Source organism: Talpa occidentalis, unplaced genomic scaffold, assembly GCF_014898055.3.
Source record: "Talpa occidentalis isolate TD23 unplaced genomic scaffold, MPIMG_talOcc4v2.1 talOcc4.14, whole genome shotgun sequence".
In the NCBI taxonomy this organism is placed as follows: domain Eukaryota; kingdom Metazoa; phylum Chordata; class Mammalia; order Eulipotyphla; family Talpidae; genus Talpa; species Talpa occidentalis.
The window spans coordinates 23,965,103-24,026,427 of NW_023601433.1; the positions used below are offsets into that span (position 1 = coordinate 23,965,103).

Here is a 61,325-nt window from a genome sequence, read left to right on the forward strand (position 1 = left end):
ATGATGTTGGTCTTCTGCTAGGCAGAAATCATGATAAACATGTCATCAACGCCAACACCTGTTAAGAAAAATCTTAATGCATATTCATATCCATTAAAGTGTAAATCACATAATTCAAAAGGTTTCCCCCTTTTTCTCTTTTGAATGAAGAAACATTGTTTTATATCCTTGTTGAGTTTTTGACAGTCTAGGATTTCTCCCCTCAGGTGTGGCCACCTTCACTCTCCCAGCACCAACGCACCTGTGGTCCTCCACCAGAGTCCTTGTGCTCTCCTCCCTGTCCCGCTTGCCACCCTCGCACTCCTCCCCCTGCTTCCTGGATGTCTCAGCTCTAGGTCAGCTTTCAAGAGTTGCTTTGAAAGTTTGTCTTTGTCTGACCCTTTGTCTAGTTTCCCTATATTCCACATCTAAGTGAAATGATCCTTTGTCCCTTAAGGTCTTATTCTTTGTCCCTTCAGGTTTTATTTATCTCGCACAATCTGTGCTTAGGTTAACACTTTCCTTGGTTGTCTCTGAGTCCACAACAGAGCACACTCCTCCTTCTGTAATAAGCTTGTGCTTTTCATGGATTCCTATTTTACCACACTGCAAAGTATACTCCTCCTCTCCAATTATGGCACCTCAATGTTGAGATCAGGAAACCTGGTGGATGTGTTATTTCAAGCAGGATTAGCAATCTGTTTCTGATTCCACTAGATTACTTGAGAGACCATTTTTTCTCATAAGCCATTTCACAGAAATGTAGAAACACTTTCAGCCAACATTCTGTTACTGAACCTATCTGACTACCAACAGCATCAGTCTATCATTGTGGTATGACTTGAGAGGCATGGTGTCATTTACAAGCATGCACACACCAGTTTTCCCACTAGTCTGTTTCTTGGTGGGAATATAGAGGTTTCCTATGTTTGAATTCACCAATCGCCTGTGGACAGGGGAGATGGTTTCAATTAGTTTTCAATTCTGAATCACACAGAAATGAACATACTTAGTCTACTTTTTGGATCATTCTTTCAATTATTAGCACAAATTCCTAGAAGTATAATGGAGAGGTGAAAGACATGCAACTTGAATCCTCTTTTAAGCCTTTTGATTTGATGCAAATATTGGACTAAGAAAAGTATGAGCCAGCTGACAATCTTCTCTGAGCAGTAGCAGACAGTGTTCATTACACACAACTACCCCAAAAGTTTCAGTCTTGCAATGCTAATTAATCTAATAAGAAAACAAGGCATCTCACTTTTGGTTTAATTTGCATCCTTTGATTGAGATGTCATATATTTGTCCCCCTTGCATTTCCAGTGACTTGTATTTTCCATTTTCGGGGTGTGTGTGTGTGTGTGAAAAAGAGAGGGGGGAGAGAGAGAGAGATAACTGCCTGCTCATGTCATTTTCTTTACTTTTGCATTTGGGGTACTTATTTTTTCCAGTTCTGAAGACACAATTTAATGTTTGTCTTCATTTCTGACACCTTATTTTGGATCTGTAGTCATCTAAGCACAGTTCTTTTACTTAATCTATCATATACTCTTTGTGTTATCTAATTTCTCCCCAATACACTCATTGTGAAGCCTGACATTTACTCATCTAGTATTAGGAATGGTGCATTTGCAACTTTGGCACAAATGGCACCCCCATGTATAACATGAGTCCAAAGCCACTCACCACTGCCAAGGCAACAGAAATCATTTCAATGACTGCCGTAAACATTTTGTTTCATATACAGCTAAACCTATAAATAGGTAGGGGAAATGATGTATAATTGGCAGCAGCTGCCATACTTAAATTCCATCAATCCATGACATTCTTGATTTGGACCTGTTCTGAAATCTCTTCTGCAATCATTCTACACCTGTCTCCTGGAGACCTTTAATTCCCAAGCACTATCCCAGACCAACTATACCAATTCAAAGAGGGAAAATAAAAGTTGGCATTTTGTGCTTTTACTTACTTAACTATCTTCTTATGCTGCTGGCCAAGCACTAATTCCTGATGGTGTTTCAGAACCACATACATGTACTGGAGCACAGCAGATGGTTAATTCCACTCTAGTGTTCAAGAAGTTGTGTGTGAATAGAACACAACACTGAAAGGCAGGCAGCTGTAGTTGAGAAAGTACCAACATCCAATTATCGTTGCACTCATTTCCTGATTCCAACTAGCTATTAACACCAACCTAAAGGGTTCCTGTACAACAGAGTTAGTATGTGGTTCTTCAAATGTATGAAAGCATCCTGCTAAAACATTTTCAAGATTCTACTTTATTGATGAAGTAGGTTCTAGAAAAGTTGCTATTAATTGCAAAAAAAAAATGTTTTGAAATGTAATGTTTTTGGATCAACACAAGACTATTCTGTTTCTCTGTTGGACCACCAGAACTGGGAATATGGAGAGATCATTTGAAAGCATGCATGCAGTACTTTGCCTCCACAATAACTACATTACATTTTTAAATATTGACAGCCACCTGTGGTTTTATATTTTAATTTTATGTGAACAGTTTTAAAACAAATGATTGATAAAAGTCTCTCTGGACTTCTATAGGAAAAAGAAACTAAGTTTGAAGACTAGGAGAGACAACTAAGGAAATGGAGCTACTTTTTCCAAAACAGAATGTGACGAAAAGACTTTTTTCAGACCATATTCACATAGCAAATCTTTCTTTTTATTAAAAGATTTCTGCACCATTGATGTGTTCCACTTTTTCTCAAACTGCTGGTGCCTTGAGTTAAATTTAGGTTTCAAACGCACACACACGAATTTCAGAGCAAAAGTAAATTGCTTGGGTTACAATAAATTTGAACATAATGAACATAATGAATATTTTTCTTTTTCAATACTTCTTGAAAACAATATTTATAAATGTTTACGATAAGAACATAACAAAGATGAAATTCAAATGCAAAAAGATTAGTGAGAGCTACACAGGACATGTTTAGTCTCAATCCCTTTTACAAGTTTCTGCATTTTCATGTAAAATTTTTAGACACTGAAGTAGGAAGGTAAATAGTTGGTGACCGTGACTTTGACTAGTTGTGCTGAGGTTCTCTAAGCAACTGTTAATAATTGTAAGTGAAGGAAAGATATGAAAATGGACACTGTAGGAGACTGATGAATGCACTTGCAGATATTCTAGAACCCTTCAAGGAACTTGATAAAAGCAGTTTATCAAAATGATTGGAGAATGATCAAACTTTAGATTTCCTAAGTCTCCGGATCGACATCTTGTTTCAGTAGGTACCCGGAGTATGTGCAGTGTTGCACATCATGTGCCATCAGTTAAGTTTCACTTTACCGTTTTGCCTTCTGAGAAACCACAGGTTTTTCCTGTTAATCAAATGAGACTGGGAGGTAAGATGGGAGGGGCTACCAGGATATACCAGGAGAACCATGAGAAGGTCGGAAGGTTACTGCGAGAGGAGCAGAGAGAAGGTCAGGGAAGGTAGAAAGACAGGGGAAAGTAAGGGAAGGTAAAAGAAAAATAAAGAAGCAACCACTAGCGTCAAGTTGTCTCAAGCTCCTCATTTCAATCCTCAGCCCTTCTCTTTTTGTGCCTACGAATCCTGCGGGTCAGGACAGGGGCACCCAACATGGGGCATGAAAAAGAGTGAAGGAACCGCTGAAGGACCAGCTGTGGTGAGCCGACAAGTAAGGTAAAGTAGCTGGGATCATGGGCAATTCAATGTCCAAGGGGCAGTTAGTTACTTCCCTGGAAGCTCTCCTAAAAGAGTTTGGGGTTCCTCTCAGTAGAAAAATCCTTAAAGGATTTGTAGAGACCCTTAGTATCACTAGTAAGTGGTTTCTGGAGGAGGATTGGGTTGATAGTGCCAAATGGAATAAGGTAAAAGGAGATATCGTCTTACATCAGCAATTATATGGTCTTGAGTCTCTTCCCGGCACTACTTTGACGGTCTGGGGAGTGGTGGGAGATGCTCTTAATGCCGGTGGCACTGCTGCCACTCAGTTAGACACTGAGGCCATCAGGACCACTAAATAATCGGAGGAAAAAGGTAGAAGTTCCATTGTGAGTTCTACATCGGTAAATCCCCCTTCCTCTACTCAAAAAATACCAACAGCCCTTCCCCTAGAATATTCTACCGATAAGTCGGGAGGAGATGAGGAGCAGAATGAGGAAGGCCTCGGTGGTTATAAGCCAGGGAAGCGTAAAAGGAGATGGAAAACACCTGGGGAGCCACCTCCTGAGCCACCTCCTAGAACACTCAACAGGGTTGATCTTCCGTTAATGGAAATAATGTGCTCTATGATGGAAAGAGTCCTGTTTTCCCAGGCCCCTAATTATGCTTACCCAGTCGTGGAAGGGACAGATCCTCAAGGGGTGCTTACTAGAGTACATGTCTCCACAGCTTTTAAAGATTTGAAGGTGTTAAAAGAGGCAGTTACTCAGTATGGTCTCCAGAGTGCTTTTACGCATAACTTATTGGATAGCTGGTTCGGCATGAATCCGGCTCCTAATGATTGGAAAGCGCTAGTCAGAGCAGTGACTTCCCCAGGGGATTATTTGGTATGAAAAGGTATATTTTTAGAGAACTGCACCCATACAGCTAAACTCAATGCTGATGCTGGATTTCCGGTTAGAAACAAATGTATGTTAGCAGGAGAAGGGCAATACAATATGATAGTAATGACTGACAAAAGGATTATGATCCGGCTGTATTTGCCCAAGTTGCAGCAGCTGGACGGTCAGCCTGGAAGGCAATAGGAGATAAAGGAGGAGCCAACATTCAATTAACAAAGGTCATTCCAGGCTCAACAGAACCATATGCGGAGTTCCTAGCAAGATTGATGACTGCAGCTGGCAGAATTCTAGGTAACACTGATGCCTCCCTACCAGTAGTTAAACAGCTTGGCTTTGAAAATGCTAAGAAGTGGTGTCAGGAAGCTATTAGACCCTGGAAATATTGGGCTAGTTTGGATGATTATGTGAGACTTTGTAAGGATATTTGTGAAGCTCAAGTTACTGGTGTGGTGATTGCTCAGGCTTTGGGTGGTCCAGTCACTGGACCACGAAACCGTGCCTGTTTCTCTTGTGGTCAGCAAGGGCATATAAAGGCCTCCTGCCCATTTTTGGGGCGGTGCAGGGCCACTACGGCACCACAAATTGCTAACCCTCAAAAGAAACCAGGAGTTCATCCACGGTGTCGAAAGGGTAGCCATTGGGCGAACGAGTGTCGGTCTAAGACAGATTATCAGGGAAATCTACTGTCCCCTCATAAGGGAGGGCAGCTGGGAAACTCGTGGGGGAGGGCACAGCCCGGCGACCGTCTCAGCCAATTATAGGGGCCATTCAGAGCAATCCCCAAATGAGGCAAATTTTTTCTCTAACCTCTTCAGCACCTCCCCAGGAAGTGGCGGATTCGATTTGAGTGTCTCCACATACACTGTTCTGACTGCTAGCATGGGATAGCAATGATGCATAGCAATGCTTACCTACAGGCCAATATGGTCCTCTCCCCGATGGAATTGTGGGGCTAATAATTGCCGCAGCTCCAGTGCCCTCAAAGGCCTTCAGGTCATCACAGGACTCGTTGAACTGATTACACTGGAGAAATTAAGATTCTTGCGTCTGTTTCTCGTGGAGTTTTCTCTATATCTCCTGGTGACAGAATAGCTCAAATTATACCATTACCAAGATTAGCCAGTGATGGAAAAGTCCACCGTGTAATAGGCTCTGCTGAAGGTTTTGTTTCTTCAGGCAACCCTCTTGTGAATTTGGCTTTGACATTAGATAAGACTCCTCAAATTGAATTGATAATTAATGGCAGATAATTTAAGGGCATTTTGGATACTGGGGCAGACACTTCCATTATATCCAAGGAGCATTGGCCTTCACAGTGGCCCAAGGCTACTGCTTACACCTCCTTGCAGGGTCTGGGAATATACCAAAATACTTCCAGGAGTACTACTGTGCTCTGCTGGAGGGACAATGAAGACCATATTGGGCAATTTCAAACTTAAGTCCTCCCTGGAATCCCCATGAACCTCTGGGGAAGAGATGTTCTGGTGGAGATGGGGGCTTCATTAGTCATGGATAGTCCAGCTGGCCAAATGATGATTAATCAGGGCTACCTGCCTGGACAAGGTTTGGGTAAACAACAGCAAGGGTCTCCCTTTTTTAATCTACAGGAAGTGATGAGGGAATTGGGGGATAAACGAGGGCTCAGTTACCCTTTTTTCTAGGGGCCGCTGTCATTAGGCCCCCACCCACGCCCATTCCTATCACCTGGAAATCTGACACACCTGTGTGGGTACCAAAGTGGCCCCTGCCAAAAGAGAAGTAAGAGGCCGGAAGAATGTTAGTGGACAAACAGCTACAGGCCGGACACATAGTCCCATCTACCTCCCCCTGGAATACGTACCCATCTTTGTTATCAAAAAGAAGTCCGGAAAATGGAGACTGTTACAGGACCTTAGGGCAGTGAATGCGACTATGGAGATTATGGGACCAGTGCAACCTGGAATTCCCTCTCCAGGTGCCATTCCACGAGATCATTATATCTTGATCTTAAGGATTGTTTTTTTCATGATTCCATTACATGATCAAGATTCCAAATGCTTTGCATTTTCTATCCCAACCATTAATGCTGCTGCCCCGCATGATAGATATCAATGGGTGTGCCTTCCTCAGGGTATGGCAAACAGTCCCACTATCTGCCAAATTTATGTCTCCAGAGCCATTGCTTCTGTTAGAGTCAAACATTCGCAGGTGCATGTATATCATTATATGGATGATTTGTTACTGGCAGCTCCTATGTCCGACCTGCTGTATGCCTGTTTCCAAGAACTGGAGAATCATTTACTGATGTCAGGTCTAAAGATTGCTCCTGAAAACTTACAAATGGCTGAGCCTTTTCAGTATTTAGGATACCATTTGAGTAAAGGCAGTTATGCTCCAGCAGTACCAAAATTGGCAGTAGCTCACCTTTGCACCTTGCATGATTTCCAATGCCTACGTGGTGATCTAGCATGGATACGCTCTTTGCTCTCTATTACATCGGGAGAGCTGAAGCCCCTTTTTGACATGTTGAAAGGAGATACAGACCCCACTTCCCCTAGAGCCATTACACAGGAGGCTCGTCAAGCGATTACTAGAGTGGAAAAGGCTCTAGCCCAGGTGAGCTTAAATAGATTGTCTGTCTCACGTCCTTTTGATGTCTTCGTATTTTGTAGTAATCTTATTCCCACAGCGCTTATATGGCAAGATGGTCCTGTTTATTGGATCCATCTTAACATCTGTCCAAAACGAGTCTTAGAGCCTTATTTTCATTCGGTTGCCAGAATTGTACAAACAGCTCTGGACTCCAGTCTACATCTTTCAGGTACTCACCCGCGAGTGGTGATTCTCCCCTATAACAAAGAACAAATTCAGTGGTTAATATGCCACGATGAAACGTGGAGTATCCTTTATTTTACCACTTCAATGCTTTTTGATTCGCATTATCCTAGCAACCCTTTATGCAAATTTTTACAAAATCATCCAGTCTGTTTCCCCAGGATCCTCGTTACTGAACCTATTGCAGGGATGCGGTCAGTGTTTACAGATGGCTCCAGTAATGGTACAACCTCTTTTGTCTCTGAAGGGGATCGGAAGGTGGTCTCGGTGCCCAGTGGTTCAGCCCAAGTCATTGAGTCGACCGCCGTCCTCTCAGCTCTCGAGACCTACTCATGAGAACCTATCAATTTGTATTCTGACAGCAAATATCTGGTACATGCTTTAAATGTTTTGGAAACTGTTGTTCATATTTCTGTTCATAGCCCCATTGCACCGCTCCTTCATCAGTTGCAAACACTGATTTGTAAGAGAATTCATCACCTTTTTGTGGGTCATATCAGAGGTCATCTCCCATTGCCCGGACCTTTAGCGGCTGGCAATGACGTGGCTGATGCTCTTACTAGGGGACATCTAATTTGTCCAGCACTTCAGAGTGCTATGGAAGAGCATGCAGTCTTGCACACCAACGCCACATCACTTAAGGGTCGTTACGGGTTGACTCGTCGTCAAGCTCGTGACATTGTTCGTGCCTGTCACAAGTGTGCACCTTTTGCTCCAGCTGCTATGCTGCCCCCAGGAGTTAACCCGTGGGGCATCCTCCCTAACCATATTTGGCAAACCGATGTGACTCATGTTCCCTCTTTTGGATGACAGAGCCTGGTCCATGTCTCCATGGACACATTCTCTGGTTTTCTTTTCGCCTCCCCACATTGCAGTGAAAAACTTCTGATGTCCGCTCACATATGCTACAACCGTTTGTGGTAATGGGCTGCCCATGTGTCATTAAGACAGATAACGGTCCTGGTTATACCAGGAAGGCTTTTGCCTCCTTTTGTGCTGTCCATCGCATTGTGTACAAAACGGGAATTCCATACAACCTGCAGGGGTAGGGTATAGTTGAACGTGCCCATGGTTCTCTGAAAACTATGCTTTTAAAACAAACGGGGAGAACACTCCCCCAGGGACCGTTTGACTACAGCTCTCTTTACCCTTAATTTTTTGACCCTAGATACCCAGGGGCGGTCAGCTGTTGATAGGCACTGGTCGCCAGACCCTCGGCAGGTCACAATGCTGCAAGCAAGATGGAAGGACCTGGTCAATAATGAGTGAAAACCACCCGCACCAGTACTAATACAGCTGCCTGGCAGCATTTGTCTTTTCCCACAGGATGCGGAAGTGCCCCGATGGGTTCTTGCTCGATTGGTTCGGTTTGTCAATATACCTGAACCTGCTAACCTTGATGACACGAGCATCCCAGATGTCAGTACGATGGGCAATTGTGCATCAGCTGCCTTTTTTGCTCCTCATTAATCATGATTCAACTTTTCCGCAAGTATTTGCCACTAATCGTACTACTGGTCTGGCTTCCAAGCCATTGGATAGTGCCCTGTTGGGCCAGGGTGAGGTGAAATTATTTAATGGCATTTAATCTGCAAACATTAGTTCTACCATTGAACAATCCGTTAGTATCCAGAATAATAGATCAGAGAGTCTGTCTACTGTTGTTTGCCTGTCCCCTCCTTCTTTTTTGTCCTCTCCAATAATGCAGGAAATGCAATTGTGTTGAACTGTCCAGTGGAGCCCTGCGCCCTCTTTGCCTGCTGGACCCGGAGTGCGGAAAGGGTGGTGATCGTTCGTCTGCTTTCTACTTTAATCATGCCCGTGGATGTTTCTGCACTTCTTTCCTTTTCCTGTTCTACCTAGGAGGAGACGTGATTTTAGCATCACTGCAGCTGTTGTCGCTGTTTCAATAGCGGTGTCCATGGCTGCGGCTGCTGCCGCCATCTCTGTCACTCAAGCTGCTGAATATGCTGACACTATAAACAATTTAGCTGTCAATGTTGCTTTTGCGTTATCAACATAGCAAGATATGAATGAACATTTATGAAATGGACTTTTGATGTTTAATCAGCAGATAGCTCTAATGTAAAAAGAGACAGACAGACTTTTGTTAACTGCTCACATGCCTTGTAACCTTCTGTACCATTTTGTTTTATTTGTGTAATTCCTGTTATGGTGAAAAATATGTCTATGGAAGTAAATAGGTTAAATAGTGTAATCAGAGGACCTTGGAACCACCAGTTCCTGAACCTGACTGCTCAATTGGTGACACAGCTCATAACTATTAACAACACTCGGGTTACCCCTGTTATGAGTGAGGGTCTCATTGCCTGGTTTAGAGGACTCCTCCAAGAGTTGCTGTTTGTGCATTTGGCATATGGTTTCTCTGTCGACTACGGAAGCAAAACAAAGAACGTGCTATTGTGATCAGGCAAGTACTTGGTGCCATGGTACTTGACCTGGATTCCCCAGTGGCATCCGGATGGGTCAACTTAGCCCTAGAGAACATGAGAGCCAAAGACGGGTAAGAGCGTAGCCCTTCCAGGCCAACCTAAGACAACGGTCTGGGCCAACATCACCAGATTACAGATGACGGGTAATGCTGGTCACGGAATATGCCAACCTAAGACAGGTCAGGTGTCTCATTTAAAAGAAAAAAGGGGGAAATGTCCAGAGGCAGTGTTGCACAACATGTGCCATCAATTAAGTTTTACTTTACCATTTTGCCTTCTGAGAAACCACAGGTTTTTCCTGTTAATCAAATGAGACTGGGAGGTATGATGGGAGGAGCTACCAGGATATAAGAGGAGAACCACGAGAAGGTAGAGGGGTTACTGCGCGAGGAGCAGAGAGAAGGTCAGGGAAGTTAGAAAGAAAGGGAAAAGATAGACAGGGAAAAGTAAGAGAAGGTAAAGAAAAAATAAGCAACCACTATCTTCAAGTTGTGTCAAGCCCCTCATTTCAATCCTCAGCCCTTTTTTTTTTCTGCCTACGAATCCCCGGGGTCGGGACAAGAAGGTTTACAATGAAGCTGCAGAAACATTGTGTCTAAAATTTTCCTCACACGATTCCAATGGTCAGTCAAATTGAGGCATCCCTGGCAGCAAAATGGCCAATTTTCTGAATATTCTAATAACTTGACAGCATTGGGCTAAATTGGAAATGATTACACTTCAAAAACTGTATGTTTGGGGAGGAGGCCACATCTTTCTAAAAGATAATGGTGTCTATTAAACACAAGAACAATTAAAGTATGTTTGAGAAGAGAAAGATTTTCCAGATTTTATCAGAAATTTATCTAATAGTTGGTATAATAAGTTTTGTAATTTCTAAAATGCCAAATTTGAAATAGTTTACAAACTCAGTAAACCACTACTTGCCATAGAATGGTGTTCAATTAGGCCATACTCTCTTGGGAAGGTCTTACTATTGTCCAGATGATTTCATTCCAAGCCAAATAATATGGAATGCTCAAATGTGTTGAATCCCTGAGCAAAATAAACACAAGATAGTCGTATTGATAACAAAGAGAGGGAGGGCGATATGTCAAAAGAATCTACAAAAGCACTAGCAGGAAAATCAGTTACATATATTCACGTCCAAGGAAGGAAAGTATTAGGACTATACTCAGCACCTGTGCCGAGAAATTTGCTGCTCCTTTTCCACTTTGTGCCTGCTCCACCCAGGAAATAGTCTTGCAGTATGGAAAGGAGGAAGGCATACTAGACAAATACTATGAGAAACACTGTCTTAAATATTCTCAGAATGCTAAAGGAGAACACTGACAGGGAACACAATATTTGAATGAAATAATAATATACATATAAAAACTTCAGAGGAACATAACAAATTCTGGAGCTGATGTGTCAATCTTACTAATGTCTCATTTGACCGAGTTAGCCAAACGCAGAGTCATTAAGGAAAGGGGCCACAGAATATCACAATTACTGACAGTCAAGATTCAATGGAGACCGTTGATGTTAAGAGTTGACCACGCTACCATGATATTGATACACAGCTTATCAATGTTTCCCCACATATTATATTCATAATCAATTCTTGCTGTTGGCGCTATTTATCCTGACTTCAGTTTCTTTCTGAATTATTCGTGTTTCAGCTTTAGAGCCCCTTCTCAAAGGCTGGTGCAACTCTTACGGTTTTAACCCAGAAAAAGAAAACTATGAGGAGTTCATAATGCCTAGGGACAGCTTATTACACAAATTGGAACAACTCTACTGCTTTAATTCCTAACAAGGAAGAAAGAAGAAAGGAAAAAGGGCTCATAAGAAGATACAACAAGATACCTCCTATCTCATTTAGCATAAAGTCATCTGAAAAAAATCCTAGAAGATCTACTTAGTACAGAATCCATTTCAGTTAATGTGTCTACCACATCTTAATTAAATAAAACTGCAGTACAGAAAGTCCAGGAGGGCCATCTGAGTAGTGAGAATAAGCAGCTACATATTAGTCATTTGGATGGTCCTTTCTTTGCTGCCACTGTTGTATTCTCACCCACTTTTGAATAACATTGGGTCTCCAATGGGTAACAAATGCAGGAATGAATAAGCCACAGTTCTTGTCTCTGAAGAGCTTATGGTCAAATGCAGGAAACAAATAATCACATTACTTACTAACACACTAATAGGAAGCCATGTCATAAATAGCTGTGGGCAATATCCCTTTTTCCCCCCACAAAACTAGCTCTAGCTAACCTGAGAGAGTGGGACTAAAAAGAAGGAGATGGGGACAGAGAATATGCAGTGCACATGTACAGTGTCCCCAGTTGAGGTTAACTGGGGAACAGAAGGAGAATGAAGCTACCTACTGATAGAGGCAAGGATAGCAGGTGACTGAGCACTCAGTTATGCTTTGTCTGCTTGATTGGATCTAGACTGCTTATGCCTAAGAAGCAGACTAGATAAAATGTTAAGTTCTAAACTATGTTCTTTAATATCCCAAATCCTTTCCTGTTCTCATACAGATGGTATTTTCTAAAGTATGGAGGATCCTTCCCTGGAAAAGTGTATTCCCATACTCAGATGAAAGTTCAGGGCGTTGTCTCAATCAAAAGGAAGAAACCTAAGAAACAAACCAACTCCGATGCCATGTCGTTTGCATGCCATAATGTCTCAGTTAATACTTGGTGTGATCTCAAGCTCTGCAGCCGATACAAAAGAGTTTCAAAAATCAAACATAGCAGGCAAACCCGTAGAACAATCGGCCTGATCTTATTTCTTAGGAATTGTAAGAAAGACACATTCCTCTGTAGGTAAATGGTTTTTCAGGCTTTTCTGCCCTTCCACTATTGGGATAGCCCTGCCTGATGGGCCCCTGCAGTTGTTACATTGCTTCAAGCTGTCTCCTTTACTTCTGTGGGCCATGGGAGGAGTATTGGGATAGCCACCAAGAGAAGCAGCAGCAGAAGAGGCAGGAGAGAAAGACCTGGGGAAAGAAGCCAGAGAAGCCCAGAGTAAAGTCTTGCTTGGGGCTTGGAGGCTTGCGGGACTCCTGGTCCCCAGCACGCTGCCTGCTGTGTACCTGTTTGCCATACTACATGTAAAGCTCAATAAAAGCCTGAGAAAGCCACGGAAGGCTCCATGCCTCTCCTATAACCATCTGCTGGATCATAGACATCCTGCTCAGTGGCCCTACCTGCCACTATACTTCTTATAGTATAAAACAAAATTGGCAGGAGAAAAATTAAATAAAGACAGTCTTTTTTGACTGACATTCTAGACTCAAACAAATATTAGTAATCTAGATGAGTAGATTAATAAAATAATCTAGAAGGAGAAGACAGGATAATATAGGATCCAGAAGTATATACTTGCTTTTCTATAAAAGTTAGTACTTAACAGTCACTGATTTGTGAACTCTTGCTGACATTCAGTAGTTGTTTTCTGAGGGGAAAAATATGCTGACGTGATGCTAAAGACATATCACAGAGATGGGCAGTGAGAGGCCCTGTGCCTGGATTGCTTCATGGTAGAGTCCTTGTAAGCACCTTTCAACATTTCCTCTTCAAATTTTAGGAAACCAAGCCATTCCCTCCATAATATGTGTGTGGCATAACGCATGGCATTCCCAAATCAGTAATTCCATCTACTGGCTAAATGTGATACAGATGCCAGTAGGTTTAAAGCATGTGAATAATAAATTCAAGAGGTGGCTGTAATTAGGACTTGAAACACAGAAGAAATAGAAAAGGAGCCCTCCTGCTAGTTTACTGTAACTTTTTTTTTTCAATTTACAGTAACTTTTAAGCAGAAAACAGGTGCCCTCTTGTGGTCTCCTTTCAACCATGACCTTATGGAAAACCAATATTCAAAAACTATTTCTCCTTTAAGAGAGTGTAAAAGATATTCCCATAAACTCTTAGAGTAGTCTTATAATCTGGAGATTTTATGAAAAATGCTTTTTCTACTTACACTAAAAACATAATTGCTATTAATGCAAAGAGATTGCAACCATGGGAAAATGCCAGGCAATTTTCCTTATAATAGGAACAGTACATCACCCGCCTTTCCAAAGCCCAGTTAAAAGCATGCTCAAAGAGTCTTTTCTTTGACTGAGTCATTCTCTTCCTAGAGAGAGGTCTGTCCATTTGACCTTGGTACCATTTCTATTCCAAGGAATTTGTCTGTTTCATCCAATGTGCATAATTTGTTGGCATGTTATTTTTCAGAGTAATTTCTTATAATTGTTTTAAATTTCAGAATGATCCATGGTAATCTTTCATTTTTGATTTTAGTCATTTGGATTGCACTGATGTCTCTATTTATCAAGTCTCTAATTTATGCATGTCCATTGTACTTTTCATTATTTTCTTCTGCTCTGGAATTTTGCAAACATATTTTGAGACTACAATCACCACACATTTTAGGATTGCCCCATAAATCAAACTCTTTGTCACTATGTGGTCACCTGTTTATCTGCAATATTTGTTATTCTTCTGAATATCCACTTTTCGTGATTGCAATCTAACTACTTCAAATTTCATAACTAGCATTTTATTAGTATTTCGATTTCTCTTCACTTTTAAAATGAAAAGTGGGGCCTCTCCAGTGGCGCAGCGGGTTGAGCCCCGCACTGTGGAGCTGTCTGCGGCCCCAGCCACCAGCGAGGCTCCCACATGGCGCAGCAGACGTCTCCTGTCTCGCCCGCTGCTCCCCTCAGCAGTGTATTTCAGTCAGTCTGCCTGTTCTGCTCCCTGCTCTGACTTGGTGAATCCTCTCACCCTCCCGCACATCTGGCCTGTACCCCAGTTTTTGAATAAAATAAACAAATCTAAAAAAAATAAGTAAATGAAATGAAAAGCCCCGGCAGGTCTTCACTCTGGGCTTCTCTAGCCTCCTTCTCCCTTTCTGTCCCGGCCTCTGCTTCTCTCCGCGGATATATCCACACCCCCGCCAGGCCACAGGAGGGAACCCCAGGACTGATAACAGTGTAGCAAATGCAGGCCCCTCAGGTGGGGGATCCTAAGGGCAGGAGTGCAGACCCGCCTGGAAACCACTTCCCCCCACTAGGCCAGTTGAAAAGACCCGGCTCTCCAGCAAAGTACCCCCCTGGCAGCCCCCCGCCGCATCCCAGCATGCACAGCGGAGGTCAAAGGTCGAGGGGCTGTGACCATTGGCACAGCCTCCCTGTGGAAGCTGCGGGGGGAGGGGACTGGGCACAACATCCCGTCACTGCTTTCTCGGTCTCCTGTTGAACAACTGGTTGGTCCTTCAGGAAATGGGTGTCCATTCCTCCAAGGCTGCACCCCAAGCGGGGTTCGAGCAAGGGGAGGCTTCAGGGGCTCAGAGGCTAGAGCAGGAGGACTGGCTCGAGCCAGAGTCTGAGAGCAGAGCAGATCCTGAGGCGGCAACTGGGCCCCAGCAGCTCCCCGCCTCAGCGGGGCAGCCAGAGCAGGTCCTGGAGTCCAGTGAGGGGCAGGAGCCCGACGAGAGCCAGGCTTCAGGGCCTTCCTCAGACCCACCCCAACAGCCATCTGAGAGAGGGGATTCACCGCTACCGGAAGCCCAGGGGCAGCAGCCACCCCCTGGGAGGCCCCGCTGCCACACCAACTGCCTGGAGCAGCCCCTCGCCCGGGGCTTCCAGAGGATGGGGCTGGCTGTGGGCTCGCACCCCTGGCTCTTCCTGCTGGCGCCCCTGGTGCTGACGGCTGTCCTGGGCACCAGGTTGACGTACCTGCCCAGGGAGACGGAAGAGAGCCTGGAGGAGAATTACACCCCTTTGGGCAGCCCGGGCAAAGCCGAGCAGCGCTTCATGCAGGCACATTTCTCCACCAATGAGTCCCACCTCTTCACCCCATTTCGGTCCAGCGCCGAGGTCAACTTTGCCTCCATCCTGGTGGTCTCCAACACTACCAATCTGCTGGATCAAGTCATCTTCTCAGAAATTGGGGCTGGGGCTGGCCAGGGCAGGCCAGGACCGCCCCAGGAAGGCGGGTCTCGACTGGTCAGAGCTCAGCAGGAAGATCGAGAAGCACCTTCTGTGGCCTCAGAGGAGCCCGGATCCCGCACCCAAGGAGAGGCGAGGTGGGCGGGGGACGCGCTCAGGGTCAGCGTCAGCAGAGCCAGGGACAGGGTCTCCCGCTCAGGGACGGAGCCGGGTCTCTGCGTCCCTTCGTGCCCGACATGCACCGAAAAAAGCCTCCCGGTTGCCCTCCCAAGAGCTGATGGCACCGGGCATCAGCGGCCCCAGGGAGAGGCGCTGCTCGCGCTGCTGGGGCTCACGAGTCCCAGCCTCTGCCACGGGCCCCGGGGTCACAGCGCGGGCGGTTCCGCAGGGACCCAGGGGCGGAGCTGGCCCCAGTGTGGCGGAGGGTGGGGGGCTGCCCCCCATGGGCTCACGTGGCCATGGCCAGGCCCACAACCCCACCACCATCATCACCCCACACACGCACACACTCACGCACACACTGCCTCGCACACGCAGGGGCGCCCCAGAGCCCAAGTTTGCTCCAAAAAGGGCCCGGGCAATCTCTGGCTCCTGGAGACACAGTGAGCCGCTGTGCGTGGGGGGCGCCTGGTCTCTGCTCGGCCCCACAGGCCGCTCGGAGGGGGCTGACTCCAGCACGTTCTGTTCGGAGGAAGCGGCGTCCAGCTCTGTGAACAGACAGCGCCGTGGGGGCCCCTGTCCCACGCAGATGTCTCAGATCTCTTCCCTCCGTCTGTCTGCCCAGAACGCCCAGTCTCAGGCACAACAGAGCGGGCGCCTCAGCCCCGGTCCCGCCCCTGTCTCAGGAGTCCCCTTCCAGAGGGCCGCCCTGAGCCCACCGCTGTTTGCTGCGGCTTTTGTAGGGTGGCGCGTGTCCTGAGGAGGAACCATTTTCTGTATAAATGCATGATAGAGGGGCCTCCCGGGTGGCGCAGGGTTAGAGAGAGCGCCATCAAGCTATCGCCAGCCACTTCCTTTTCTGAGACACCACCCGGCGAGCCGGAACATGGAGCCAGCCTTCTCCTCCTCTCCAGAGGAGTCTGGCAACTCCGTGGTGGCAGCTTGGTTTGCCACTACTGGATGACACTCGGACAAAGGGCCAGACTCCCTCTCCTCCTCTCCCGAGAAGGAGTCTGGTGTCTGCATAACGGTGGGTTGGTTTCTCTGAACTTCTTACCCAAGAATCACCAAACACTGTTGCAGATCTTGCCTCTAGTCCTGCAGTTGCTGGATTCTGGATCACTCTTTGCGCCTAGACTCTCACAGAGCTGTGAGAACCACCCGCATACAGCCCCTGCTGCCTCACAGGCACTATATTATCTAAAGTCTCTTCTATTTCGTATATGGCCTGTACCAACTGCAATAGTGTTTCATCAACTTCTGGCCATTCCTGGGAGGTGCCCGCTGGGATAGGAGGCTGGCCCTGAGTACCATCTACTTGTGGACCCCACCCCTTCATCCCTGCCCAGGTTTCCAAGGATTAATTTACCCATTTAAATTCAAGCATCCTGCTTTCTACCCAAATGAAAGGCAAACCCCAACATGGGTAGATTCATCAGTGTTTGAAGCAGTTGGGTTGTTTTCCTAGCTGTTGCCATCACCTTCCTACATTCTGCCATAATCCACAACACTCTACCCACTCCTGATACTCCAAAAATAGTCGCCCAACCCCAAAGCTTGCCCAAGAAATACACAGCACAAACCACACAGTGGCCAGCCAAAGGCGCACCCAGTGCCCACTGCCATCCCCAGGACCAAAAAAATGAAACCCATGGACCCCAAGTGGTACAGCCAGAACCAGCCTTCTCTCCTGGAGCCTGGCTGGCACCACCAGCCCGCCTGTGTTTGGGCGCCCGTCCGCAGTACCTATGGGCGTCCCTGGTACCTGGGTCAGCCCCAGCAGGGCCATGGGGGCTGGCGTCTGCTGGCTGGGGGCAGGCCGTGCCCTGGGCCAGGTGACCCCAGGCCGGCGAGGAGGGGGCCACTTGTAGTGCGGCAGCCAGTTTCCATTTGGGCCCTGCGGGGCCGCTGGCCGGGTTGGGGACACGGGCCTGCCAGCACCTGGGCTGTCCGAGGCCGAGTAGCGAGGCCGGCCATGCCAGCCTGTTGAGGCAGGGTGGGTGCCGAGCTGCCCGCCAGCTTCAAGGTCCCAGGTGCTGGGCTGTGCCAGCCGACGGCCCCGAGCTGGCACTGTGTGTGTGTGCCTGTGCGGGCCTGTTTTGTGTGTCTGTGTGAATATTTGTGTGTGCCAAGGGCAAGCGCATGTATGCGTGCGTCTTGGGGGTGGCGGGGCCCCACACAAACGACCAGGTGCACTCGGGTGGGGCCGGTGGTCAGCTGGGCTGGCAGGCAGGGGGCCCAGGCAGGAGGGGCCCGGGGCCTGAGGGAGTGGGTGGAGCCGGGGCGCACACTAGTAGCAGATGACCCGGGGTCGGACCAAAGTCCACCAGCAAAGCTCTGAAGGCCCAGGGACGATGCCTCGGCCGGCCTGCAGAGACCAAAGGCAGGAGACAGAGGTGTGAGCACACACAGAGGGGAGCCCATGACCCAGACGACAACCACGGGCTAGACGAAGTAAATGCAGCCAGCATGGAGGTGGCCTTGCTCCTGGGGGAGCCAAAGGTCCACAGGCCCCGATGGCAACAGGCCAGCACCCCCTCCCCCTTTCAACCATAACTTTATGGAAAACCAACATTCAAAATCTATTTCCCCTTTAAGAGACTGTCAAATATATTCCGATAAACTCTTGCACAGAGTAGTCTTATAATCAAGAGATTTTATGAAAATTTTTTTCTACTTAAATGAAAAAAAAAATTACTTTTAATGCAAAGTGAATGCAACCATGGGAAAATTCAGGCAACTTTCCTTATAATAAGAACTGTACATCACCCGCCTTTCCAAAACCCAGTTAAAAGCATGCTCAAAGAGGCTTTTCTTTGACTGAGTCATTCCCTTACTAGAGAGAGGTCTGTCCATTTGGCCTTGGTACCGTTGCTATTCCAAGATTTTTGTCTGTTTCATCCACTGTGCACAATTTGTTGACATGTCATTTTTCAGAGTAATTTCTTATAATTGTTTTAAATTTCAGAATGATCCATGGTAATCTTTCATTTCTGACTTTAGTCATTTGGATTGCACTGATTTTCTCTATTTATCAAGTCTCTAATTTATGCACGTCCATTGTACTTTTCATTATTTTCTTCTGCTCTGGAATTTTGCAAACATATTTTGAGACTACAGTTTCCTCATATTTTAGGATTGCCCCATGAATCAATCTCTTTGTCACTATGTGGTCACCTGTTTATCTGCAATATTTTTTATTCTTCAGAATATCCACTTTTCGTGATTGTAATCTAACTACTTCAAATTTCATGACTAGCATTTTATTAGTATTCGATTTCTCTTCACTTTTAAAATGAAAAGTGGGGCCTCCCCAGTGGCACAGCGGGTTGAACGCTGCACTGTGGAGCTGTCCCCGGCCCCGGCCACCGGCGAGGGTCCCACATGGCGCGGCAGACGTCTCCTGTCTCGCCCGCTGCTCCCCTCAGCAGTGTATTTCAGCCAGTCTGCCTGTTCCGCTCCCCGCTCTGTCTCCGATGAATCCTCTCACCCTCCCACACATCTGGCCTGTACCCCAGTTCTTGTATAAAAATAAACAAATCTAAAAAAATAAATAAATGAAATGAAAAGCCCCAGCAGGTCTTCAATCTGGCTTCTCTGATGTCATTCTCCCTTTTTGTCCAGGCCTCTGCTTCTCTCTGGGGATATATCAACACTCCCACCAGGCCACAGGATGGCACACCACGACTGATAACAGTATAGCAAATGCAGGCCCCTCAGGCGAATCCTAAGGGTGGAAGCACAGACCCAGCTGGAAACCATTTCCCCTCCACTAGGCCAGCTGTAAAACCTAGCTCTCCAGCAAAGTGCCCCGCTAGCCGCCCCCCACCTCATGCTGGCATGCACAGCGAGGTCAAAGTTCGCAGGAGCAGTGACCATTGGCACAGCCTCCCTGTGGATTCCTCCCGGGAGCCGCTGCAGGGAGGGGACTGGGCGCAACATCCAGTCACTGCTTTCTCCTTCTCTTGTTGAACAACTGGTCAGTCCTTCTGGAAATGGGTGTCCATTCCTCCAAGGTTGCACCCGAAGGGGGGTTCAAGCAAGGGGAGGCTTTAGGGGCTCAGAGGCCAGAGCAGGAGGACTGGCCCGAGCCAGAGTCTGAGAGCAGAGCAGATCCTGTGGCGGCGTCTCGACCCCAGAATCTCCCTGCCTCTGCGGGGCAGCCAGAGCAGGTCCTAGTGTCCAGTGAGGAACAGGAGCCTGTTTGCCGGGCTTCAGGGCCTTCCTCAGACCCACCCCGCCAGCCGTCTGAGAGAGGGGATTTACCAGTCCCGGAAGCCCAGGGGCAGCAGCCACCCCCTGGGAGGCTCCACTACCACACCAACTGCCTAGAGCAGCCCCTCGCCGGGGATTCCAGAGGATGGGGCTGGCTGTGGGCTCGCACCCCTGGCTCTTCCTGCAGGCTTCCCTGGCATTGACTGCTGTCCTGGGCACCGGTTTGATATACCTGCCCAGGGAGACGGAAGAGAACCTGGAGGAGCAGGACACCCCTTCGGGCAGCCCAGCCAAAGCCAAGCAGCACTTCGTGCAGGCACATTTCTCCACCAATGAGTCCCACCTCTTCTCCCCATTGCGGTTCAGCACCGAGGTGAACTTCGCTTCCATCCTGGTGGTCTCCAACACTGCCAATCTGCTGGATCAAGACATTTTCTCAGAAATGAGTCAACTGGACGAGGTGGTGCAGACGCTAACCATGCCCCTGGGAGATGGAACCCAGGTCCTCTACCCTCAGGTGTGTGCCAGGTACCAGAGCACCTGCATGCCCTCCAACCCACTCCTGTTCATCTGGCAGAAGAATAACAACATGGACCTGAAAAGCATCACCTTCCCTATTTACAACACCTCCGCTGTGCCCCTCTACTTGGCCGGCCTCTTGGGAGGAACTGTCCTAGGTCCCGGCGCGGGGACAAGCCAGTTATGCCTGCAAGCCAACGCCATGCGGCTGCAGTACTACCTGAAGACTGCGGACCCCCAAGAACAGCGAGTGCAGCCAGAAGTGGCTGCTCGAGTTCCTGGACCAAATTCACGCCATTGAAAAGTGCCTGGCCTTGAAGAACATCCAGGTGCCTGGGGCTGGGTTTAGAGGGAGGAGAAGGTAGAAGGGATAAGACCTGTCCAGGGATGTGTCCACGCCTGGCTACTTGCTGGAGGCCTTGACTTAAAACCGGCTCTGCTCCACTCTCTTTGATGCTTAAGCCAGCTTTCTTCAAGGTACACCAAGGGAAGCCGCCAGCCTAGATACTGGGTCACATTCTAGTGGAAAACATTCATTCTACACCCCAGGGGTGGGCATGTTCAGGGCAGACATTGATCTTCAGGGTTCCTTTTGGTTTTCTAGTCAGAATGCTCTCACTTCACATGCGTGCTGTTTCTGGAGCCCCCGAAAACTTGCTTGGTGGCACTGGAAGAAAAAAAACAAACCTTTAAGCTGATGTTCCCTAGTGTTTTTGATAAACACAACTAGCTCAGATTTCTCAAGTATTTTCTAGCATCCTGCCAGGCACCTCAGAGGATGAGCAAACCTGCTAATACTTTTGTCCAGGCCTGGTGAGAGACACCTGCTGGGAAAAGGCTTTGAATACCAGGCCTTGCTGAAATTATACTTTGTATTTAAATAGCAAAAGATAGCAACCTACTCGTCATTTCTAAAAAGCCAAAAATTTGTCAGTTATTAATGATTACACAGTATTAGAGAAAATTGAGAAATTGTATATTCGGGAATGTTAAGCATTGGCTTATTTTTTTTAAATAAAAATATATAATTATTTATACAAGCACTGGGCACAGTGAGATGCCGGGAGGGTCAGAGAATTCACCAGAGCCTGAGCGGGGAACAGATCAAGGAGACTGACGAAATACACTGCTGAGGGGAGCAGCGGGTGTAGCAGGAGAGGTCTGTTGTGTCAGGTGGGACCCTCACTGGTGGTCTGGGATCTAACCAGCGCAGCAGAGGCTGCCGACAGCTTCACAGCCCACCATTCAACCGCTGCACCACCAAGGGAGGCCCAAATATTGGATTTTTGAAAGAAATCTTAGAAAGCATGGCATGGATTGGTGGGGAAATTTTTTATTACCTTTATTCTAAAATCATAATTCACATATTTTAATCTTTTACCAAACTGTAACACGTTTCAGTCAATAAACTATAATATTTTGATACATCTTGTCACTCATACACAAATATTGTAATTAAGTTATTTACCCGCGTGTATTTTTATGACAGGTGGTCTACTTTACATCACTTTCTAGGAAACTGGAATTTGAGGCGACTGCTAGGACAGTGGTCCCTTTGTTTTACACGGCATACCTTCTGATCACATTATCTGCAATTGTATCATGCCACAGGTAAAAAACCTTTATTAGTTTTTAAACTTAAAAAATATTTGTTGTAAGATATTTAACGTAACACGTGCCATTCTAACCACTTTAAGTGTACAGTTCAGTGGCATCGGCCACATCCCCACGGCTGTGTACTGTCGTGACTGTTTCCAGTATCTTTCATAACCTGAAGGAGGAACTCTGTGACCAGTGAGCAGTGGCTTCTGCTGCTCTTCTCTCCTCCAGTCCTGATAAACCTTGACTCTATTCTTTCTATTAATTTGACTTTCTTAGATGTTTATGTCAATGGAATCATACATTTTTTGTGACTGACTTATTTCACTTATCATAATGCTTCCAGGGTTTTTCCTTGTGCACATGTGACAGCTTCATTCCACTCAATGGCTCTGTGCTCCATTGTATATGTGCTCCACAATATGGTCACCCACGGTCTTTTGTGGGCATGGAGTCTTTCCTTCTATTGACAATCGTAACACTGCAAGGAACATGGTGTGCTCATGTTAAGAGAATCATTTACAAGTGGAATTGGTGGGTTGCATGAGAATTCCATAGTCAGCTATTTGAAGAACTATCACATTGTTTTCCAGAGTCTACACCATTTTCGATCCCACCAGCAGTAGATAGGGGTTCCAGTTTTTCCACAGTCTCCCTATAAACCAACACTCAATTCTTTTTCCTTTTATCGATTTTACCTCTCTTAGTTGGTGTCAAGTGGTATCTCATTGTGGTGATGATTCGCATTTCTGTAAATATCTGATCACTTTGATTGTCTTTTCAACTGTTTATCAGCCTCTTGTATATCCTCTTTGGAGAAATGTCTATCCAACTCCTTTGCCCTTCTTATAATTGGGTTGTTTGACCTTTTATTGTACACTCACGTTTTTCATTAGCACTTTGCATATTTCAGTTATTAATCCCCTTACAAGCTATATGACTAGCTGATTTTTTCTCCCTCTATATAGACTGTCTCTTCGCTTTCTTGACAATGGCCTGTAATGATTAACATTATTTTTTTGAGGAAATCCAACATATCTATTTTTTTTGGTACTTATATTTTTGGTATTATATCTAAGTGTCCATCGACAAGTCCAAGGTCATGCACATTGACCCTGTGTTTCCCTCTACAAGTTTTATGGTTTTAACTCTTTTATTTAGAATATTGATCAATGTCTATTTCAGTTCTGTTTATAGTATTTAGTAAGGTCCCAGCATCATCCTTGTGTACGTGAAGATCCAGTTTTCAAAAAAAACATTTATTGAAGAGAACTTTCCAGTTTGCTAGACTTACTACACTTGTCAATCAACTGGCTATATTTATGGATTATTTCTGGACTCCCAATTCTATTCTGTCAGTCTGTATGTTATTTGCATGCTAGTACCACATTGTTTTCATTACAGTACCACTTTGTAAGTTTTGAAATCTGGAAATCTCAGTCCTGCGAGATTTTCTTCTTTTTAGATTGCTTTGTATATACTGGGCTCCTTGCAATTTCAAGTGAATTGGAGGGTTGGCTCTTCCATTTCTGAAAAAGAAAAAAAAAGGAAATTGCAATTTCAATAGAAATTGTGTTGAATTAGTAGATTGCTAGGTGATTGACATTTTAACAGTATTAATCCTTCACAACAACTAATGATGTTTTTCTATTAAATTAGGTTTTCTTTAGTTTCTTTCACCAGTGTTTTATAATTTTCAGTTTATACATCTTTTACCTCTTGGTCAAATGTACTCCTAAGTATTTTCTTCTTATTGATGGTATTTAAATAGAATTGCTCTCTTAATTTCCTTTTGTAATTCCTTTTTGCACATAAATAGAAACAGCTGATTTTTATAAGATGTTCTGGTATCTTGCAGCTTTGCTGAATTTTTTGTAACTAGTAGTTTTCTTGTGGATGTGTTGGAATTTTCATATCTGTGAAATAGGATATTTACTTTTCTTCCTTTCCAGCTTGGATTCTTTTTATTCTATTCCTTGTCTAATTGCTCTGGCGAGCAATTCCAGCACAATGCTAAATCTCATCAGCATCTCTAAGTTTTACGTGTTTGTGTTGTGTGCGTGTTTGTTGGTTGGCTTTTTAGCTTTTCAGCTCCAGATTTTGTTATGTTCCTTTTGTTATGTTCCAGATTTTGTTATGTTAAGTTTTTCTATGTATATTATTATTTCATTCATATATTGTGTTCCCTGTCAGTGTTCTCCTTTAGCATTCTGAGCATATTTAAGACAGTGTTTCTTATAGTATTTGTCTAGTATGCCTTCCTCCTTTCCATACTGAAAGACTACTTCCTGAGTTGGAGCAGGCACAAAGAGGAAAAGGAGCAGCAAATTTCTCGGCACAGGTGCTGAGTATATTCCTAATACTTTCCTTCCTTGGATGTGAATATATATAACTGATTTTCCTGCTAGTGCTTTTGTAGATTCTTTTGACATCTCACCCTCCCTCTCTTTGTTATCAATAGGACTATCTTGTGTTTGTTTAGCTCAGGGATTAAACACATTTGAGCATTCCATATTTTTTTGGCTTGGAATGAAATCATCTGGACAATAGTAAGATCTTCCCAAAAGAGTATGGCCTAATTGAACACCATTCTATGGCAAGTAGTGGTATATTGAGCTTGTAAACTATTTCAAATTTGGCATTTTAGAAATGACAAAACTTATTATGCCAACTGTTAGATAAATTTCTGATAAAATCTGGAAAATCTTTCTCTTCTCAAACATACTTTAATTGTTCTTGTGTTTAATAGACATCGTTATCTTTTAGAAAGATGAGGCCTCCTCCCCAAACATACAGTTTTTGAAGTGTAATCATTTCCAATTTAGCCCATGCTGTCAAGTTATTCGAATATTCAGAAAATTGGCCATTTTGCTGCCAGGGATGCCTCATTTTGACTGACCATTGGAATCGTGTGAGGAAAATTTTTGACACAATGATTCTGCAGCTTCATTGTAAACCTACTTGTCCAGACCGCTGGAATTCGTAGGCACAAAAAAGAGAAGGGCTGAGGGTTGAAATGAGGGGCTTGAGACAACTTGACGCTAGCGGTTGCTTCTTTATTTTTTCTTTACCTTCTCTTACTTTTCCCTGTCCTCTACCTTCCCTGACCTTCTCTCTGCTCCTCGTGCAGTAGCCTCCCAACCTTCTCGTGGTTCTCCTCTTATATCCTGGTAGCTCCTCCCATCGTACCTCCCAGTCTCATTTGATTAACAGGAAAAACCTGTGGTTTCTCAGAAGGCAAAACTGTAAAGCGAAACTTAATTGATGGCACGTGTTGTGCAACACTGCCTCCGGACATCTCCCCCTTTTTTCTTTTAATTGAGACACCTGGCCTCTCTTAGGTTGGCATATTCCATGACCAGCCTTACCTGTCATCGCTAATCTGGCGATGTTGGTCCGGACCACTTTCTTAGGTTGGCCTGGAAGGGCTACGCTCTTACCCGTCTTTGGTGCTTATGTTCTCTAGGGCTACGTTGACCCATCCGGATGCCACTGGGGAGTCCTGGTCAAGTACCACGGCACCAAGTACTTGCCTGACCACAATAGCACGTTCTTTCTTTCACTTCCATAGCCGACGGAGAAACCATATGCCTAATGCACAAACAGCAACTCTGGAGGAGTCCTCTAAACCAGGCAATGAGACCCTCACTCGTAACAGGGGTAACCTGAGTGTTGTTAACAGTTATGAGCTGTCTCGCCAATTGAGCAGTCAGGTTCAGGAACTGGTGGTTCCAAGGTCCTCTGATTACACTATTTAACCTATTTACTTCCTTAGACATATTTTTCACCATAACAGGAATTACACAAATAAAACAAAATGGTACACAGAAGGTTACAAGGCATGTGAGCAGTTAACAAAAGTCTGTCTGTCTCTTCTTACAATAGAGCTATCTGCTGATTAAGCATCAGAAGTCCATTTCATAAATGTTCATTCATATTTTGCTATGTTGATAACACAAAAGCAACATTGGCAGCTAAATTGTTTATAGTGTCAGCATTTGCAGCAGCTTGAGTGACAGAGATGGCAGCAACAGCCACAGCCGTGGCCACCGCTATTGAAACAGCGACAACAGCTGCAGTGATGCCAAAATCATGTCTCCTCCTAGGTAGAACAGGAAAAGGAAAGAAGTGCAGAAACATCCACGGGCATGATTAAAGTAGAAAGCAGACGAACCATCACCACCCTTTCCGCACTCTGGGTCCAGTAGGCAGAGAGGGCGCAGGGCTCCGCTGGACAGTTCAACACAATTGCATTTCCTGCATTATTGGAGAGGACAAAAAAGAAGGAGGACACAGGGAAACAACAGTAGATAGACTCTCTGATCTATTATTCTGGATACTAACAGATTGTTCAATGGTAGAACTAATGTTTGCAGATTAAATGCCATTAAATAATTTCACCTCACCCTGACCCAGCAGGGCACTATCGAATGGCTTGGAAGCCAGAACAGTAGTAAGATTAGTGGCAAATATTTGCGGAAAAGTGGAATCATGATGATTTTTGAGGAGCAAAAATGGCAGCTGTTGCACAATCACCCATCTTACTGACATCTGGGATGCTCGTGTCATCAAGGTTAGCAGGTTCAGGTATATTGACAAACTGAACCAATCGAGCAAGAACCCATCGGGGTGCTTCCACATCCTGTGGGAAAAGACAAATGCTGCCAGGCAGCAGTATTAGTACTGGTGCGGGTGGTTGCCACTCATTATTGACCGGGTCCTTCCATCTTACTTGCAGCATTGTGACCTGCCGAGGGTCTGGCGACCAGTGCCGATCAGCAGCTGACCGCCCCTGGGTATCTAGGGTCAAAAATTAAGGGTAAAGAGAGCTGTAGTCAGAAGGTCCCTGGGGGAGTGTTCTCCCCCTGTTTGTTTTAAAAGCATCGTTTTCAGAGAACCATGGGCACATTCAAAAATACCCTGCCCCTGCGGGTTATATGGAATTCCCATTTTGTGCACAATGCGATGGACCGCACAAAAGGATGCAAAAACCTTACTGGTATAACGAGGACCATTATCTGTCTTAATACACATGGGCTGCCCATTACTGCAAATGGTTGTAGCAAATGTGAGCGGACATCAGAAGTCTTTTCACTGCAATGTGGGGAGGCGAAAAGAAAACCAGAGAATGTGTCGATGGAGACATGGACCAGGCTCTGTCGTCCAAAAGAGGGTACATGAGTCACATCGGTTTGCCAAATATGGTTAGGGAGGATGCCCTGGGTGTTAACTCCTGGGGGCGGCATAGCAGCTGGAGCAAAAGATGCAAACTTGTGACAGGCACAAACAATGTCACGAGCTTGACGAGTCAACCCATAATGAACCTTAAGTGATGTGGCATTGGTGTGCAAGACTGCATGCTCTTCCATAGCACTCTGAAGTGCTGGACAAATTAGATATCCCCTAGTAAGAGAATCAGCCGCGTCATTGCCAGCCACTAAAGGTCCTGGCAATGGGAGATGACCTCTGATGTGACCCACAAAAAGGTGATGAATTCTCTTACAAATCAGTGTTTGCAACTGATGAAGGAGGGGTGCAATGGAGCTATGAACAGAAATATGAGCAACAGTTTCCAAAACATTTAAAGCAAGTACCAGATATTTGCTGTCAGAATACAAATTGATAGGTTATCGTGAGTAGGTCTCGAGAGCCGAGAGGACGGCGGTCGCCTCAATGACTTGGGCTGAACCACTGGGCACCGAGACCACTTTCTGATCCCCTTCAGTGACAAAAGAGGCTGTACCATTACTGGAGCCATCTGTAAACACTGACCGCATCCCCACAATAGGTTCAGTAACGAGGATCCTGGGGAAACAGACTGGATGATTTTGTAAAAATTTGCATAAAGGGTTGCTAGGATAATGCGAATCAAAAAGCATTGAAGTGGTAAAATAAAGGATACTCCACGTTTCATCGTGGCATATTAACCACTGAATTTGTTCTTTGTTATAGGGGAGAATCACCGCTCCCGGGTGAGTACCTGAAAGATGTAGACTGGAGTCCAGAGCCGTTGGTAAAATTCTGGCAACCGAATGAAAATAAGGCTCTAAGACTCATATTGGACAGATGTTAAGATGGATCAAATAAACGGGACCATCTTGCCATATAAGCACTGTGGGAATAAGATTACTACACAATACTAAGACATCAAAAGGATGTGAGACAATCTATTTAAGGTCACCTGAGCTAGAGCCTTTTCCACTCTAGTAATCTCTTCACGAGCCTCCTGTGTAATGGCTTTAGGGGAAGTGGGGTCTGCATCTCCTTTCAACATGTCAAAAAGGGGCTTCAGCTCTCCCGATGTAATAGAGAGTGAAGAGCGAGTCCTTGCTAGATCGCCACATAGGCATTGGAAATCATGCAAGGTGTAAAGGTGAGCTACTGCCAATTTTGGTACTGCTGGAGCATAACTGCTTTTACTCAAATGGTATCCTAAATACTGAAAAGGGTTAAGCCATTTGTAAATTCTCAGGAGCAATCTTTAGACCTGACATCAGTAAATTATTCTCCAGGTCCTGGAAACAGGCATACAGCATGTCGGACGTAGAAGCTGCCAGTAACAAATCATCCATATAATGATATACATGCACCTGGGAATGTTTGACTCTAACAGGAGCAATGGCTCTGGAGACATAAATTTGGCAGTTAGTGGGACTGTTTGCCATACCCTGAGGAAGGCACACCCATTGATATCTATCATGCGGGGCCACAGCATTAATGGCTGGGATAGAAAATGCAAATCGCTTGGAATCTTGATCATGTAATGGAATTGTGAAAAAACTATCCTTAAGATCAAGGATCAAGATATAATGATCTTTTGGAAATGGCCCCTGGAGAGGGAATGCCAGGTTGCACTGGTCCCATAATCTCCATAGTCGCATTCACTGTCCTAAGGTCCTGAAATAGTCTCCATTTTCCAGACTTCTTTTTGATAACAAAGATGGGTACGTATTCCAGGGGGAGGTAGACGGGACTATGTGTCCGGCCTGTAGCTGTTCTTCTACTATCATTCTTCCGGCCCCTAACTTCTCTTTCGGCAGGGGCCACTTTGGTACCCACACAGGTGTGTCAGATTTCCAGGTGATAGGAATGGGCGTGGGTGGAGGCCTAATCACAGCGGCCCCTAAAAAACAGGGTAACCGAGCCCTCATTTATCCCCCGCTTCCCTCATCACTTCCTGTAGATGAAAAAAGGGAGACTCTTGCTGTTGTTTACCCAAACCTTGTCCAGGCAGGTAGCCCTGATTAATCATCATTTGGCCAGCTGGACTATCCATGACTAATGAAGCCCCCATCTCCACCAGAATATCTCGTCCCCAGAGGTTCATGGGAATTCCAGGGAGGACATAAGGTTGAAATTGCCCAGTATAGCCTTCATTGTCCCTCCAGCAGAGCACAGTAGTACTCCTGGAAGGATTTTGGGATATTCCCAGACCCTGCAAGGAGGTGTAAGCAGTAGCCACGGGCCACTGTGAAGGCCAATGCTCCTTGGATATAATGGAAGTGTCTGCCTCAGTATCCAAAAGGCCCTTAAATGTTCTGCCATTAATTATCAATTCAATTAGAGGCCTCTTATCTAATGTCAAAGCCAAATTCACAAGAGGGTTGCCTGAAGAAACAAAACCTTCAGCACTGCGAATTACATGGTGGACTTTTCCATCACTGGCTAATCTTGGTAATGGTAAATTTGAGCTATTCTGTCAACAGGGGATATAGAGATAACTCCATGAGAAACAGACACAGGCATCTTAATTTCTCCATTGCAAACTGTATCAACGAGGCCTGGGATGACCTGAAGGCCTTTGAGGGCACTGGAGCTGCGGCCGTTATTAGTCCCACAATTCCATCGGGGAGAGGACCATACTGGCCCGTAGGTAAGCATTGCACTCCCATGCTAGCAGTCAGAACAGTGTATGCGGAGACACTCAAATTGAATCTGCCACTTCCTGGGGAGGTGCGGAAAAGTTTAGAGAAAAACTTTGCCTCATTTGGGGATTGCTGTGAACGGCCCCTATAATTGGATGAGGGGGTCGCCAGGGCTGTGCCCTCCCCCACGAGTTTCCCGGCTGCACTCCCATCCGGGGGGGTCAGCGGATTTCCCTGATAATCTGTCTTAGACCAACACTCATTCGCCCAGTGGCTATCCTTTTGGCACCATGGACAAACCCAGGCTTCTTTTGAGGGTTAGCAATTTGTGGTGTTGTAGCGCCCCCACTCCACCCCAAAAATGGGCAGGAGGCCTTTATGTGCCCTTGCTGACCACAAGCGAAACAGGCACGGTTTCGTGGCAGTGACTGGACCATCCAAAGCCTGAGCGATCACCCCACTGGTAACTTGAGCTTCACAAATATCCTTACAAAGTCTCACATAATCATCCAAACTAGCCCAAGATTTCCAGGGTCTAATAGCTTCCTGACACCACTTATTAGCATTTTCAAATGCAAGCTGTTTAACTATTGGTAGGGAGGCATCAGTGTTACCTAGAATTCTGCCAGCTGCAGTCATCAATCTTGCTAGGAACTCCGCATATGGTTCTGTTGAGCCTGGAATGACCTTTGTTAATTGAATGTTGGCTCCTCCTTTATCTCCTATTGCCTTCCAGGCTGACCGTCCAGCTGCTGCAACTTGGGCAAATACAGCCGGATCATAATCCTTTTGTCAGTCATTACTATCATATTGTATTGCCCTTCTCCTGCTAACATACATTTGTTTCTAACCGGAAATCCAGCATCAGCATTGAGTTTAGCTGTATGGGTGCAGTTCTCTAAAAATATACCTTTCCATACCAAATAATCCCCTGGGGAAGTCACCGCTCTGACTAGCGCTTTCCAATCATTAGGAGTCGGATTCATGCCAAACCAGCTATCCAATAAGGTATGTGTAAAAGCGCTCTGGAGACCATACTGAGTAACTGCCTCCTTTAACACCTTCAAATTTTTAAAAGCTGTGGAGACATGTACTCTAGTAAGCACCCCTTGAGGATCTGTCCCTTCCACGACTGGGTAAGCATAATTAGGGGCCTGGGAAAACAGGACACTTTCCATCATAGAGCACATTCTTTCCGTTAACGGAAGATCTACCCTGTTGAGTGTTCTAGGAGGTGGCTCAGGAGGTGGCTCCCCAGGTGTTTTCCATCTCCTTTTACACTACCCTGGCTTATAACAACCAAGGCCTTCCTCATCCTGTTCCTCATCTCCTCCCGACTTATCGGTAGAATATTCTAGGGGAAGGGCTGTTGGTATTTTTTGAGTAGAGGAAGGGGGATTTACCAATGTAGAACTCACAATGGAACTTCTACCTTTTTCCTCCGATTGTTTAGCGGTCCTGATGGCCTCAGTGTCTAACTTAGTGGCAGCAGTGCCTCCGGCATTAAGAGCATCTCCCACCACCCCGCAGACCGTCAAAGTAATGCCGGGAAGAGACTCAAGACCATATAATTGCTGATGTAAGACGATATCTCCTTTTACCTTATTCCATTGGGCACTATCGACCCGATCCTCCTCCAGAAACCACTTACTAGTGATACTAAGGGTCTCTACAAATCCTTTAAGAATTTTTCTACTGAGAGGAACCCCAAACTCTTTTAGGAGAGCTTCCAGGGAAATAACTAACTGCCCCTTGGACATTGAATTGCCCATGATCCCAGCTACTTTACCTTACTTGTCGGCTCACCACAGCTGGTCCTTCAGCGGTTCCTTCACTCTTTTTCATGCCCCATGTTGGGTGCCCCTGTCCTGACCCGCAGGATTCGTAGGCACAAAAAGAGAAGGGCTGAGGATTGAAATGAGGAGCTTGAGACAACTTGACGCTAGTGGTTGCTTCTTTATTTTTCTTTTACCTTCCCTTACTTTCCCCTGTCTTTCTACCTTCCCTGACCTTCTCTCTGCTCCTCTCGCAGTAACCTTCCGACCTTCTCATGGTTCTCCTGGTATATCCTGGTAGCCCCTCCCATCTTACCTCCCAGTCTCATTTGATTAACAGGAAAAACCTGTGGTTTCTCAGAAGGCAAAACGGTAAAGTGAAACTTAACTGATGGCACATGATGTGCAACACTGCACATGCTCCGGGTACCTACTGAAACAAGATGTTGATCCGGAGACTTAGGAAATCTAAAGTTTGATCATTCTCCAATCATTTTGATAAACTGCTTCTATCAAGTTCCTTGAAGGGTTCTAGAATATCTGCAAGCGCATTCATCAGTCTCCTACAGTGTCCATTTACATATCTTTCCTTCACTTACAATTATTAACAGTTGCTTAGAGAACCTCAGCACAACTAGTCAATGTAAAGTCACGGTAGCTGACTATTTAACTTCCCACTTCAGTGTCTAAAAATTTTACATAAAAATGAGAAACTTGTAAAAGGGATTGAGACGAAACATGTCCTGTGTAGCTCTCACTAATCTTTTTTGCATTTGAATTTCATCTTTGTTATGTTCTTATCATAAACATTTATAAATATTGTTTTCAAGAAGTATTGGAAAAGGAAAATATTCATTATGTTCAAATTTATTGTAACCCAAGCAATTTACTTTTGCTCTGAAATTCGTGTGTGTGCGTTTGAACCCTAAATTTAACTCAAGGCACCAGCAGTTTGAGAAAAAGTGGAACACATCAATGGTGCAGAAACCTTTTAATAAAGTTTTGCTATGTGAATATAGTCTGAAAAAGTTTTTTCGTCACATTCTGTTTTGGAAAATGTAGCTCCATTTCCTTAGATGTCTCTCCTAGTCTTCAAACTTAGTTTCTTTTTCCTATAGAAGTCCAGAGAGACTTTTATCAATCATTTGTTTTAAAACTGTTCACATAAAATTAAAATATAAAACCACAGGTGGCTGTCAATATTCAAAAATGTAATGTGGTTATTGTGGAGGCAAAGTACTGCATGCATGCTTTCAAATGCTCTCTCTATATTCCCATTTTTGGTGGTCGAAAAGAGAAACAGAAAAGTCTTGTGTTGATCCAAAAACAGTACATTTCAAAACAATTTTTTTTTCAATTAATAGCAACTTTTCTAGAACCCACTTCATCAATAAAGGAGAATCTTGAAAATGTTTTAGCAGGATGATTTCATACATTTTATTAACCACATACTATCTCTGTTGTACAGGAACCCTTTAGGTTGGTGTTAATAGCTAGTTGGAATCAGGAAATGAGTGCAAAGATAATTGGATGTGGGTACTTTCTCAACTACAGCTGCCTGCCCTTTAGTGTTGTGTTCTATTCACACACAACTCCTTGAACATTAGAGTGGAATTAACCATCTGCTGTGCTCCAGTACATGTATGTGGTTCTGAAACACCATCAGGGAATTAGTGCTTGGCCAGCTGCATAAGATGATAGTTAAGTAAAAGCACAAAATGCCAACTTTTATTTTCCCTCTTTGAATTGATGTAGTGGGTCTGGGATAGTGTATGGGAATTAAAGGTCTCCAGGAGACAGGTGTAGAATGATTGCAGGACATATTTCAGAACAGGTCCAAATCAAGAATGTCATGGATTGATGGAATTTAAGCATGACAGCTGCTGCCAAATATACATCATTCCCCCTCCCTATTTATAGGTTTAGCTGTATACAAAACCAAATGTTTACTGCAGTCATTGGAATGATTTCTGTTGCCTTGGCAGTGGTGAGTGGCTTTGGACTCATGTTATACATGGGGGTGCCATTTGTGCCAAAGTTGCAAATGCACCATTTCTAATACTAGATGAGTAAAGTAAATGTGAGGCTACACTATGAGTGTATTGGGGAGAAAGTTGATAACAGAAAGAGTTTATGATAGATTAAGTAATAGAACTGTGCTTAGATGACTACAGATCCAAAATAAGGTGTCAGAAATGAAGACAAACATTGTGTCTTCAGAACTGGAAAAAATAAGTACCCCAAATGCAAAAGTAAAGACAATGACATGAGCAGGCAGTTATCTCTCTCTCTCTCCCCCCCATTCTCTCTCTCTCTTTGACACACACACACACACACACACACACACATACACAACCCCGAAAATGGAAAATACAAGTCACTGGAAATGCAAGGGGGACAAATATATGACATCTCAATCAAGGGATGCAAATTAAACCAAAATTGAGATGCCTTGTTTTCTTATTAGATTAATTAGCATTGCAAGACTGAAACTTTTGGGGTAGTTGTGTGTAATGAACACTGTCTGCTACTGCTCAGAGAAGTTTGTCAATTGGCTCATACATTTCTTAGTCCAATATTTGTATCAAATCAAAAGGCTTAAAAGAGGATTCAAGGTGCATGTCTTTCACCTCTCCATTCTACTTCTAGGAATTTGTGCTAATAATTGAAAGAACGCTCCAAAAAGTAGACTAAGTATGTTCATTTCTGCGTGATTCAGAATTGAAAACTAATTGAAAACCATCTCCCCTGTCCACAGGCGATTGGTGAATTCAAACATAGGAAATATCTATATTCCCACCAAGAAACAGACTAGCAGGAAAACTAGTGTGTGCATGCTTGTAAATGACACCGTGCCTCTCAAGTCATACCTCAATGATAGACTGATGCTGTTGGTGGTCAGATTGGTTCAGTAACAGAATGTTGGCTGACAGTGTTTGTGCATTTCTGTGAAATGGCTTATGAGAGAAAATGGTCTCTCAATTAATCTAGTGGAATCAGAAACAGATTGCTAATCCTGCTTGAACTAACACGCATCCACCAGGTTTACTGATCTCAACATTGAGGCACCACAATTGGAGAGGAGTATACTGTGCTGTGAGGAAATAATAGGAATCCATGCAAAGCACAAGCTTATTACAGAAGGAGGAGTGTGCTCTGTTGAGGACTCAGAGACAACCAAGGAAAGTGTTACCTAAGCACAGAATGTGCGAGATAAATAAAACCTGAAGGAACAAAGAATAAAACCTTAAGGGACTAAGGATCATTTCACTTAGATATGGAATATAGGGAAACTAGACAAAGGGTCAGACAAAGACAAACTTTCAAAGTAGTTCTTGAAAGCTGACCTAGAGCGGAGAAATCCAGGAAGCAGGGGGAGGAGGAGGAGGGTGGCAAGAGGGACAGGGAAGAAAAGCACAAGGACTTTGGTGGAGGACCACAGGTGCGTTGGTGCTGGGAGAGCGAAGGTGGCCACATCTGAGGGGAGAAATCCTAGACTGTCAACAACTCAACAAGGATATAAAACAATGTTGATTTATTCAAGAGAAAACGGGGGAAACCTTTTGAATTATGTGATTTACACTTTAATGGATATGAATATGCATTAAGATTTTTCTTAACAGGTGTTGGCATTGATGACATGTTTATCATGATTTCTGCCTGGCAGAAGACCAACATCATGGATAGCGTACAACAGCAAATGTCTGACGTCTACTCCCATGTGGCGGTGCCCATCACCATCACCACTCTCACAAATGTCCTGGCCTTCTTTACAGGGGTGATGACCTCCTTTAAGTCCGTGCAGTACTTTTGCATTTACACGGGAACAACCTTGCTCTTCTGTTATTTTTATAACATCACCTGTTTTGGCGCCTCTATGACCCTAGATGGTAGGAGAGAAGTGGCCTATCTGTGCTGGTTGCAAAAGTCAGAGGGTAACCTGGACCAAAATTCTTCCTCGCTGATAAGATGCTGCTGCCTCCCATTTAGTTCTCTTCGAACTGTGAAGAATCGAGCATCCATCCAAAGAACATGCTCTTTAGATATTATTTTGGCCCCTTTCTCACAAACACTAAGTCCACGTTTGTGATAGTGGTTTTATACCTTCTGTACATCGCATTCAGTATACATGGCTGTTTCCAAGTGAAGGAAGTTTTAGAACTTCGACATCTGGCAAGTGATGATTCCTATATCACACCCTATTTTAACATCCATGAAGAGCATTTTTCAGATTATGGTCCCATAGTGATGGTTATCATGACTGAAGCAGTTGACTACTCGGATAAAGACACTAGGCAATTATTGGGGAAATGTCTGACCACTTTTGAAAACAGTGACTATGTCATATGAAATCTAACTCAGTTTTGGTTACAAGCGTATGTACAGTATGTGGAAGCCAACATCTTAGCCGTAAATGGCAGAGATAGTTCTATAAACAACATTTCTGGTTTTATAATGCATATTCCAATTTTTACATATAATATTATTTCATCATCACATGAGATTACTTCTTCCCAGGCCTTCATTCAGACCACGAGTGTTTCTTCTTCCCGCAGTAAGAACATGTTATTCCAATTATGAAGTATTGCCAAAAGGTGTGAGACTCCCCTAATGGTTTATAACCCAGCGTTTATCTATTTTGATGAATATTCTGCTATCTTAGAAAACACTATTTGAAGTGTCTTTGTTGCAACCATAGCTATGTTCATTGTTTCTTTATTGTTAATTCCCCACCCACTGTATTCCTTGTGGGTCACTTTTTCTATTGGGTCTGTGATTGTAGGAATAACAGGTTTCATGGGGTTCTGGCATGTCAACATTGATTCCGAATCCATGATGAATCTTGTGATTTGTATAGGGTTTTCTTTTAATTTTTGTGCACATGTTTCATATGCCTTTGTTTCCAGTTCTAAACCCTCAGCAAACCAAAAAGCAACTGAGGCATTGTTTTTGCTAGTTTACCCAGTGTTACAATGTGCACTGTCAACAATAATAGGAATGGGTGTTTTATCTATAGCTAACACATACATCTTCAGGACATGTTTTAAGATTATGTTTCTTGTCAGGGTACTGGGGGCTATTCATGGCGTAGTTTTTATTTCAGTATTCTTAACCATTTTTTGAAGATTTGTTGGAATATCCACTAACAAATCAGTGCCCGATGATAGAATTCTTGACTACCCCAACGCAGTCTGGTAAAAATGCTCTATTAAGGATAGTTGATAAACTGAATAAAAAGGCACGTTTCCTTGATTTGGAAATATCATTCCAAGCTGTTCTTTAAAATATCCTGAGAAAAATTAATTAGTCCTACATTAAAATATTTTTACTAAATTAGGAAGTGTTGTCATCTTTATTTTAAACTATAAAAATTGGGTGTAAGGTAAAACTTTCCTGTTTTTTTTTTTCTATTTTTTCCTCTTATCATTAGCCTTTATGCCTGGAATTAAGAATTTTTTACATTATATATACTATCAGTGGGATGTTATATGTAATGTACTTCCTATATGCATTACTATGTAAAGGTTCAAATTATTATTACTTAATCTCCATACTGGGACTTTTATATGCACTTTCTTAATCGTATATTCAGATGAACTGACATTGCTATCAATATTTTTTTTTTTAATTTTGAAGAATTAACCACTTTAGGGTCCTTCCGGGTGGCACATGCAGTTGAGTGCCACAATGTTAAGATGTCCGCAGCCTCAGCAGCACTGGTTCGATATTAGCCAGCCGGGGAGAATCACACATGGCGAAGCAGACCTCTCCTGTCTCGCCAGCTGCTCCCCTCAGCAGTGTGTTGTGGTTGTCTGCCTGTTCTGCTCCCCACTCTGTCTCTGGTAAATCCTCTCATCTTTCCGGGTATCTGGTCTGTACCACTGTTCTTGTATGAATAAATATATCTGAAAAAAAAAAAAAGAATTAACTACTGAAGCCATCAGGTGCTGGACTTTTGTTTTTTGGTAGGGGTTTGATTGCTGATTCAATATCCTTGCTAGTAATTGATCTGTTTGGATTTTCTTTATCAGTTAAATTTGATACCTAAATGAGACTTAAAGGATAATGGATATATATTTTATTTATAGATAAACAGATACAGATAATAAAAATAAGTATTACTTAATGATGTAAAGAAAGGAAGTGATATTCCTGATATTTGTAGGTTTAAAACTTTCACTTTTTTTATTTTTTTACCAACAGAGAATAATAATTTGATTTTTTTTGTAAATTATGTAAATATTCCCATTTTATTTTTTTTTATTTTTTAAATAATAATTTTATTTTTATATTCCCCATACAATTGCAACCCCCCATTTTGACCCCAATCCCTCCCCGCCCGCCACCCACCCCCCCAAAAGTGTCTCTGGTTCATAGATTTTTGTTGATTTTGATTTTCACTTTCTTATAGTTATTCATTTTCCTGGTCCCTTATTTAAGTTTTCTAGATTCCTGCTATGAGTGAGACCATCTGGTATTTTTCTTTTTCTTTCTGGCTTATTTCGCTGAGCATGATCCCTTCCAGTGCCCTCCATGTTTCTGCAAATTGTATGTGTTTATCTTTTATGAATGCTGAGTAATATTCCATGGTGTATATGTACCACATCTTCTTGATCCAGTCATCTATTTTTGGGCATTTGGGTTGTTTCCAAAGCTTAGCTATTGTAAACAGTGCTGCAATAAACATAGGGGTGCAGGTGTTCTTTGGAATTGATGTTTCTGTGTCCTTTGGGTAAATACCTTGGAGTGGAATTGCTGGATCATATGGAAGCTCTATGTTTAGTAGGTCCAGAAATCTCCACACAGCTCTCCATAGTGGTTGGACCAGTTTCCACTCCCACCAACAGTGCAGAAGAGTTCCTTTTTCTCCACACCCTCACCAACATTTGTTATTGATAGTTTTTTGTTTTTTTTTTTTTTTTTTAATATGTGCCATCCTCACTGGTGTAAGATGGTATCTCATGGTAGTTTTGATTTGCATTTCCCTGATTACAAGTGATCTTGAACATTTTTTCATATGCCTGTTGGCCATTTGCATTTCCTCTTCAGAGAAGTTTCTTTTTAGCTCTTCTGCCCATTTTTTGACTGGATTATTTTCTTTGTTGTTGTTGAGTCTCATCAGCTCTTTGCAGATTTTTGTGATCAGTCCTTTATCATTAGTGTTGTGTGCAAAAATGTTCTCCCAGTTGGTGGGGTTTTTCTTTGTTTTTGTTATTGTCTCTTTTGCTGTGCAGAAGCTCTTTGATGTAGCCCCAGCTGTTTATCATTGCCTTCACTATCACTGCTTTGGGTGATGTGTCTGTAAAGATGTCTTTGATGTGCATATCCCATAGTGTTTCACCTATATTTCCTTCTATGTATTTTATGGTTTCAGGTTTTATGTCTAGTTCTTTAATCCGTTTTGAGTTGGTTTTTGTGTATGGTGTGAGGTAGTAGTCAAGCTTCATTCTTTTGCATGTAGCGACCCAGTTTTCCCAGCACCATTTATTGAACAAACTTTCTTTGCTCCAATGCATATTCTTTGCTCCTTTGTCAAATATTAGTTGACCATAAATCTGTATGTTTATTTCTGGATTTTCTATTCGATTCCATTGGTCTGTGTGTCTGTTCTTGTTCCAATACCATGCAGTTTTGATGATTAGGGCTATGTAGTATAGCCTGAAATCTGGGAGTGTGATGCCTCCATTCTCTTTTTTTTTTTTTTTTCAGGAGAGATTTGGCTATTCTGGGTTTTTGGTGATTCCATATGAATTTCATCAATAATTGTTCTACTTCTTTGAAGAATAACATTGAAATTTTTATTGGAATAGCACTGAATCGGTATATTGCTTTTGGTAGGATGGCCATTTTAATAATGTTTATTCTTCCAATCCATGAGCAGGGGATGTCTTTCCATTTTTTTGTATCTTCTGTTTCTTTTAACAGTGTTTTATAGTTTTCTTTGTAAAGGTCCTTTACCTCTTTTGTTAGATTTATTCCCAAGTATTTGATTTCTTTTTTTGTATCGATAATAAAGGGGATGTTTTTTTTTTTTTTTTCATTTCTTCTTCTTCAGATTTATTGTTAGTGTATAGGAAGGCTTCTGACTTTTGCATGTTGATTTTGTATCCTGCCACTTTGCTGAACTGATTGATGAGTTTAATTAGTTTTTCTATGGAGTTTGAGGGGTTCTCTATGTATATTATCATATCATCTGCAAATAGTGATAGTTTGACTTCTTCTTTTCCTATTTGGATTCCTTGGATGTCTTTCTCTTGTCTTATTACTCTGGCTAGGACTTCCAGTATTATATTGAAAAGCAGTGGTGAGAGTGGACATCCTTGTCTTGCTCCAGAACTTAATGGAAATGCTTTCAGCTTTTCACCATTGAGAATGATACTGGCTGTTGGCTTGTCGTACATGGCCTTTATGATGTTGAGGTATGTTCCTTGTATCCTGAGAATTTCAAGGGCTTTTATCATGAATGGGTGTTGCACTTTGTCGAAAGCTTTCTCGGCATCTATTGATATTATCATATGGTTTTTATATTTCTTTTTGCTGATATGTTGGATAACATTGATTGATTTTCGGATGTTGAACCATCCTTGTGTCCCTGGAATGAATCCTACTTGGTCGTGGTGAATTATCTTATGGATACACTGTTGGATTCTGACAGCTAAAATTTTATTGAGGATTTTTGCATCAGTGTTCATTAGGGAGATTGGCCTATTGTTTTCTTTTTTTGTGTTGTCCTTTTTCGGTTTTGGTATTAGTGTAATGTTGGCTTCATAGAACGTGTTAGGTATTATACCTTCCTTCTCAATTTTTTGGAAGAGTTTGTGAAGGATAGACAACAATTTGTCTCTGAATGTTTGGTAGAATTCATTTGTAAATCCATCAGGTCCTGGGCTTTTGTTTTTGGGGAGGTTTTTGATTACCATTTCAATTCCGCTAATTGTAATTGGCCTGTTTAGGTGTTCTATTTCTTCTTTATCTAGCTTTGGGTGATTGTAGAGTTGTAGGAATTTGTCCATCTCCTCTAGATTGTTGAACTTGTTTCCATATAACTGTTCATAGTACTTATTTATTATTCTTTTGATTTCTGCTGTGTCCGTTGTGATGTCTCCTCTTTCATTTATTATTCTGTTTATTTGTGCTTTCTCCCTTTTTGCCCTTGTGAGCCTGGCTAGTTGTTTATCTATTTTATTTATTTTTTCAAAGAACCAGCTCTTGGTTTCATTGATCTTTTAGATTGTTTTTTTTTAGTTTCAATTTCATTTATTTCTGCTTTGGTTTTTATTATTTATTTTCTTCTACTGTTTTTTTTTTTTTTGTTCTTTTTCTAGATATTTCAGCTTCGAGATTATGTTGTTTCTTTGATATATTTCTTGTTTCTTGATGTGAGCATCTATTGCTATATATTTTCCCCTTATTACTGTTTTTGCTGCATCCCATACATATAGGAAATTGGTGTCCTCCTTCTCATTCAATTCAAAGAATTTTTTAATTTGTTCTTTTATCTCCTCGTTAGTCCATTGGACTTCCAGTAGTGTGGGTTTCAATCTCCATGAGGTAGGAGAGTACCTTGTCTTCTTTTTATGGTTTATTTCTAGTTTGATGCCTTCATGGTCAGAAAAGATGGTTGGTTATGATTTCAATCTTGGTGTATCTGTTGATGTTTGTCTTATGCCCCAGTATATGATCGATCCTGGAGAATGATCCGTGTGTGCTTGAGAAAAATGTATACTCAGATTTTTTTGGGTTTAGTGTTCTATATATGCCTGTTATGCCCAAGCACTCTAGATCCTTATTTAGAGCTTTAGTGTCTTTACTTATTTTTTGTCTTGTTGATCTACCCATTGTTGATAGTGGTGTGTTGAAGTCTCCCAGTACGTATGTGTTTTCTCTGATGTCTGTTTTCAGAGATGACAATAGTTGTCTGATATATTTTGGTGCTCCTTCATTTGGTGAATATATGTTAATGAGTGTTATTTCTTCTTGAAGTATTGTCCCCTTGATCATAATGTAATGACCACTGGGGTCTCTTTTTATCTTTTTAATTTTGAAATATGTTTTATCTGATATGATTATAGCTGTTCCTGCCTTATTTTTTGGTCCACTTGCTTGTATAATTGTTTTCCATCCTTTAACTTTGAGTCTATTTTTATCTTTTGCAGCTAAATGTGTTTCCTGGAGACAGCAAAAGGTTGGGTTTTGTTTCTTAATACAGCCTATAACTCTGTGTCTTTTTATTGAAGTGTTTAGTCCATTTACATTTAGAGTTAGTATTGATATGTTAGCATCTGTCTTTGCCATTGTGTTTGTCTTTCCTTTGATTTTATTTATTTATTCTTTTAATAACTTTTTTTGGCCTTCTTTTGTTGTTATTTGTCACTCTGAGGTTCTGGCTTTAGGACTCCTTGTAGTATTTTTTTTGGAGTGGGGGTTTAGTCGTAATAAAATTCCAGAGTTTCTGTTTGTCTGGGAAGGTCCTTATTCTTTCTTCATAGAGGAAGGAGAGCTTTGTGGGATAGAGTATTCTTGGTTGGCATCTGTTTTCTTGGAGTCTGTTGACTATGTCCCTCCACTCTCTCCTTGCCCGTAGTGTTTCTTCGGAGAAGTCTGATGTCAGTCTGATTGGTTTCCCTTTGAATGTTATCTGTTTCTTCCATCTTGTCAGTTTAATTATTTTTTCCTTGTCTTGGATTCTTGGGAGCTTTACTATTATGTGTCTTGCTGTATTTTTCCTTTCGTCATGGAAGTTTGGTGCTCTTCTTGCTTCTTGTATAGCAATTTTCAGCTCCTTCTTCGCACATGGGAAGTTCTCTTCAATTATTACCTTGAATATTTTCTCTGTTCCTACATCTCTCTCCTCTCCTTCTGGGATTCCTATAACTCTTATATTTCCTTTCCTCATGGAGTCAGATAGTTCCCGAAGTCTTTCTTTGGTCTTTATCCTTCGTACTTCTCCTTCCTTTTCTGTTTTAGTTCTTTTTATTTCTGTGTCTTCAAGAGTACTCATTTGTTCTTCCATTTCATCTATTCTGCTTTCATTGCTTTTGCCAGAGTTCTTTAGTGTCTCCATTAATTATTTGATCTCCTGCATTTCTTTTACTTGCCTCTTTAGGGGCTCAATTTCATTCTTCAGGTCATTAATTATTTTCCCCTTATCATTGTTTTCCTTTATGACTTCTGTCAGTTTTTTTAATCACAGCAATTTTAAATTCTCTATCTGGAAGGCTCAGAAGTTCTTCCAAGTTACTGTCGTTGCAATCTGGTAGATGGTTTTCTTTTTGTGGTGTGCTTTTTTGCTGAGGAGTTGCTGGGTTGCATGTGGTTTTTCTACTCCCTACTGCCTGTTTTCTAATTTGCCGTATTCCTAGTGACACTGTGTTGCTGGTACTGGCCGTCATCTTGGGTGACCTTCCCAGCTCACCTCTGGCTCCTCTGGGGAACTTCTGCTGGGTTCACACAGTCTCCACGAAAGAAAGGTCCCTGCTGCAAATGCCGGTGCCGGGCACGCTCCCCTGCACGCCCGGTCTGCCCCAGCGGTGGGTGCCGCACCCTCTGGGCTGGAACTGCAGGCTAGAAGGTGCTCGGCATGGGCAATCCTTCCAGCTTACCTCTGGCTCCTCGGTGAGCCTTCTGCTGGGTTCACACAGTCTCCAGCAAGAAAGGTCCCTGCTGCAAAATGCCGGTACAGGGGACACGCTCCCCTGCACGCCCGGTCTTCCCCAGTGGTGGGTGCTGCTCCCCTCTGGGCTGGAACTGCAGGCTAGAAGGCGCACGGCATGGGCAAGTCTCCCAGCTTACCTCTGGCTCCTCGGTGATTTGATTTCTATTATTATATAGAATTAAAAAGGATAAATTCTTTCTTTGAAAAGGAAAAGGTTTTGAGACTTCTAAAGTTCAAGATTTTCTCTAAGGGCATCTAACTGCTAAGGGTCTCATTCTCCAAACTCTACATGGATGATGCCCTAAACATACTCTTCCTGTCCAGACCATCTCTAGAGGCAGGTCAGGGATCAGCAATTACATCACCCACCAGGAGGAGCCCACTAAAACCACGTCCTTTGTTAGCCATTTGAAACCCAATAGGGAGAACAGATTCAAAGAATGTCTTCCGATAGAAGAAGGAGGAGGATTACAAAGGGGTGGTTGGCAACACTTCTGTCCTTTTTTCTTGGTGAGAATTTTTTTTTTGATTTAGACATCATTGTTCATTTTCAAACAATATTTGTTCCCTGTTTTCAGGTGTAGTCCCCATAGAATTTCCTTCACCAATTATGCTCAGTGAAATAAGCCAGAAGGAAAAAAGAAAAATATAGGATGGTTTCACTTATAGCAGGGATATAGGGGAACCAAATATGACATCAGTGTAAAAAAATAACAACAGTACAAAATGGAAAAAAGAAACATACAACTATTAATCAGAGACATCCTTCAGGGAAGGAGGAAGGAGCACAGGGGACTGGGGTGAGGGTGCACTTGTCTTTTTTAACAGCTGTACTAACAGGCCTTTGTCCTGGTTTTACATTCCCAGTTTTAAAAGTGCACAACTCGTTTACTTCACAATTTGTTTTAAAGCACTTGCATTGTGGCAAACACTTTTCCAGGCTTTTAGCATAAAACATTGAAGAAAAGGGAACAGCAGTCTCTGCCCGTTGGCTGAGAAAGAAACACTCAAGGCAGATACTCAAATGCACATGTTAGGAAGTGATATCTGTCAAGGAGAAACCTACCAATCACCGTGGAACCCAGCAAGGTCATGTGAGCCCTCTGCACCACACAGGGAGCTGCATGCTTGTGCGCATGCTAATGGGAAGGCGGGTGCAATGTGTAAGGGTCTGAGAAACATGTGTTCTATGTATGTGTGTTAACATGCAGTGACTTGCAATTTGAAAAAGTGGGTAAAACGAAGTACACTACTATGACATTATTAATCATGATTATTCTCTTTTCGAAAAACTTAGTATAAACATCAATCTTGGGGTATTTAAAAGAAACTGATTTTGAATTAAAATTCAAACGACTCTTAATTATCTTAACAGTTTTTTTTTAGATTTGAATTTTCACTGTAAGGTTTTTAGCTTTTCCCAAGTAAAAAAGCCATAAAGTGAACTGACATTCTAGGGGATTTCATAACAAAAAGCCCACATCTCATTTCACTGTAACAAAGGCCATCACTCACTGGGGACTCCAGCCACACCCTCCAGATCTTCAGCAAAGCTGGCTGTGCTGAAGCAAAATCCCAAATGCAGGAACCATTCAATTTCTCTATGGAGGCGACCCTTTTGAAAGGCAACAGAGGAAAAGGAATTCCATAATATGACACAACCAAATGCAACCAAAGGGAAATTGTTCCTCCAACTCAAAGTCTGTTCCCTAAGCATTTATGGAGAATCAGTTTATCAGACACTACAAACACATGGAGGCGGGCTTACTTCAGGGAATCGCACAACTATATCAGCAACAGCAAAATAGAGTCAAGGAGCATGTGCCTACGCTTGGCGTGAAAGCATGTGACGGACAATGTTTTGTACAGCTTTGTCCAACATCCAGGGGTTTTCTTAAAGAAATATGAATGATTCCACTTTTTTCCTCCTCTGTTGCTGTGGTGTTCCAATAAAATGATTCTCATCCTCTCAAAGGTTTAGGTTGAGTTAACCCATGTGACTATCAAATCATCCAAATAATAACTATCACTACTGAGATGATGAGTAAAATCATCAAGATAAGGATTTTAAAATACCCTGAGTGGAAAGAAAATTAATATATTTCTATTTTTTTCTCTCCAAGACAATAGCAACAACAACAACAATAAAAACAACTATAATCCAGGTGTTAAACTAATGCACAATTCATCCATAACATCCTAAAGCCAACTAAATCTTGAGCCAAGAATCAATTGTAGGCCATGAAAAGCTGTAAAGATTTATTTTTTGTCGTTTATTGAAGAAACAGATATTTGCATGAATGCAAGACGTTCTTAGTAAGTACGCACAATTTTTAAAGAGATGTTACCAGTAGCGGTGACAGTCATTCTCTCTCTTTCTCTCTCATAGGATGGAGAGAGGTGGAGAGGCAGAGAGATTGCAAACTAGATTCCCGAATTTACTAATACATCAAGGTTTTATTTTCTGTTTTTTTTTTTTGCCTTTTTACTGAATTATTTCTTCTTAAGACATATTTTATTCTCTGAGATGGGCAACTGATGAAATCATACAAATACATGAACAAACCTGGCCCCTCTCCCTCATTTTCTATCTTCTCCCCATATTAATTGTCTCTCTAATGCAGTCTTTCAAAATGTTATTCAAATAACAGGCTACCAGATAATATTCCCTGTAAAAGTGCACCTGCATCCTTCATCTTCTCTGATAGAAATTCTGTGTGAGCAAACGCCTTAGCTAGGAGGCCAAGAGTCAAAGAGGAGGCAAAATATTACGATTTTTTCTGATTTTTGAACAAGAAATACCATCCATTTCCTACATTATTTGTGCTGTTAAAGTGAAGGTCATATCACTACTGGAAGATAAAATAACTTTAAAAGCAGGGCCTCCCCTGGTGGCACAGCGGCCTCCCCTGGTGGCAAAGCTGCCCGCAGCCTCTGCAGCACCGGTTCCATCCCAGGTATGAAACTGGCCAAAAAGAAAGGGGATAAAAAGGGCATTGGAGGGAAAGCAATTTGGATAATAAGGTTCTCTAACCCTTTCTGAAACACTTTGTTACTTTAGTTCAGTATGCCTAGCCACAGAAGCAAAAAAAATGACATACGTAACATCAGATAGGGTTTGAGAGATTTCTATTCTACCCTCATTTGTCAAAGTGAAAAATGAAGCCCTTCAGTGTTCACATAATGTCACATAAATGGAAGCATTAATTTCAAAATCCTGATCTCACATGTAGTTTATTCTCCAACAGTCTGAAATTAATTTGAAAAAATAACCCACAAATTTCAATTAAAGACACTTGTGCAATGATTTATCAACAACACAAGTGATCTCTCATTGCCACAGTGGGTTTCTGCAAAAACAGAAACCAACTACTGGCTAGAACACTTTCAGATTATATCCATGACCTATGTTTTTATACTAGCTCACTTTAAAAAACATCTATTTCCATTTTAGTGGAATTATTTATTCTCATCTTATACAGAAAGATAAGTATCAAGGTTTATTTTCCATAGCATATTATAAATAATGTTTATTTTGCTAGAAAAATAAGACATTTTTTTCACAAATGCCATTCCTTCTTGAAAGAGGTATTAAAGGTGTTCAACGACTGCAGTGAGCATCTGACAACTCACTACTAAGTATGGAAGAAAAGTTTGGAACAGATTAGATCCACATACCTTTGAGGGAGGGGAAAGAAGAAAAAGAAATCACTTAAAAGACTGTGGTGTGGTGGAAGCACCTCAATCAAATCAACACTGTACTTCGAGTTCATCTTCAAAAGTCCTCTCGCAGAGCCTTTCTAGGCAGTGATCCACCCAATACATTTAGAAAAAGTGCCCTGCCATTTATTGGGTTGAATCACATGAAATGATTTCATCTTGACTTCAGATTTAGCAATAAGATATGCCTTAACCGAAATGAGAGTCACATCTCAAGAAACAAAGAAAGGTCACAAGGCAATGGAGTTCTTATTGAGATAATACCAGTATTTACCTTTTAAACCGTCAAAACGAATGGTGATCATTCTATCTAGCCCTTCTTTGTCCCTCCCACCCTCCTCTGCCCCCCCACACCCTTTACTTTCCCTAACCCAGTGTCCCATGACTGCAATCCTTGTTGAACACAAATCCTTCACTCCGGTGCAAAGGACATTAAAGAAGAAAAAATATGAAAATAGATTACCATACTTAAAAAATATATAAAACTTCAGAACATATTAGAGATTAAGATTTCAAAACCTTAAGTCTCTAAAAATCCTTAACTAGGAAGCGATTAAGAAAGTGACTTGACATATAAGCGTATCAGGAGCGAAAACAGGAAATATGGTGAGGATAAATTCACCCGGGGAACTGCTCCACAGACCTGGACGAAATCAGGATGCTCTTCCTACACCGCGAGCTCCATGTCTCCGCCACACACTCAAGTCTAACTATTGTCAGTATCACTCCCCTCGCGCCTAGAAAGAAAAAACAACACTCTGTTATCTTCTGTGCTGCGGCAGAATGGAACCATCATTTGTCAAGGTGGCTCACAGCTTCAGCAAAACTATGTCAGAGCACAGGGAGTGAGTCAAGCAGCTGGAAGACCAAAGAGATCTTTCAGGGCTGACTCATGAAACACGACAGCAGCAGCCGGGGCGGGCGTTGCAGCGCGGCCAGGACGGCGACCTGCGGCATCACGAGACTTCCCTGCGCGTCACGTCCTTAGAGAAAGTCCAACCTGAATCCCGAAGTGATAAAGTCCCGACTCCAGCTCGCCGGGGCACGAGCGGCCTGAGCCCAGGGCCGCGGCCTCGCCCAGGCGAGCCTCGGGACCAGCGCGGCCCGGGCGCCCAGGCCTCGCGCGGCGGGCGGCAGCCGCGGGGCGCTCTCGCCACGACGGGGGGAGCAAGACCCACCACTCGGGCCGGCGCAGGCCGGCGGGGGCTGCGGGCGCGGGGCGGGCAGGGCGGGCAGCGATGCCGCGGGAGCCGGGGCCGCCGGGCCGCGAGGCGGAGGGGCCCACGGCGCACAAGCGGGGACCCTGCGCGGCCACTCGGGGCGCGTTGTTGACGGTTCCCGGCTGGCCCGGGAGACGCTGCCACGGCGGCCCCGTCCGCCGCCCCCGTGACGACCGCGGGGCCGCCTCACCTGGACTTGCCGACGCCGCTCTCGCCGATGATGAGGACCTTCAGGGCGGGCAGCACGTCCTCGTCCATCCTGACGCTGCTCCGCTCCAGCCCAGCTGGCCGCCCGGGTCCAGCTCTCACCCCTTCACCCCGAGAACTGCCCGCGCATGCGCACCGCTCAGCGCTGCCACCACCTTTTCACACCGGGTGTGTCGGTCCCTGGAGCCGCAACAACACAGTTCCGCCTGGAGGTTGCTTGGCGTCTGCGCCAGCCCAGAGTTCCAGGCATCTTCCACAAGCGGTTAGTTCTCTTGTGCACAACCGCAGACCTGGAGGTTGGAAGTGCGTGACCTCACCCGCCTGCGCATTTCCTCCTTCCGGCCCTGGCATCCATAGGCCTCGGTTGTGCAGTGGGCAAAGGGGCAGAGTTAGGGGAGTGTAACGTTTTTTTTTTTTGTTTAGTTGCTGCTCATAACAGCTGTGCGGCGTCGGGAAGCACTGTGCGGAAAGGCAAATTATGGTAAAAGTAGGTCCCAACTCTACACATGGCCAGCTAATTTATCTCGCCTTCTGAACCTGTTAGCTCGGCTGAGCAATGGAGGCCATCGTATGTCTTAGAATAATACCAGCTTCTTGGATTGCTATGAAGAGTAAGTGAGATCGTTTATGACACAATTTGTAAACGCAAGTAAACCATATAAGTGTGACCAGGTATGAATTTCCTGATTTACCCTCCTTTAATGAAGAATTCCCTTCCTACATCTGTACCGCTTGAAAGGGAATTGTAGACTCTATAGATCCGGTGCATAAAAACTTAATGGTGGTGCAATTTCAAACCAGCTATTTCTGTTCATGAAAACTACACAACTAGAGGAATCGTGTACATGTGCTTGCTTTCCTTCACTAAGTTGTAAATCTTATTGAACGTCCCAAATCTCATATGGAAATGAAAGCTAATGGAATGCTTGGTACTTAGCAGACACTGAACAGTTCTTTCATCTTCTTACACTTGCAGCTAATACCAGATATAATAGATTTGATTACATAAGGAAAAAGGGGAAAATTAAAGATTTTTTTTTAATCTGGGAAAGCTCTTTTGACATATATCCCATTGGTTCCTTCACTTCGTTTGGTCTTTACTCAATGCCTTCCTAAGGAGGCCTGCCTTTGTCCTGTGCACTGCCTTCCAGTCTTCCCTATACCTCTTCACATTTTCTGCACAGAATTTGCCATCCTTACATATACATGATAAATAAATTCTGCTTTATATTCATATATATTTTACTAGTTTATTTGTTCACTGTCTAATCTTCCCCAAAGAGAACAGAAAGAGCCCTGGTGTCTAGTTCCTGGCATATAATGTAAAATTATACTAGATGTTTGATGAGTGAACTGAATGAAAATTCTGGACGCCTTCCCAACTTTGAAAAGTGATATCTTTGAATTCTCAAGATTTTATCAGAAATCTTAGATTTTATCAGAAACTTATCTAATAGTTGACATAATAAGTTTTGTCATTTCTAAAATGCCAAATTTGAAACAGTCTACAAACTCAATATGCCACTACTTGCCATAGAATCGTGTTCAATTTGGCCATACTCTCTTGGGAAGGTCTTACTGTTGTCAAAATGATTTTATTCCAAGCCAAAAATATGGATGTTCAAATGTGTTGAATCCCTGAGCTAAACAAACACAACATAGACATACTGATAACATGACAGGGAGGGTGAGATATCAAAAGAATCTACAAAAGCACTAGCAGGAAAATCAGTTACATATATTCAAGTCCAAACAAGGCAAGTATCAGGACTATACTCAGCACCTGTGCCAACAGAAATTTCCTGCTCCTTTTCCTCTTTGTGCCTGCTCCAACCCAGGAAGTATTTTTGCAATATGGAAAGGAGGAAGGCATACTAGACAAATACTATGAGCAAAACTATCTTAAATAAGCTCAGAATGCTAAAGGAGAACACTGACAGGGAACACAATATATGAATGCTATAATAATATACATAGAAAACTTAGGAGGAACAAAACAAATTCTAGAGCTGAAAAGCTAAAAAAACAACCAACAAACACGCACACAATACAAACAAGTGAAACGTAGAGATGCTGACCAGATTTAGCATTGTGCTGGAATTGTTCCCCAGAGTAATTAGTCAAGGAAAAGAATAAAAAGAACCAAGGAATAGAATAAAAAGAAACCAAGCTGGAAAGGAAGAAATGTAAAAGTATCCTGTTTCACAGGGTACATAATCAAAGATATGAAAATTCCAACATATCCACAAGAAAACTACTAGTTACAAAAAATTCAACAAAGCTACAAGATACAAGAACAACTTACAAAAATCAGCTGTGTTTCTATTTATGTGCAAAAAGGAATTGCAAAAGGAAATTAAGAGAGCAATTCTATTTAAATACCATGTATAAGAAGAAAATACTTAGGAGTACATTTGACCAAGAGGTAAAAGATGTGTACACTGAAAATTATAAACACTGGTGAAAGAAACTAAAGAAAACCTAATTTAATAGAAAGACATCCTTAGTTGATGTGAAGGATTAGTATTGTTAAAATATTAATCACCTAGCAATCTACTGATTCAACACAATTTCTATTGAAATTGCAATTTCCTTTTTTCTTTTTCAGAAATGGAAGAGCCAACCCTCAAATTCACTTGAAATTGCAAGGAGCTCAGGCTATCCAAAGCAATCTCAAAATAGAAGAAAAAGTTGCAAGACTGAGATTTCCAGATTTCAAAACTTACAAAGAGGTACTGTAATGAAAACAATGTGGTACTAGCATGCAAATAACATACAGACTGACAGAATAGAATTGGGAGTCCAGAAATAATCCATAAATATAGCCAGTTGATTGACAAGTGTTGTAAGTCTAGCAAACTGGAAAGTTCTCTTCAATAAATGTTTTTTTTTGAAAACTGGACCTTCACGTACACAAGGATGATGCTGGGACCTTACTAAATACCATAAACGAACTGAAACAGACATTGATCAATAATCTAAATAAAACAATAAAACTTGGAAACACAGGGTTAATGTGCATGACCTTGAACTTGTTAATGGACATTTAGATATAATACCAAAAATACAAGTACCAAAAAAAAAATTAGATATGTTGGATTTCATCAAAAAATAATAAAAAAAAATGTTAATCATTACAGGCCATTGTCAAGAAAGTGAAGAGACATGGCCTCCACAGTGTCGCAGAGGTTGAGTGCTGGGTTGCAAAGCTGGCCGCAGCCTCGGCAGCACCGGTTCAATCCCCAGCTGCTCCCTGGCCACTGGAGCAGGGTCCCGCATGGCGCGCAGACCTCTCCTGCCACCCGCTGCTCCCCTCAGCAGTGTACTTCGGTCCTTCTGCCTGCTCTACTCCCTGCTCTGGCTCTAGTGAATTCTCTTACCGTCCCGCACTTCTGACTGTACCCACTGCTTGTATAAATAAATAAATAAATAAATAAATAGATAAATAAATAAATAAATAAACAAATAAATAAATAAATAAATAAATAAATAAATCAAAGAAAGTGAAACAGTCTATATCGAGGGAGAAAAAAATCAGCTAGTCATATAGCTGGTAAGGGTCTTAATAACTGAAATATGCAAAGTGCTAATGAAAAATGCGAGAGAACAGCAAAAGGTCAATCAACCCAATTATAAGAAGGGCACAGGACTTGGATAGACATTTCTCCAAAGAGGATATACAAGAGACCGATAAACAGTTGAAAAGACAATCAACGTGATCAGATATTTACAGAAATGCAAATCATCACCACAATGAGATACCACTTGACACCAACTAAGAGAGGTAAAATCGATAAAAGGGAAAATAATTGAGTATTGGTTTATAGGGAGACTTGGAAAAACTGGAACCCCTATCTACTGCTGGTGGGATCGAAAATGGTTTAGACTCTGGAATACAATGTGATAGTTCTTCAAATAGCTGACTATGGAATTCTCATGCAACCCACCAATTCCACTTGTAAATGATTCTCTTAACATGAGCACACCAAGCTCCTTGCAATGTTACGATTGTCAATAGAAGGAAAGACTCCATGCCCACAAAAGACCGTGGGTAACCAATTTGTGGAGCACACATACAATGGAGCACAGAGCCATCGAGTGGAATGAAGCTGTCACATGTGCACAAGGAAAAACCCTGGAAACATTATGATAAGTGAAATAAGTCAGTCACAAAAAATGTATGATTCCATTGACATAAAAATCTAAGAAAGTCATATTCATAGAAAGAATAGAGTCAAGGTTTATCAGGACTGGAGGAGAGAAGAGCAGCAGCAGCCACTGCTCACTGGTCACAGAGTTCCTCCTTCAGGTTATGAAAGATACTGGAAACAGTCACGACAGTACGCAGCCGTGGGGATGTGGCGGATGCCACAGAACTGTACACTTAAAGTGGTTAGAATGGCACGTGTTATGTTAAATATCTTACAACAAATATTTTTAAGTTTAAAAAGTAAAACATTTTTTTTTTTTTATCTGTGGCATGATACAATTGCAGATAATATGATCAGAAAGTATGCCATGTAAAAGAAAGGGACCACTGTCCTAGCACTCGCCTCAAATTCCAGTTTCCTAGAGAGTGATGTAAAGTAGACCACCTGTCGTAAAAATACACGCAGGTAAATAACTTTTCATTCCAATATTTGTGTATGAGTGACAAGATGTATCAAAATATTATAGCTTATTGATTGAAACATGTTACAGTTAGGTAAAAGATTAAAATAGTGTGAATTATGATTTTAGAATAAAGGAATAAAAAATATCCCCCACCAATCCATGCCATGCTTTCTAAGATTTCTTTCAAAAATCCAATGTTTGGGCCTCCCTTGGTGGCGCAGCGGTTGAATGGTGGGCTGTGAAGCTGTCAGCAGCCTCTGCAGCGCTGGTTAGACCCCAGGCCACCAGTGAGGTTCCCACCTGATGCAACAGACCTCTCCTGCCACACCCACTGCTCCCCTCAGCAGTGTATTTCATCATTCTGCCTGTTCTCTTACCCGCTCTGGCTCTGGTGAATTCTCTGACCCTCCCGGCATCTGACTGTGCCCAGTGCTTGTATAAATAAATAAATATATCTTTTGTTAAAAAAAAAATAAGCCAGTGCTTAACATTCATGAGTATATAAATTCTCAATTTTCTCTAATATTGTGTAATCATTAATAACTGTCAAAATTTTGGCTTTTTTAAATGACGAGTAGGTTGCTATCTTTTGCTATATAAATGCAAAGTATAATTTCAGCAAGGCCTGGTATTCAAAACCTTTTCCCAGCAGGTGTCTCTCACCAGGCCTGGACACAAGTATTAGCAGGTTTGTTCTTCATCTGAGGTGCCTGGCAGGATGCTAGAAAATACTTGAGAAATCTGAGCTAGTTGTGTTTATCAAAAACACTAGGGAACATCAGCTTAGGTTTTTTTTTTTTTTTTCCAGTGACACCAAGCAAGTTTTCAGGAGCTCCAGAAACAGCAGAGACGTGTAGTGAGAGCATTCTGACTAGAAAAACGAAAGGAACCCTGAAGATCAATGTCAGCCCTGAACACACCCACCCCTGGGGTGTAGAATGAGTGTTTTCCACTAGAATGCGACCCAGTATCTAGGCTGGCGGCTTCCCTTGGTTTCCCTTGAGGAAAGCTGGCTTAAGCATCAAAGAGAGTGGAGCAGACCTGGTTTTAAGTCAAGGCCTCCGCCAAGTAGCCAGGCGTGCACACATCCCTGGAAAGGTCTTATCCCTCCCACCTTCTCCTCCCTCTAAACCCAGCCCCAGGCACCTGGATTTGTTTTTTTATTTCAAGAACTTTTCAATGGCGTGAATTTGGTCCAGGAACTCGAGCAGCCACTTCTGGCTGTGTGCACTGTCCTTGGGTTCTGTGGTCTTCAGGTAGTACTGCAGCCACACAGCCTTGGCTTGCAGGAGTAACTGGCTAATCCCCGAGCCGGGACCTAGGATGGTTCCTCCCAAGAGGCCGGCCCAGTAGCGGGGCGCATTGGAGGTGTTGCAAATAGGGAAGGTGATGCTTTTCAGGTCCATGTTGTTATTCTTCTGCCAGATGAACGGGAGTGGGTTGGAGGGTATGCAGGTGCTCTTGTACCTGGCACACACCTGAGGGTAGAAGACCTGGGTTCCGTCTCCCCAGGGAACTGTCAGTGTCTGCCCCGCCTCGTCCAGTTGACTCATTTCTGAGATGACTTGATCCAGCAGATTGGCAGTGTTGGAGACCACCAATATACAGGTGAAGTTGACCTCGGCGCTGGACCGAAATGGGAGAAGAGGTGTGTGACTCATTGGTGAAGAAATGTGCCTGCACAAAGCGCCACTCGGCTTTGGCTGGGCTGCCCGAAGGGGTGTCCTGCTCCTCCAGGCTCTCTTCAGTCTCGCTGCGCAGGTAAATCCACCCGGTCCCCAGGAAAGCCGTCAGCACCAGGGGCGCCATCAGGAAGAGCCAAGCGTGTGAGCCCACAGCCAGCCCCATCCTCTGGAATCCCCGGGTGAGGGGCTGCTCCAGGCAGTTGGTGTGGCAGCGGGGCCTCCAGGGGGTGGCTGCTGCACCTGGGCTTCCGGGAGCGGTGAATCCCCTCTCTCAGATGGCTGGCAGGGTGGGTCTGAGGAAGGCCCCGAAGCCCTGCTAACATTGGGCAACTGTCCCTCACTGGACACCAGGACCTACTCTAGCTGCCATGCGGAGGCAGGGAGCTGCTGGGGCCCAGATGCCACCCCATGATCTGCTCTGCTCTCAGACTCTGGCTCGGGCCAGTCCTCCTGCTCTGGCCTCTGAGCCCCTGAAGCCTCCCCTTGCTCAAACCCCCTTGGGGTGCAACCTTGGAGGAATGGACGCCCTTTTCCTGAAGGACCGACCAGTTGTTGAATAGGAGACCTGGAAAGCAATGACTGGTTGGCAAGCTCAGTGCCCCCCACCCCACCCCCAGCAGCTTCCAGGAGGAGTCCACAGGGAGGATGTGCCAATGGTCTCCGCTCCTGCAAACTTTGACCTCTGCTGTGCATGCTGGGATGTGGTGGCTGGAGCGAGGGGGGTACTTTTCTGGAGATCCGGGTCTTTCCAGCTGGCCTAGTGGGGGGAAGTGGTTTCCAGGCGGGTCTACGCTCCTGCCATTAGGATTCCCCTTCCATAGAGGCCTGCATTTGCTACACTGTTATCAGTCGTGGGGTTCCCTCCTGTGGCCTGATGGGAGTGTTGATATATCCGGGGAGAGAAGCAGAGGCTGGGACAGAAAGGGAGAAGGAAGTCAGAGAAGCCCAGAGTGAAGACCTGCTGGGGGCTTTTCATTTAATTTTTTTATTTTTTTAGATTTGTTTTTTTTATTCAAGAACTGGGGTAAAGGCCAGATGTGCGGCAGGTTGAGAGGATTCACTAGAGACAGAGCGGGGAGTGGAACAGGCAGATTGACTGAAATACACTGCTGAGGGGAGCAGCGGGTGAGACAGGAGACGTCTGCCGCATGTGGGACCCTCGCCTGTGGCCGGGGCGCAGAAAGCTCCACAGTGCAGCGCTCGACCTGCTGCTCCACTGGGGAGGCCCCACTTTTCATTTTAAAAGTGAAGAGAAATCGAAATACTAATGAAATGTTAGTTATGAAAATTGAATAGTTAGATTACAATCAAGAAAAGTGGATATTCAGAAGAATAAATATTGCAGATAAAGAGGTGACCACATAGTGACAAAGAGTTTGATTTATGGGACAATCCTAAAATGTGAGGTGATTATAGTCTCAAAATGTTTTTAAAATTACAGAACAGAAGAAAATAATGAAAATTACAATGGATGTGCATAAATTAGAGACTTGATCAATAGAGAAAATCATTGCAATCAAATGACTAAAATAAGAAATGAAAGATTACCATGGATCATTCGGAAATTTAAACAATTGTAAGAAATTATTCTGAAAAATGACATGCCAACAAATTGTGCACAGTGGAAACAGGCAAAAATCTTGGAATAGCAATGGTACCAAGGCCAAATGGACAGACCTCTCTCTAGTAAGGGAATGACTCAGTCAAAGAAAAGCCTCTTTGAGCATGCTTTTAACTGGGCTTTGGAAAGGCGGGTGATGAACAGTTCCTATTATAAGGATATTAGCCTGGCGTTTTCCCATGGTTGCATTAATAGTAATTGTTGTTTTTTTTTTAATTTAAGTTAAAAAAGCATTTTCATAAAATCTCCAGATTATAAGACTACTCTATCCAAGAGTTTATGGGAATATCTTTTACAGTCTCTTAAAGGAGAAATAGATTTTGAATGTTGGTTTTCCATAAAGTCATGGCTGAAAGGGGGAGGGGCTGCTGGCCTGTTGCCTTCGGGGCCTGTGGACCTTTGACTTCCCCAGGAGCAAGGCCACCTCCATCCTGGCTGCATTCATGGCGTCCACACTGTGGTCGTCGTTGGGGTCATGGGCTCATCTGTGTGTGCTCACACTTCTGTGTGCTCAGCCTCAGTCGCGTCTGCAGGGTGGCAGGGCATCGCTGGCGTGATGGCCCTTGGCCCCTGGGCCTTCTACGCTTTGCTGGCTGCCTTCGGCCCGCCCCTGCGGAGTCTGCCACTGGCCTGGGCTGGGGCTCCACCCACTCCCAAAGGCCTTGGGAACCTCCTGCCTCGGCCCCTGCCTGCCCGCCCAGGTGACCACCAGCCCCAACTGAGGGCCACTGGTCGTCTGCACGGAGACCTGGCGCACCCAATACGCATGCATACACGTGCTTGCCCGCGGGCACACACAAATACTCACATGCACACACACAGGGCCAGCCCAGGGCAGGCAGCCAGTGCCTTCCATGCTCCAGAAGAGAAGGCTGGTTCTGGCTGTACCACTGGGGGGCCATGGGTTTCATTTTTTTGGTTCTGGGGCTGGTAGTGGGCCCTGGTTGTGCCTTTGGCTGGCCACTGTGTGGTTTGTGCTGTGTATTTCATGGGCAAGTTTTGGGGTTGGGCGACTATTTTTGGAGTATCAGGAGTGGGTAGAGTGCTGTGGATTATGGCAGAATATAGGAAGGTGATGGAAACAGCTAGGAAAACAACCCAACTGTTTCAAACACTGATGAATCTACCCATGTTGGGGTTTGCCTTTCATTTGGGTAGAAAGCAGGATGCTTGAATTTAAATGGGTAAATTAATCCTTGGAAACCTGGGCAGGGAAAAAGGGGTGGGTGGCCACAAGTTGATGGTACTCAGGACCAGTCTCGTATCCCAGCGGGCACCTCCCAGGAATGGCCAGAAGTTGATGAATCCCTATAGCAGTTGGTGCAGGCCATATACGAAATAGAAGAGACCTTAGGTAATATAGTAGCGCCTGCGAGGCAGAAGGGGCTGTATGTGGGTGGTCTCACAGCTCTGTAAGATTCTAGGCACAAAAAGTGATCCAGAATCCAGCAACTGCAGGACTAGAGGCAAGATCTGCAACAGTGTTTGGTGATTCTTGGGTAAGAAGTTCAGAGAAACCAACCCACCGTTATGAAGACGCCAGACTCCTTCTCAGGAGAGGAGGAGAGGGGAGTCTGGCCCTTTGTCCGAGTGTCATCCAGTAGTGGCAAACCAAGCTGCCACCCCAGAGTTGCCAGACTCCTCTGGAGAGGAGGAGAAGGCTGGCTCCATGTTCGGGCTCTCCAGGTGTTGTCTCCGAAAATGAAGCAAAGGTGGCCCATGGCCCCGGGGTTCAGGCTTCTGGAACAGCACAAATGACAGAATTTACTGGATACTGACCATACACCCAGGTGGAACTGGTGGACTTGGGCAACAATTCTGCCAGAAAGCAGGGCAACCGTTGGCATCATGGCTGCTACATTTGAGGGACGTGGGGGTGGAATGGATTATTTGTATGGCACAAGAGATGGAGAGACTGGCCTCAGGGAATTACACCCATCCTTGAGACAGAGGCTGCAGAACAGCCGGTGGTATGGCCAAGGCAATCATATCCTGCTGAAATGGATAATGGCTGCCATACGAACAGTATGGGCTGATGCAAGAGATGTGCCAGAGACAGTGAGCAGATGGCAGACGTATGTCGAGCTGGTACATGCACTTTGGGTATTGGGAATGTGGCAGGCCCTGTTCAATGTGAATACTCGTGGTCCCAATGGTGAGCATTTCACAGCAGGGATGAGAGATTCGGGATTAACAAGTGTCCTGTTGTCCTCATTTGGATTCCCTCATGGCAGTTCTTGCACCCTATGTGGAACGTCAAATACACAATGTCACAACAACAATAGCTAGCTTGGGTGAAGTCAAGAGCCAGCACTCTCAAACTCAGAAAGGAATATGCATATTGTTGAACAATCAAGAGGAATGCCAAGGAGGGCAAGAAAGCTTCTTGGCATCACACAACCTGTTAAAGTTACCCGTAATCAAATGTGGACAGATTTAGTGAGAGCAGGTGTAGATAACACTAAAATACATGCAAAGCCCAGTGCATATTTGTTAGAATTATGGAAACAGCTTCAAGAAGACCAGAGGCTCACACTAGTGAGAAGGACTGCTGCTAAGGGGGAGCCTGGAATCTCCAGGCCTCAGGCACAAGCCCTCCAACTAGAAGACCACCTGCTGCCGACCCCATCCTTGGGTGATGTCCTGATCACTTTCGAATAGGTTGAGGGCCAAGGAACCTGTCCTCAGGGGATGGGCAGGGACCGGAGGCCACATGTGGAGCTTAGCATCCTCTGGTTCCCGACTAATGTGCAAAGGGTTTTAGCTCTAGTAGACACAGGAGCAGAATGTACTCTGCTCTGTGGAAATCCAGAAAAATTTCAAGGGTCTTCTTATAAACATTTGATGGCTATGGAGGCCAGAGTGTCAAGGTGACAGCAGTGAGACTATCCCTGGGGATTTGGCGATTACCCCTGAAGGAGGATAAAGTATATGGATCTCCCATCCCAGAGCACATCCTGGGAATGGATGTACTACGTGGCTTATGGTTAGAGATCACAGTGGAGAATTTCTCCTTAGAGTGTGTGTGATAAAGGCAGTGGTGCGAGGACACGCTAAGCATCCACCCATACAACTGCAAGTCCCTAGGTGAGTGACTAATACCAAGCAATCTCGGCTGCCTGGAGGCCACAAGAAAATTATGGGCACAATATCAGAATTAGAGAAAGTGGGCATTGTGCATAATGCCCACAGCCCCTACTATTTGTCGATGTCCGGCAGTCCTGTGGGACCCCACTTAGCAACCTGTCTCTTGGCAAGGCGGCCACAGTCTGACTGCCTTCAACATCCTCGGTGGTCTGTGCATGGACGGGGACACCCAGGACTCAGATGACATCTCAGCATTTCCTCGAGGCCGAGGTCTCCAGTTTGTTTGGTTTTGTTTTTTAGGTCAAGTCGCATCCCAGCAAAGCAGTTGAGAGAGCAGAAAAGGGGTCTGGTGTGGCATCGACCCCCCATTTGTGTGCTATCTTGGTCAGTGAGGGGAGACTCTTTCCACAAGAGGGCAGCAAGTCACCGTGTCCAGCCTTTGCGAAGCAACAGCTTGGGTGTGTTTTGTCAGGGGAAGGGGCCTCGGAGGGAGGCAATTGTCATTCCTTGGGACAGAGGCAGCAGACACCGAGATGACACAGTGGGGACGAGGAGGGTCAGCATGGGGTCCATCAGAACAAGTGTGGGTTCCAGACACCCCACTGGTGATGAGGACAGCCCAGCACAGCTGCCTCAGGAACATCCTCAATGGTGTCTCAGTGCAAGTGAACACTTCAGGGAAGCTGAAACAAAGCAATCCAAGAGGTGAAAAAACCCACACATACTGTCCTGGGACAAAAAGTAAAGCATAGACCCGTGGGCACTGATATCTCCATGGTCACATCCTGGGGTGGACGGACGGATGGCCAAACAGAGTTTGCCCTTCCCTTGTTCCCAGGAAACTTGTGTGACCACCCCCCCCAAAAAAAAAAAAAAAAAACAAGAACAGATTTAGAGTCAGAAAGCATGAAAAAAGTTTCTTCGGAGGCACCTTCCTGCCCAACTGAGCCCATGCTTCTCTCAGCCCACCTTGTGCCAAGCCGCTGAGGCGGTGCTCCTCCCTCCCAGGCCACCCACATGTGACTAGGCAGCCCTCGCTCTCCACAATCCTGCACCTTCCAGCGACAGTTTCTCTCAGCGTGCTGGTGTCTGGGCCGATGTCCTGTACTCTCAACTCCCTCTTTGGAGTAAACCTGCCCTCTTGGATGGAGGGAGATTTAGAGATAGAGACAGAGTTCTATCTCTATTTAGCATCTGTTCATTTATTTATCTTTTAAGATCTGTTTATTTTTGCATACAAGAGCTGAGGTGTAGGCCAGAGGAGCTGGGGGCATGAGAGGATTCACCAGAGACAGAGTGGGGAGCAGAACAGATGATCTACTGAAATTGAGGGGAGCTCCTGATGAGCCAGGAGAGGTCCGCTGCACCATGTGGGTCACTCCCAGGCAGGCAGCGCAACCAAACTGGCCCCGTGCTGCAGTGGCTGGCGATAGCTTGATGGCGCTCCCTTTACCCTGCGCCACCCGGGAGGCCCCTCTATCGTGCATTTATCAAGAAAATGGTTCCTCCTCAGGACACGGGCCACCCTACAGAAGCCCAGCAAACAGCGTGGGCTCAGGGCGGCCCTCTGGAAGGGGACTCCTGAGACAGGGGCGGGGCGGGGGCTGAGGCGCCCGCTCTGTTGTG

At 44.0% G+C, this 61,325-nt stretch overlaps 1 protein-coding gene and 1 pseudogene across 1 annotated transcript; both read left to right on the forward strand.

Annotated features, from left to right (window-relative positions):
* Positions 1-19,303: 19,303 nt before the first annotated feature.
* Positions 19,304-30,855, forward strand: LOC129145815 (patched domain-containing protein 3-like). Its single transcript, XM_054695465.1, is given in 5 exon segments — positions 19,304-20,905; positions 20,907-20,979; positions 22,140-22,261; positions 29,956-30,122; positions 30,851-30,855. Coding segments are annotated over 5 exon segments (996 nt in total). The 5' UTR covers positions 19,304-20,276.
* Positions 30,856-35,424: 4,569 nt separating this feature from the next.
* On the forward strand, positions 35,425-37,280 carry LOC119243978 (patched domain-containing protein 3-like; annotated as a pseudogene).
* Positions 37,281-61,325: the final 24,045 nt, after the last annotated feature.